Here is a 72,089-nt window from a genome sequence, read left to right as displayed (position 1 = left end):
AGAAAAATAAATAACACGAAATAAGTAAACAGAAACTCAAAAATATTCTATAAACTTTAAACTGAAGTTAAATAAAATAGGGAACGAAAAATCTAAACGAAAATGTCCTTTCACGATTCAATTGAAATTCGAAACGAAAAGGAACAATTTCTTATGTATAAAAACTCTAGAACAATTCCTTTTATTGTATGAAACAAAATAGTAATGAAACAAACTAGAAATGAAACAAACTAGAAATGAAACAAACTAGAAATGAAACAAACTAGAAATGAAACAAACTAGAAATGAAACAAATTAGAAATGAAACAAACTAGAAATGAAACAAACTAGTAACTTAATGGAAATTAAGGTATTACACTCAATGAAATACAATTCTAGAACAAATATTAATGCACTAAAAAAAATGATAAAACAACAAAGCTTTGAAACTTAAAAGGAGAAACAAAATTTCTTAAAACAAAAAGGAGCTAATTCTTTCAAGTAAATAGCAGAAAATTATGTGTTGACAAGTGTTTTTCTAAGATTGAGTTGTCCTCAATTGTACTCAATTGTACTCTCCAATGTTCTCCTTTAAAGTTTCGGTGTGCACCTCCTTTTATAGCCAAAAATCTTGGCTACTCTTGCCTAAGTCTTGCCAAAGTCTTGCCAAAGTCTTGCCAAACTCTTGCCAAACTCTTGCCAAACTCTTGCCTAACTCTTGCCAAAGTCTTGCCAAACTCTTGCCAAAGTCTTGCCAAACTCTTGCCAAAGTCTTGCCTAACTCTTGCCAAACTCTTGCCTAACTCCTTGTTCGGTTTCTTCATTTTGCTTCTTCAATTTGTTTCTTCAATTTAAGCACATGTTCCTTCATTCACCTACTGCTTTGACCGGTCCAAATTCCCTCACAATTCATTTCAGCACATGTCTCCATTCCATCCATCAATATATATATGTCAAGTAGGCGCCAAACTCCATTTGATTGCAAACTCAAGCACGGTTTCTTCAAGAGTCAAGCATGGCTTATTCCAATCAATTTCAGCCGAAATTTATCACATGTTCTTCACCCTTTTTCTCAATTAATTCCAGCACAACACTCTTCAATCTAGAAGTGGTCATCAATTCAATATGTCTTTCCATGCCATGTGTATAGGACCTACAAGCCAAAATTCATTGTTTTGAGTCATGCATGCATTAATGACTTTCAATCTATTAAAAAAAAATTAACATATGGATCACACACAAAATTTATCTCATACTAAGCTTTCTAAATAAAATATGCATATGAATAAACATTATCCAATTATATCTCAAGTTATAAAATTAAGCAGAAACTCATGCTATTAATCAATTTAAATCATAACTTGCATTTATTCTTATTAACCATTTTTCCATTTAAAACCAATAATAATGTCATGATGAATTTAAAATACATTGGTTTTAAATAACTAAAATATGCAATATTCCAGCTCAATCAAGACACCCTGCTGGGGCTACTCCAGATGAGGTACGAGCTATATTGGCGGACCACCGCGACATTTTATTGAGGGACTTCATTCAGCCTATGATGGAGAAGCTTAAGGACCTAGAAGGACGTTTGCAAACTTTACAGGAGGATTTTGATTTATATAATAAATAAATATTGTTAGTAATTTTTTTACTTTTTTATGTTGTATAGAACGTCTAACTCATTTTGGAATGTAATTAATGCAGTATAGTTTTTATTTTTAGTGTTTGCTAGCCTCTTTATTGTTAATTATATTTTCTTCTCATTATACTTAGTGTTCACGATAATTGAAAAAATGACACTATCTTTAAATTAATATTTAGTTAACTAAAATATTTTTAAATTAATTACATAAAATTAATTATTTATGAATTTGTAAATATTTTAATTCATTGTAAATCATAATATATAATATATAGAACTTTTTATTTACTTTGGAAATGATAAAAAATTAATAGAAAAAATATGTATTCTTACAATTTTAACAATATATCTTTTCAATTAAATAATACCGTTCGAACACGTTAATACTAATTCGAACAAATAATATTGCATTCGAATTAATTAATTTTCTGTTCGAATTAAATTTAATTAGTTCGAACGGTATAGATTTTTGGAGACGACCTAATTCGTCTCAGAATCTCAAGTTCGAACTAATTTGTTTTAATTCGAACGGATTTATAAGGTTTTCCATGTTTTGAGACGTCTCAGAAAAGTACTTAATTTGGTCCCTAAGAAATTTCGTCCCTAAAAATTAAATTTCTTGTAGTGTCATTATTCTTTGTAAACAGTTGTTGGGGAATTAAACCATCTTTATTAATACATTCTCTCGTATCGGGATCCGAAATTCTCTCCACCTCCTGCATTTGTTAAAAAGAATGCTATCAAAATCAATTCCATAACTGTGGGTACGTAATATTAGAAAGACCAAAAGCATAACCTTAAACAAAATAATATATATATATATATATATGAAAAGTCATTATTTTGTAGTTTACGAGTACGAACATATAATATTTTCATCCTATTGCAGAATGCCAGATTATTAAAATTTAGTAATTATATATGTAAGTGATGATGTCAATGATGTAATATTTTATGATAGGATTGAAATACCACATTATTCCTGCTTTAGGAATACTTGATAACTTTCAAATACTAAGTCAACTAGTCGTAAACTTGGACAATACACAATAATTACTAAAGCTTCCTAAATAAAAAACACTCAACTAGATAACCCTTTAAAAGATTTCCAACATCTTTTGTTTTTTTTTTTTTTTTTTTTTTGAAATTATTTCCAACATCTTGATTAATTTACAGAATCTTGGTTAAGCAACTTAATTTTCAAACCTTGCAAACTTTGCTCAAGTGTAAAGGGCGATAAAATAAAATAAAAAAATTATATAATGTGCCCAAGAAAAATAGAAAAAAAAAAAACGTTTTAGGAAAATTAAAAGACTTAAAATAAAGTAGAAACATAGCCAAATATATATACCATTTTGATATAAAAAAACTTACATACCGAAAGAGAAGGAAAATAAAACATGCCCGAGAGAGAGAGAGGACCGGCCTTAAACCATTGTAACTCTCATTGTAACTCTCTTTGCATCTATAAAGCTGCACCAAAACTTCGATAAGACCAGTTTGCCGGCCACATTGTATAAGAAGGCTAAACATTTGAGAGTGACGATACAAAACCGCAGCAAGCATAAATATGCTCATCAAATCTTTTTCTGTAATATTCTCCAAAACACTCATATCCATTTTCGAAAATGTCGTTAAAACAAACTTGAAAATTCCATTCTTGACAGCACGATTGATTGCATCATAAACCACACCACTTCTAAGACGTCGTTGAGTTTGGGAGATTTTTTATATATATATCGCCTTACATATGCGGTCGAGAAGTTCTTGGGATTGGATATGGATCTTCTTCATTTCATATAATTGATCGATTCCTTTGACAATATTTATTGAAACAATGCAAATTCAACTAGATTAAACCATAACAAACAAACAAACAAAAAAAAAAAGAAAAAAAAAAGAAAAAGAAAAAGAGAGTACAAAAATTTCAAACAACAATTATCAAGATATGGTTTTGATGACCGAGTGGAGACGGTATAGTACCCAACAAGTTGTGGACAAATGGTTTCGCTGGCACTGCAGAGTGAACAAAATCTTTTCAGTACTTATCGATATCGTAAAAGCTGTACCAAAACAAAGCTAGTATAATATTTCTTGTTCAAATTAATTAATTTTTTGGCTAAACTCTTATCTAATAAGTACTTATATGGAGATTTTCTTTGTATTAATCTTTTTTTAAAAAAATTAAAAATAAATCCTATAAAAGTGGTTTTTCACATCAGCCAGTTTTCTTCTAATTGAATTTTTTAGTTAACTTTTTGTTGAGCAAAATTAACATAGTCATTATGAGTCAAGTACTTGCGGACAGTTGTTACAAAAATTTCAAACAAAAATGATCAAGATATAATTTTGATGGAGTGGATACGGTATTATACCCAACAAGTACTTGCAGACAGTTATATATATTAAAACTAGATGGCGCAACAGTATTCCTCCAGGCACTGCAAAATGAACAAAATCTTTTTAGTAGTACTTTTTTTTTTTTTTTTTGAAAGGAACACTTGTATTCAATAATACCCGATTACAAAAGAGAAGCAATGCATAAAGGAACATCCTCAATGTCAATAAGGACATCGTTGATGTGAAAAGCATCTCTAGCTAAGCAATGAGCCAAGCCATTACAGTTTCTAGGAACATAATCAACTGTAAACGAGTCAAAACTCAGTAGCAGCTGTTTGATATCAGTAATAATCAAACCAGAATGTTGCCAGCTGTCTTTGTTGCCTTTGATGTCATTCACTACATTCATAGCATCCCCTTCAAGATTGATCTGTTTAAGTCCAATGTCTAGTGCCAGTTTGACAGAATGTAGAGCTCCAATAGCCTCAGCCAAGTAGGGGTCAGGAAATAAAGATATGCACATTCTCATACAAGCAATCACCCTTCCTTCCCAATCCCGAATCAAAGTCCCAACACCCACTTTGCAATTCAGTTTATCCACTGCAGAATCCCAGTTGATCTTGTACACATCAAGAGGTGGAGCAGTCCATTGGATCGTCTGAGGTATGATTGGAGGATTAGTTGTCTGTTGAGAGAGAAGAGCATTGAGATCATCAATTTTCTGATAAGCCTGTCTTACAATCAGTTGAGGGGAGGAAAAAGTTTGGTTAAAAACCAAATCATTCCTTCTTCTCCAAATTTTCCATGCCATAACAGCAACTTCCATTAAGACTTCATCTTCAAGATTCTGCAACATATGCATCAGCAAGCTCCTGAAAGAAAACTGATTCAAACATTGTTTCTGCAGTTTTAATGAGCAAAGGCACCACACATCCCTAGCTGCCTCACACTCCCATAAGACATGTTCCACAGATTCTTCATGTTGATTGCAAATAGGACACCAAGGTTCATTTACAACATTTCTCTTAAAAAGGTTTAGTTTTGTAGGAAGACTATTATGGCATGCTTTCCACAAAAATAACTTCTCTGCATTTGGAACTTTAATTCTCCAAAACTTGTTCCAATTTTCACTACCAATAGGAGTTTGAGAATGCTGGCCTTTTGCTCTCTGATGAAGCTCAAGTTGAAGATGATATGCACTTCTAACAGAGAAAATTCCATTAGAAGTACATCTCCATATAACTTTATCAGGACTGTTACATAAACTTATAGGAATCTGTCTAATTATTTCAACTTCACTCTGTAGAAAAATTTGATCAATTAAGTCAGACTTCCAGGTTTTGGCTTCATGGTCAATAAGTGCAGAGATAGATTCCTCAGGATCAAGACAAGAAATAGGACTTTGGACTTTAAAAGAAGTTGGAATAGGCAGCCATTTATGGTGCCATATCTTAGTACCTGCTCCATTACCAATACGCCAAAATAAACCTTCTTCCAACAATGGTTTAGCAGCCATAAGACTCCTCCATACAAGGGATGAATTCCTTGGGATTGTAGCATCTAGGAACTGGCCATCAGGATAATTTAGATGAGAGAACTTTTGCTGCAAGAGAGTGAGGGAAATGAATTAATCTCCATCCTTGTTTAGCCAAAATTGCATGATTAAAATGTTCAAGATCTCTGAAGCCTAAACCCTCCACTGCTTTGGCCTTAATCATCTTATCCCAGTGACACCAATGCATCTTCCTCTCCTCAGCTTTCTGACCCCACCAAAACTGTTGAGTCAATCTACCAATTTCTAGTAGAAGAGACTTAGGAATCTTAAATACACACATGCAATAAGTAGGGATAGCTTGGATAATAGACTTGATAAGGGTCTCTTTGCCAGCCTGAGATAAAAACTTCAATTTCCAGTTACTAATCCTCCCTCTAACTTTGTCAATAATACTTCTAAATGCCTTGGTTTTTGATCTTCCAATTTCCACAGGAAGGCCTAAGTATTTGTCATAAGGTAGAGAGGATTGAATACCTGCCACTTGAATGATTAGGTCTCGAACTTCATCTTTAGTATTTCTGCTAAACAGAATTGATGTTTTTTCCTTATTAAGTCTTTGACCACTTGCCAGCTCATAGGTGTCAAGAAGATGAGATAACCTGGACCATTCCAATGGGTTTGCTTTACAGAAAAGAAGACAGTCATCTGCAAAGAACAGATGGCTTATTCTCACTTGATTTCTTCCCAATGGAATACCTGTAATAGCACCAATCCCTTCAGCATGTTGGATCATTCTACTTAGAGATTCAGCACAAATAATAAAAAGATAAGGAGACAAAGGGTCTCCTTGCCTTATTCCCCGAGAAGGAGTAAAGGAGCTTTGAGGAATTCCATTTAAAAGAACAAAATAAGACACGGTAGATACACATTTTAGAATAACATCAACCCATTTAGAGTCAAATCCCATCCTTAACATGACAGCTTGAAGAAATGACCATTCAATCCTATCATATGCTTTGCTCATATCCAACTTTAATGCCATGAACCCTTCTTTTCCTCTGATCTGAGTTTGCATAGAGTGCATAGCTTCAAAAGCCACCACCACATTATCAGTTATCAACCTGTTGGGAACAAAGGCACTTTGAGTGTTAGAGATCAACTGAGGTAAGAATAGTTTAAGCCTGTTGGCCAGAACCTTAGCCAAGATCTTGTATATGACATTACATAGGCTTATAGGCCTAAACTCAGTTACCCTTGAAGGATTTTTAACTTTGGGGATGAGAGCAATATAAGTTGCATTGAAGTCCATCGGCCATTCAGCAGCTAGAAAGGCATTCTTGACAGTTGAACATATATCTGGACCAATCACACCCCAATGATTTTGATAAAAAATGGCAGGAAAACCATCTGGTCCTGAAGAACCAAGACCATTCATATTAAATACAGCCCTTTCAATTTCTTCAGTAGAGATTCCTTTTGTAAGAATTGCATTCATTTCTTGAGTAACCATAGGTTGTATATTCTGAAGGCATTCTTCAAAGTTGGCAGGCACTGTGGAAGTAAATAGATGACTGAAAAAAGAATGAAATAGAGAGCCCAATTCCTCTGGATTTTCAATTATACGCCCCTCATCATCTGTTATTCTTTTGATAGGTATATCATAAAATAAGACGCTATAAAATAACTGTAAAAAAAATGATAGGTATATCATAAATTACCCAATTAAAATTATTTTTAATGATGGTAGAAGGCTGTCAAATGATGGAAAGGCCGGAGACCTTGCGTATTTTGAACTTTTTTTTTTATTTTTGGGGGTAAGATAAAGACATTAATCAAAATCATATGGCAGTTTGCAAGGGAAACATAATTTTCCAAAATAAATTACATTTCTCAAATATTACAAGCCAAGAATTAGGGAAAGTAATAAGGTAAGGAAGAAAGATACCTGATTGCATGCATTGTAACTAAATGGTGTTCGTTGTTAATGTCCAAACGAGTTTCATGGTTCAAACGAGTCGATTGATCAATGCTTATACCTTTCAGAAAACAGGTCAACAAATCTTAAGTAAAAGACAAATGCAGGAAATATTGAAACCTTCGATTAAACGAACTAACCATATATAGCATTAATTCTTGATTCATTGGTAAATGTGTTTTGATTCTCTATCAAGCCACAATTTGCAACTATTAACATAGTTGAAAGTAGCACTGTCAAACTCTAGTAATGAGAGAGAGAGAGAGAGAGAGAGTAGTACTAACAATGATCGTAGATAAATTGTTTCCAAAAACCGAAACGGGTTCCACTCGAAAATATGTGCGGCATAGAAGCCAATGCTAAGAATGGGGACACGCCGTAGTCATCACGAACATATGTCCAACATGGTTTAGTCCAGATTAAATGCAAAGAAAGATCGGTTGACAATTGTGTTGTGTGAGGCGTACAAGAAAAGAATCATGATTATCAAAAGAAAATTAAATTATAATGCCAAGATTTGAAATGATCGTAAATAACGGACAATAATATTGTGTAGTAAAACAAAGAGTTCATGTTACCCAAATTTTTTGAATATATTGCACGGTTAAGAAGCATAGCTCCTTTTTTCTGCTTTTAAAAGTACCGCCTGGCACAAATTATTATACTCCAGCGGAGTGCGAGTATACAAGTAGTGCGCCAGTTAGGATCTTCCGTACTCAGAGCCTTCATTAGTGCTGTGCAACCATCACCATCTTCAATTCCCAAGTCTTCTTTTGTCATTCGAGCTCTGTAACCGTCAGCATCTTGATCCACCAACTCCTTGACTATATGGGCATGTCCAGCAATAACAGCAATGTGAAGAGTCGTTTCGCCTTTATCTGTGATTGCCTTTCTTACTGCCTCGGGTTCAGAATCAAGAAACTATTTGCAGCGGTCAAATTACCACGAAGCACAGCCTTGTACAACTCCGCATACTGAAGATAGCTATCAACATTTTCCATCTTTCTTTTTCTCCCGGGATGGTATTGTTCCGTATCTTGAATTAATTGTGGTCTTTTTCAGTTTTTCCGATTGCCATTTACAAACGGTTGGATTAATCTCAAAAGCATCTGGCCACTATGAAATAGGACGGAGCCCACCAGAAAATACTCCAATTTGAATCTACCATATTCGGAAACCATATCGTATTAGTAAAGTTGGCTCCGCGGGAGGTGGTGGCATTTTTTCTCAGAGGGAGTATGTGGGTAGTTGGGGACTGTACCCCCGAGACGGTATAGAGCATTAGCCTTTTAAAAGTCTTAAAACAACCGAGTTTTTTTTTTTCAGCTTTTCAATTTTATTTTATTTTTAATTTTTTAAACGAACATATATCTTAAGACTACTTTTAGAAACACAATTATTCTAAAATATTCTGAAATTATTTCATTGTTATTCACTATTATTTACAAAATTTTTCCGATACCATTTACAAATATTTTAAAAAATATTTTTAATATCTAAACAGACTTAATTTACATGGGATGCTTGGGATAATTAACCACCGCAGTTTCATGCCTATTGAATTGAATTTTGTTTAGGATAGAGTTACCATTGTTTGGAGTTACGTTGAAAAATATGCTTTATAACTTAGGACTTATAACTTGAAACTTAAATAATAAATTTTATTATTAAAATGTTATTTATTTTGTAATTATATATTTAAAATATTTTTAAACTCGTTAAATGATTTGTTTGAAAATAAATTAAAAACTACTTTCTGAAACAAAAATGATAATTATTTGTATTTTTAAAGATGATTGATCAAATTGAAGGATAAAGAGATCATGAAGTAATTACTTGCGAGGCAGCTACCTGCTGCAAGACGACGCGGGGGGGGGGGGGGGGGGGGGGGGGGGGGGTTTTGGGTGGGGAAGGAATTTTCCAAAGAAAAAATTTACACCACCTCCCAACACTCTAACATCCCACTCTTTTTCAATTTTTTAATATTTTTTTTTGAATTTATTCTTTTTAAATTAATTTAATTATTTTATTCATTATTTATATATTAAATAGTTAATAAAAAATAAAATAATAAAAATTAAAAAAAAGATAGGGTGTTGAGATATTGAGAGGTTGTGTAGCAAAACCCATTAATCCCAAACCATTATCGTTAGCCATTTGATTGTATTGTTGCGTTCGAGCCCTGCCAGAACATCACATCAACGGTAATGGTAGAAATCGAAATAAAATAGAAAATGAGAAAGAGAGAAGGGGAGAGAATAAAATTTGAGGTTTACATTTTTATTATGATTATTCACATTAACTTATTTTAATATTTAAATATATTTAAACTCATCTTAAATAAATATTATAAAATTTATGAATAATATTATATATAATCATTTTTTATGTATTCTCTATATATTTTATTAATATGATTGGTTACATCAATTTTTTTGGTACATAACCAACCACATCAATAGAAGATAATATAAAAGAATACACAAAAATAACTATAAATAAAATTTTTAAAAACTTATTCTACCATCTCAATTCATTACTATTTATAAAAAAAATCTAACTTATTTCAACTCAAAAACAGAATCTATTATTAAAAAAATAATTTTTTTTACGTAACTTCTAAATTCATTATTTTTTTAAAAAAATATTGTGAAAAACTTAGACATCCTAGCCACTTTTACCCTTTTATAAGTTAATTATATATAAAATAGTTTTGTATGATATGATAAATTATTAATTAATATAATATTAAATTTAAAATCTTATATCATTTTGTTAATTGTATTAATAGTTATAACAATATTATATAATATATATTAATAGTTATTCTAATACTATATTATTACATATTATAATATGCTATATTATAATATTATAACTATATTATAGACTATATCATTATAGTCTATAATATAGTTATAATATATTACAATATATTATCACTATAATATTATATAATATAATATATTATATAATATAATATTTTTATTGGGGATGGGATACCTGATCCACTCTAAAACTTTGTTCAGAGGTTTGTAATTAATTACTAAACGAGGAGTCCCTTTCTGTATTTCTGCATTTTTCTAGACATAGAAAGCAGCACAAGACCAAAGAAACTTACTAGGTCTAATAATATTTTTAGCAAGCAAATCTTTGATTTCTTGTTTACAGAATTCTAAAGTTTCACTATTCATTTGAATATGGCAAGCTTTAGTGGGAATATTTTTCTAAGAGAAATCCTTAACATAAGGAAGGGAAATAACATGTTTTTTCCTATGCCAAAAAGCATTGGGAAGATATATAATATATTAAAACAGAAAAATCGGATCGAATCGGACCAAAAATTCATAAAATTAGAATATCAATTTATAATGATAATCAATGCGTAATCAATTTTGAAAAATATAAAATCAGTACATACCAATTCAGTTTTAAATTTTGTTCAATACCGAACTGGATCACACCTATTACACTCCTAGTATTATCACACACGGCATTACAAATTTAAAATAGGACCGCAGTGACTACTCTGTCACTTGACTAGCAGCACCGTTCAAAGTGACCTATATTTACATTTTTTTTAATATTTTGTAATAAATTTAAATATTGTAAAAAAATAAAAAATATATTAATATATTAAAAATCACTTATTTAATTATTAAATTGATAAAAAAAATTTTGACCAACCTTCACTTTAAACATTCAAGGGCAGCATTCAAGATTTATTGAAAAAGAATAAAAGCAAGATAAAGCCAAGGCATGGTAGTAGATTGGTAGCAGAGAAAGAGTACGGTTATCATTTTCTCCTTTAGAAAAATGCTACTTTTCCATGTGTTTCTCCTCTAGTTGACCGCTTGTCAAAAATTATTTTTATTTAATGATTATAGAAGTAATTTTCGCCAGAGTAGTATGCTCTTTTCTTTATCCCACACGGCATTATAAATTTATAATGGAGCGATACTATATCCACCGATATAATCCGAATTTTCACTTAATATAACTTTTTTTAAATTTTTTATTATTTTTTCATTTATTTTTTTATATTTTTAAATATAATTTTTAAAAACAAAAATTCACAATATCATGCAAAAAATTTTTACTCAATCTGTAAATTAAAAAAAAAAAAAAAAAATGAAAAGAAAAAACTATTCGGTAATAACTTTGGGTCCCAAATTTCTCTTTACGACGGGAACCAAAAGCATTTCTCGCGGTAATGATTTTGTACGAATTACCCACTACTTTTTCGAAGTTACAACTTTTGCGGAAACACTAGATTCACAGATGATTTCTACCGAAATTTTTTTTTATTTGTTTTTAATTTTTTATTTTTACTTAGTGATTAAGTAAATATTTTTAAATGAATATATAATTTTTTTTATTTTTAAAAAATATCTAAATAATTTTAAAAATAGTTAAAGAAAAAAAAAACTAAAAAAAAAAAGGGTTTTGAAGTGATCGGTAAACATTTTCTGTAAAAATTTTCCGTGACGTAGCTACAACTTTTGCAACTCACGGCGGAATGATGATTTGAATACTTTCCAAAGCTACAGTAAAGTAATGATGATTCGGTGGCTTTTCTAATACTTATAGAGAAATGATAGCCGCACTAAGAATATGCATATTTTAATATTACATATTTTTTTTACTTATTTTTTATTATTATTTATTTCTTTCAGTAACACCATAACATTATCTTAATATAAATACATCAAAATTTCAAAAACTATGTCAGAAGTTTGCACGGAAATAAAGGGAAAAAAAAGCATAAATATTAATGAGAAAAAATAAAAAGCAAGAGGATGACTGGATTGCTTTTAGGCTAATAGGCTTTTAGCTTTTTGGTGGGTCTTTTTGAGAGATCTTGCATGATAATCATGTAATGGGATGGATGGATTATAAAAATATTAATTTGCCACAATTATTGAATTGATTTATACAAAAATCATTGATTTAATCTTTTTTATCAATTTCGAACCGAAATCTTCAATACTAAAATTCGGTTGGAATAGATTGAAACGGGTAAGAATGGCTAAAATTTGATCCGATACAAAATAATAACTTATTCCATACTGATCACTGTTTCAGTATCAAAAATTCCAATCATTTCAACCGAAACGAACTGAATTTTAAAACTTTGCCAGATATGTCTCAAAATTTCTTCTTATTATTATCAGAACATTCTCAATGGTTTAGCCAAGGTTAAATCCATCCCACATTTAGCTATTAAACCTCAAAATATCATCTCAATGAATTAGTCAAAGTCTAAATATTTAGACTTTAGTTACAGTAAATATCAAAAGCATTTCTAAATTTGTTTGCTATTGTAGTTATACCATATGTTTATTTTATTAAGTATTTTTCACTTCATTATTCTCTTCATCATTCCACTCAATTCTAACTACTATTTTTATGGAAAATCCGCCTAATGTAACTCAAATAAAATAAATTATAAAATGATAAAAATGATAAAACATAATAAATATTTTTTAATTATTTATTATTTTATTATGATATAATGAATAAATAGATAATTTAATATAAAAATTTAATGTAAATAATTAAAATAAAATTTATCTTATATTATTTTATTATTATATAATAAAAAAGTAATTATTCTAATGTATGAACTTACGGATAGCTAAATAATAAAATTGAACTCACATTTATTAAAAATATTTTTAACTTTGACTAATGATTGGATGCTCCCACAGGAAAGGATCATGAGCCAAACGTACAAATGAATTACTACCTGTTGGGGACTAATCATTTCTCTTTCTTTCTGATTAAAGCAGATGTCAAGAGATTCCAAAATGTATTTTGGAAGTAGCCTGCTTGCAGTTCCATAAAAGGATTATCTATTGTGCTCCTGCTACTTATTTATTATTTTTATTATATTTAGTTTTTTATTTTATTTAATATTTAAAAATTTATTATTAATAAAATTATAGAATTTTTTAATTTTTTTAATAATTATGACTATTAAAATATATTTAAAAATAATAATAATAAATAAATTACTTTAAATATACGGTAAGTAATAAATGATTAATAAAAAATAATAACCCTATCACTTCGTTACAGAAAAAGCCACCGAATCATCATTACTTTACTGTAGCTTTGTAAAGTATTCAAATCATCATTCCCCCGTGAGTTGCAAAAGTTGTAGCTACGTCCACGGAAAATTTTTACAGAAAATTTTTACCGATTACTTCAAAACCCTTTTTTTTTAGTTTTTTTTTTCTTTAACTATTTTTAAAATTATTTAGATATTTTTTAAAAATAAAAAAAAATTATATATTCATTTAAAAATGTTTACTTAATCACTAAGTAAAAATAAAAAATTAAAAACAAATAAAAACAAAATTTCGGTAGGAATCATCTGTGATTCTAGTGTTTCCGCAAAAGTTGTAACTTTGAAAAAGTAGTGGGTAATTCGTACAAAATCATTACCGCGAGAAATGCTTTTGGTTCCCGTAGAAATTTGGGACCCAAAGTTATTACCGAATGGTTTTTTTTTTTTTCTTTTTTCTTTTTTAATTTACAGATTGAGTAAAAATTTTTTGCATGATATTGTGAATTTTTATTTTTAAAAATTATATTTAAAAATATAAAAAAATAAATGAAAAAATAATAATAAAATTTAAAAAAAGTTATATTAAGTGAAAATTCGGATTATATCGGTGGATATAGTATCGCTCCATTATAAATTTATAATGCCGTGTGGGATAAAGAAAAGAGCATACTACTCTGGCGAAAATTACTTCTATAATCATTAAATAAAAATAATTTTTGACAAGCGGTCAAGGAGAAACACATGGGAAAAGTAGCATTTTTCTAAAGGAGAAAATGATAACCGTACTCTTTCTCTGCTACCAATCTACTACCATGCCTTGGCTTTATCTTGCTTTTATTCTTTTTCAATAAATCTTGAATGCTGCCCTTGAATGTTTAAAGTGAAGGTTGGTCAAATTTTTTTTTATCAATTTAATAATTAAATAAGTGATTTTTATTATATTAATATATTTTTTATTTTTTTACAATATTTAAATTTATTACAAAATATTAAAAAAAAATGTAAATATAGGTCACTTTGAACGGTGCTGCTAGTCAAGTGACAGAGTAGTCGCTGCGGTCCTATTTTAAATTTGTAATGCAGTGTGTGATAATATTAGAGGTGTACTCGGTGTGATCCAGTCCGGTATTGAATAAAATTTAAAACTCAATCGGTATGTATTGATTTTATATTTTTTAAAATCGATTATACATTGATTATCATTATAAATTGGTATTTTAATTTTATGGATTTTTTGTCCGATTTGATCTGATTTTTCGGTTTTAATATATAATATAATATTATAGTGATAATATATTATAACTATATTATAGACTATAATGATATATTATATTATATTATAATATGTAATAATATAGTATTAGAATAACTATTAATATGTATTATATAATATTGTTATAACTATTAATACAATAAACGAATATAAGATTTTAAATTTAATATTATATTAATTAATAATTTATCTTATCATACAAGATTATTTTATATATAATTAACTTATAAAAGGGTAAAAGTGGCTAGGATGTCTAAGTTTTTCACAATATTTTTTTAAAAAAAATAATGAATTTAGAAGTTACGTAAATTTTTTTTTTTTTAATAATAAATCCTGTTTGTGAGTTGAAATGAGTTGGATTTTTTATAAATAGTAATGAATTGAGATGGTAAAATAAATTTTTAAAAATTTACAATTATTTTTGTGTACTCTTTTATATTCTCTTCTATTGATGTGATTGGTTATGTATTAAAAAATTAATGTAACCAATCACATTAATAAAATATATAAAGAATACACAAAAAATAATTATATATAATATTATTTATAAATTTTATAATATTTATTTTCGATAAGTTTAGATATATTTAAATATTAAAATAAGTTAACGTGAATCATAATAAAGATGTAAACCTCAAATTTTATTCTCTCCCCTTCTCTCTTTCTCATTTTCTATTTTATTTCGATTTCTACCATTACCGCTGATGTGATCTTCTGGCAGGGCTCGAACGCAACAATACAATCAAATGGCTAACGATAATGGTTTGGGATTGATACGGTACTTAAATGCATCTGTAAAGCAAATAACAAATAAGGCATAAAAAGTGTTAATAAAAAGATTTGCATTGAAATGATGGTTGCACAGCCAACCAGTGGTCATCGTAACATGATCCAATCGTTAGCCAACTAAAATATATGTGTTAGATAGGAGTAACGTATTAAGTATATTTATCTAGATGAGTGAGATAATGTTTTTAATAAAAATTATAATTTTTTTATAAAAAAATTAATTAATGTATAATTTAATACATAAAAAAGTAAATTTTAAAAACTATTTTTAAATAATGATAAATTAGTGAAGTATAATATCTTTCAATAGGTATATTTTGACCGAATGCGACAATGGTTAATTTACCTTATAGTTAAATTATATTTTAGTTTGAGATCAAATATATAACATTATATATATACCTCCAGGTATTATATATACGCAAAATTTTTTTCCTTTCGTCTTTTTAAATCAAATTATTTTTGTCCTCTCAGATTATTTAAATTTAAATCAAATTTTATGATATGTATGGTATAAAGTGTAAAAATTTTTAAATGGAATTATTCTATCATTATTATTATTATTATTATTATTATTAAATCACATACATAATCCAGCAAGCTCAATTTTTTTTTTACCTTTTGTATATAATCTAACACGAAAAAACTAAACAAAGAAAAGAACATTGAATCGCGTACCAATAAAAACTGTCAGTGACTACATAATCCAGCCAAGCTCAATTTTTTTAATACCTTTTACTCACCACTGAATTGCATCGGAGTGAATATATATAGAAGTTTTCAGTGAGAGTCCAGCCAAGCTCAATACATAGAAATATTGTAATTCCCAATATGAAGCTCCAAATGCACGGACGCGAGGATAGAGTGAAAGTAAAGTATCGCACGCTACATCGACCCCAACAAATTTACAAGAGAAATGGCGTTAAGTAAAACAATAGAATAGTCGGAAAACAACAATTTTAGATAGAAAAACAACAATTTCTGTTAGTAACTGTTAAATAGCCACTTTATATATATAAAGATATAATATAAAATCTGGATATTTTTATAAAATGACGTTAATTTTATATGATATTTTATAATAATATTTTTTATTTTAAAACATAATTATGAAATATATTATGAATAATATTGTATGTTGATTTATTATTTATCTGTAAGGGTTGTCAGGGGTTCTCATCTCCTATACTTAAACCAGTTGCAGACCTTAGGAAAGAAATAACTTTTTTTCATTAGAGGACAGCATATTATAAGTGGAAATGGCTTTGGTTAGAGAACTTATAAATTGCACGTAATTCGATATCTGAAAATCCGAAGACAAATGCCATCGGAAAGAGGGAAAGGAGAGGCACTGGAGTCGTGACTAATGATGACTGCAGACAGAAAATGACAACTGACATGAGGGGGGTCTTTCTGACTACATACCTCTAACATTTGATTTTCGGATAACATTGAAACGTACAATCTCTGCAGATAAAGAAGGAGAGGCACTGGAGTCGTGACTAATGATGACTGCAGACAGAGAATGACAACTGAAATGAGGGGGGTGTTTCTGACTACATACCTTGCACATTGGATTTTCAGATAACATTGAAACGTCCAATCTCATTAGATAAAGAAAAAAAAAATATAAGATAATCATTTCAATCGTAAAATATGTGTTGTATAATTATTTTAAAAAAATTAAATTTATTATTTAAAAATTAAATTTTTATATAAATTTCGTATTAATTTATTTTTTTTTTTAAATTTACGCGACGCTTACATAATTATAATTATAAATATTATTAAAAAAAAAAAAAAAAAAAAAGAGAAAGGACTCAAAGCGAAGAACAGAAAAACCTATCTGCCATGGTCCCCACTGTTAGCACCACGGGACTCTCGGGCGGTGTTACACTCAACGGTATACTCCCTAACTATCATAACTAGGCAGCATGCCGAACGGTATACTCCATAACTATCATAACTATCAACGGTATACTATCATAACTAGACAGTATGCCGAACGGTATATTCCACACGACATGATAGCAGCACCTTTTTTTATTCGTTTCGTTTCTTGAGTATCGGTTTGATTTTTCTCTAGTACAATACAAACAGCTTTAAAAATTAACAGAAAAACTAGAAAAATAAGAAAATTAAATAAAAAATATAAACTTTTATTAAATAATCACTCATTATAATCAAAATATATATATAAATAATAGAGAGAGATATATATCTTATATATTAAAATTAGCAACTACCTGAAATCAACGTGAATGAATAATAAATTTTATTTTATACCTTTTTTATCATTATGTCTTGTTGAGTCTTATTACGATTTTATCCTTGGCTCGCTTTACTTTCTGCATGTGCACTTTTGTGCGCTACTTTTATTACGTTTTTGCATCTAGTTCATGTGTTATTTATTTTTTGTTCAATTAATACCCCTACTTGACTGAGTATTACATTTTTGTTAAGGGTGTCAAATTATGTTAACGGATCATATCTGTATCGTGTCGAAACATGTGTATTACAGCTAATGGGTCAACCTGAACACAACCCGTTAAGGGTTTCATGTCAAAATTCTAAATCCTAACACGACTTATTAAGATAACGAGTTGACACGTTATGACCCGTTAATGAATTTTAAGAGAAGGTTAACATGACACGACACGACACAACCCGTTATGACCCGTCAATGAATTCTAAGAAAAAGTTAACACGACACGACCCGTTTAATCCGTATATATTACTAGACACGAATACGACCCATTAAACCGTTTAACCTGATTAATTTTATATAAATATTAAAATCACAATGTCTCTAAAAAAAATATAAAACTAACTCCAACTACAAGTTACAATCCAAATAATAAATATATCAAAATTAAAATTCCAACAATACTATATATGATAAACAAAATAACAAACTCACAACATAATGCATAGTGCTGCAGTGCATAATTAGAACACCTACCCAAGTCTAACTATTCTTGTTATATTACATCCCAGGGTACCAAATATGATAAACATATATTGTAAATATTAATGTTACAATTCCAAATACGATGATATACACACCAATCTAAATAAATTATGAACCCACAGAAGGGACTGAAGGAAGTGTGGCGTCCTCATTGGTCTTTTTGGTCTCCAACTCCATTGTATTTTCAGTTAACTCGTTCATTTTTTGTGCTCCTAAGAAAAAAATGACATTAGTAAAAGAATTAAGATAGAATTTAATAAAAAATAATAATAATGTTACCCTCGACTTCGGCTTCCTCGCCATATAACCAATCTCTTGTGTAGACTAATGCTTCAACAATATCTGGTTCAATGCACTTCTAAACTGATCAATGATACGCCCATCAACACCAAAAGTAGATTCAGATGCAACTGTGGAAACTGGAACACTCAAAATGTCACGAGCCATATAAGCAAGATCAGGATAACGAAATTCAATGCCTTTCCAAAAGGAAAAAATATCAATCTTCGCATTTCTATCTGCCCTAGTTTCATCCAAGTACAGCTCCAATTGACTTTTTTGCATATGGGCAGCGAGATCATTACTTCCAAATGAATCAAATTCCTATACAAAAAAAAAAAAAACATTCTATTGAGAATATGTTATATAAAATAATAAAACAATATAATATAAATCATTAAACAAAAAATATTATTTGAATTTACCTGAAATACTTGTTTATTGACTCTATTTCATCTACCAGAAGAAGATTCATTTTCCGTTCTACTAGCACTTCTTTCAAAAGTCGTGGTAGAATTTGTGGCAGCACTAGAAGAACTATATTCCGTCAAAATAGATGTTATTTTGGTACGAACATTTAAAAACTTCAGGGAACCATTTCCATAAAGCTTCGTATAAGAAAAATCAACAAAATGAAGATTGTATCGAGGATCCAATATAACTATTATCGCCAATAGCACATTGAACTCAGATCAATATTTCTCAAACTTCGCAAGCATTTGACAAGACATATTCTTCATGTAGTCATCTTCACTTCCAGAGTGTTGTTTTAATGTCAAATAAATCATAAACAATGCTGGAAAGTACAAATTGGCTGTAGGGTATTTGGTTCCAAAAAATTCACAAGTGACATCATAAAAAGCTCCCAAGAAAGTGTTAATCTTCTCCACTTTTTCCCACTCAGATGTTGATAGACAGTGTTTAAAATTGGAATCAGTCAATTCCAAATGGCAAAAGGCACGACGATAGAAAAGAGCACTCTCAAGCATAAGAAAAGTTGAATTCCATCTGGTGGGGATCGGACATCCTGCCTTAACCCCTTCTTACCATCCAAAGACATTTGTTTTATTGAATCTAAAAATTTTTGTTTCCTTGATTGTGATCCTTTGACATACTTGATACTGTCACAAACTTTTTGGATAATACAATCAATTGCTTTCAACCTATATTGTACAACCAAATTGAGAATATGACAATAACAACAAAAATGAAAAAACTCACCATCACAAACAAGGGCTCTGTTAATATTCAACTGAGTTCTTAACAACTCTACCGACACATCATTAGAAGAAGTATTGTCTAAAGTTAATGCAAAAATCTTGTTTTGAATTCCCCACTCACATAGCGAATTATAATTTTTCTCAGACAAAGATATGCCATTATGTGGTGGTGGCATAAAAAAAAAATTTAAAACCATTTTCTTTAAAACCCATTTATTATCCAGAAAATGTGCTGTAATGCACATATAACCATAAGTGCTCATAGAAGTCCACAAGTCAAATGTCAGACAAATTCTACCAGGAGCATCACTTAACATGTATTTAATCATTTTTTTTCCCGATAATATATCTTAACCAAATCAGCCTTAGCAGTATTTCTAGAAATAATTAGAATATCTGGACACACATATTGCATAAAAGTTATCACCCCCAAATATTCAACAAATCGGAAAGGCAAATCATGCTTCACAATAGCTTCTACCAAAAGTTGTCTATATTGTTCAGGATCAAATTTAAAAGTGCTTACTGTTAGGAGGTTGTGGTACGGGGCATACAATTACAACTGAAATAGAAATGAGAAAGAATAAGGAACTCCAATTGTAGAAGAATTTCACTTATAGCAAAATGATTACAAGAATTTCTCTCTTGAATAAGGAGAGCACAATTGACAATACCCTCTCTTATAAAAGGAGAAAACTCACTCTTTCTTATAAAAGGAGAGACAATATATAGGAGAAACCTCACTATTTTTCTCTCTAAAACTCTCTCTCTTTTTCTAAATTTTTCTTTCAAAATGGGATAGGTTTCTTAAAGCAAAAACATGTATTTATAGGAGTTAAAGGAGGTGGAAGATGGCGGAAGCAAATGTGAATGCAAGCTTGATGTAGGTTGTCAACTAGCCACCATTTTTGACCCATAAAGGTGGCGGTGGAAGATAGCGGAAGCAAGTGGAAGATGGCGGAAGCAACTGGAAGATGGCAGAAGCAAATGTGAATGCAAGCTCAACTAGCCACCATTTTTGACCCATAAAAGTCCATAAAAGTGGCTTTACCGCTACATATCTCCCACTTAAAGTCACTTTTGTAATCCTTCTATCTTTTCTACACTTTCCATCTCCATGCCGCTTACATATCTGCTAGGCCTAAGGAGGATCGACACCAGATAAACTTGTCATTATTAATTGGCTTTGTTAATATATCTGCTAGGTTGTCTTTTGTATGGATTTTTTGTATATCCACACTTCCTTCTTCCACCTTCTCACGAACGAAGTGATACTGAACTCGTATGTGCTTTGTCCTTGAATGAAATGCTGGATTCTTTGCCAAATGCAAAGCGCTCTGACTATCACAAAATAAATCAACCTTCTCTTGTACGTGTCCGAGCTCTTCCAGTAGCATTTGCAACCATATTGCCTCTTTGCTAGCTTGTGTAGCTGCGACATATTCTGCCTCCGTTATAGAAGTAGCCACGATAGACTGCAATTTTGAAACCCAGCTTACAGCTCCTCCAGCAAGAGTAAACACATAACCTGAGGTGGACTTGCTCTTGTCAAGATCACCTGCATAATCTGAATCAACATAGCCTCTGACAGTAAAGTCTGATCCTTCATAACATAATGCGACATTTGAGGTACCCTTGACATATCTCAGGATCCTCTTTACAGCACTCCAATGCTCTTTACCAGGATTCGCCATGTATCGACTAACCACTCCCACTGATTGTGCAATGTCTGGTCTTGTACAAACCATAGCGAACATTAAGCTACCCACTGCTGATGCATACGGTACTCGAGACATTTCCATCCTCTCTGCTTCATTGCTAGGACTCATACTTGAGGATAACTTGAAATTAATAGGAAGAGGGGTAGAAATTGGCTTACAATCTTGCATGTTGAAGCGTCGCAAGATTTTCTTCAAATAATTTTTTTGAGAAAGCCATATCTTCCTATTATTTCTGTCTCGATAAATTTGCATCCCTAGAATCTTGTTTGCTGGTCCCAAGTCCTTCATTTCAAACTCCCTAGCCAACTGTGCCTTTTAAGTCTGTAATACGATCTTTGTTGGGGCCTGCTACCAACATGTCGTCAACATACAACAACAGAATAATGAAATTACCATCACCAAATCTCTTGTAGTAAACACAAGGATCTGAACTATGTCTGTTGTATCCAAGGCTCATGATAAAGGAATCAAATCTCTTATACCAACATCTCGGCGCCTGTTTGAGACCGTATAGAGATTTGTTCAACCTGCAAACCAAGTTCTCTTTTTCTTTTTCTTCAAAACCTTCTGGTTGGAGCATGTAAATTTCTTCTTCAATTTCTCCATGAAGAAATGCAGTTTTCACGTCCAGTTGTTCTAAGTACAAGTCAAATGTAGCACACATCGCAAGGACTGCTCGAACCGTTGAGAGTCGAACAACAGGAGAGAATATTTCGTTGAAGTCTATGCCTTCTTTCTGAGCGAATCCTTTCACCACTAATCTAGCACGATACCGCTCCACTTGATCATTGCCATTTCGTTTGATCTTGTAAACCCATTTGTTTCCGATGGCCTTCCTTCCTTGTGGTAGTGGTACAAGATCCCATGTTTTGTTTTTATGGAGAGCTTCAATTTCTTCTTGCATTGCAACCATCCACAGAGAAGCTTCTTGACTATTTGTAGCCTCATGGAAAGTTGACGGTTCTCCATCTTCTGTTAGTAGACAGTATGCGACATTTCCCTCCATGATGTACTCTGAGTGCCAAGCTGGTTCTCTTCTCTCCCGAGTTGACCGTCGAACTTGTGGAATTGCACACTCAGCTTGTTCTTGTACTTCGTGCTCTGATATTGCTTCAGAAGAATCTGGAACTTCTAATTCTTGTCTTTCTTCAACTTGAACTGTAGTAGTCTCTGGTTTCTCTTTTGAAGCGCTATCATTTTCTTTTTCTTGTACCTTATCTTCTACAAATACAACATCCCTGCTGATTAGCACCTTGCGGGCAGTGGGATCCCACAGGCGATACCCCTTGACTCCATCAGCATACCCTAAGAAAATATATTTTCTAGATTTTGGATCTAGCTTTGATGTTTCTTGGGCGTTGTATATAACATAAACAGGACTTCCAAATGTATGTAAGTGAGAATAATCAGCTGGCTTATCAGTCCACATCTCCATCGGCGTTTTCAGATCAATTGCGGTTGATGGTGACCGATTGATCACATAACAGGCAGTCTTGACTGCTTCTGCCCAAAATGACTTGGCCATTCCCGCAGTTCTCAACATCGCTCTTGTTCGTTCTAACAAGGTTCTGTTCATCCGCTCTGCTACTCCATTTTGTTGTGGAGTGTATGCCACCGTGAGCTGCCTTTTGATACCTTCTTGTTGACAGAAGCTATCAAATTCAATGCCAGTATATTCTCCTCCATTGTCTGTCCTTAAACACTTGATCTTCTTTTCAAATTCAAGCTCAACCCGCGCTTTGAATATTTTGAAAACTGGAAATACATCTGCTTTATTTTTTATTGGATACACCCAACATCTCCTGGAGTAATCGTCAATAAATGACACAAAGTATTTTGCTCCTCCTAGGGACAAAACTGGTGCTTGCCAAACATCAGAATGGATTAGTTCTAAGATAGCTTTACTTCTAGCAGAGGAACTACTGAATTTCAATCTGTGCTGCTTACTAGTAACACAATGCTCACAAAAAGGTAATGAAACCTTTTTGAGCCCTGGAAGAAGCTTTTGTTCAGCAAGAATCTTCAAACCTCGTTCCGACATGTGGCCAAGCTTACGGTGCCACATCATTGTTAATTCTTCTGCCGAACTTGCCAACGTAGTGGATGCTTCTCCTTCTTGTTGTGTTTCTCCTTTAAGCATGTACAAATTTGCAGCTATCTTTTCCGCTTTCATCATTACAAGCGCGCCTTTAACTATTTTCATGATCCCATCTTGAATATGGGTTTTACACCCACTATTATCTAATTGTCCTAAAGACAATAGATTTTTCTTCAGGCCTTTCACATGTCGTACCTCCTGAATGGTGCGAACTGTACCGTCACACATCTTCAATTTGATGGTACCAATACCAACAATTTCCAACGCATGATCGTCTCCCATGAACACAGATCCTCCTGAGATAGGTTCATATTGATGGAACCATTCTCTCCGGGGAGTCATATGCCATGTTGCTCCTAAGTCAATAAGCCAGACATCAGCGAATCTTCTTCTACCTTCAGTAACTGTTGTTGCCTCACTGTATAAAATTTCACCATCATCTGAGGTGCTTGCTACACAACCCTGAGCTTTTGACAACTCAGGGCCTTTTCCTTTGACTTCTTCATTCTTCTTGAGATGCCAACACTCCATTTTGTAGTGCCCTTTCTTGCCACAGTGATGACACTTGACATTCTTCTTACTTCTGGATTTTGATCTACTCTGATTTTGACTCCCACTGGGGCCACGTTCCGTTGATCTCCCTCTTGTCATTACCAAAGTTTCGGCTTGTTGTGAACCTCCTGGTCTATTTTCTTTGCTTTTGCGCCGACTTTCTTCTTCAAGAACCGCAGCTGCAATATCATCGAAGACTAGAACTTCAATGTTGTTGGTTAAGTTGATGATGAGTTGATCATACGAATCAGGTAGACTTTGAAGTAGAATTTCAGCACGTTCACCCGTCTCTATGTTATGCCCCATTGCTGTGAGCTGTGAAAATAAAGTGTTAAGGGTATTGATGTGGTCTGTCACCATAGTTGACTCCATCATCCGAAAGGTGTAGAGTTTTCTTCTCAATAAAATTTTGTTGTGTAGTGATTTGGCCTCGTACAATTTTGTCAGAGTATCCCATATCTCTTTTGCTGTCTTTTTCTCCGCCACACTTGACAATACTCCATCAGCTAGTGCTAGGTGCAGATTAGCAATAGCATTGCCATCCATCTCGTTCCACTTGCCGTCGTCAGTGATCTCATCGGGCCTATCTCCAATTGCCGTCAAGCAATTATCTTTCCTCAAAATTGCTTTTATTCTCATTTTCCACAATGAGAAATTACTCCCATTGAACTTCTCTATTTCGTACTTCGTCGCCATTATTGAAGATGCCTCCTTTCCAATAACTGGATCTAACTGTAGCACGAAAACCGGCTATAAACCTGATACTCTGATACCACTGTTAGGAGGTTGTGGTACGGGGCATACAATTACAACTGAAGTAGAAATGAGAAAGTAGAAATGAGAAAGAATAAGGAACTCCAATTGTAGAAGAATTTCACTTATAGCAAAAGGATTACAAGAATTTCTCTCTTGAATAAGGAGAGCACAATTGACAATACCCTCTCTTATAAAAGGAGAAAACTCACTCTTTCTTATAAAAGGAGAGACAATATATAGGAGAAATCTCACTATTTTTCTCTCTAAAACTCTCTCTCTTTCTCTAAATTTTTCTTTCAAAATGGGATAGGTTTCTTAAAGCAAAAACATGTATTTATAGGAGTTAAAGGAGGTGGAAGATGGAGGAAGCAACTGGAAGATGGCGGAAGCAAATGTGAACGCAAGCTTGATGTAGGTTGTCAACTAGCCACCATTTTTGACCCATAAAGGTGGCGGTGGAAGATAGCGGAAGCAAGTGGAAGATGGCGGAAGCAACTGGAAGATGGCGGAAGCAAATGTGAATGCAAGCTCAACTAGCCACCATTTTTGACCCATAAAAGTCCATAAAAGTGGCTTTACCGCTACACTTACCGAAATAGATCCACTATTTTGCCCAACATCAATTGACTAATATCTCGTGTATTTCTTCTAGGGCAAGTATCAATGTGACGCTTCAAATTTCCAGTTCCATATTTGCTCGTTGCTAAGTAAGTAGCTCCACATATTTTGCACTTGGCTCGTGCCTTACAATCACCAACTTTATCAGAATCAGGAACCATCTCAAAGAAACTCCACACATTTGACCTTTTCTTTCGTTTCGTTTTAGCGTTTTCATTTGCGAAACTTTTCGAGTCCAGCCCTTCCAAGTCAATCAAATCTTCATTTCCCCCTACTGCCTCACTCATCTGATATTTTAAAAAAATCAGACATGAAAATCAACAATCAAAGAAACTAAACAGAAGAGCAACAATCGAAGAGACTAAACAATCAAATCTGGCTAATTGGTCAATTATTGACAAAAGGTATATAGGTGTGGACATCAAATATATTTTCTTCTTCTGTTATTTTTTAATAGAAAAAAAAATGAAAGAATAATTTTTTAATTCATACAAAAAAAAAAAAATAGAGCAACTGTTGAATGTAATGGGGACCCATATCAATATAATCTTTGATGATTTTGAAAAAGGGTGAAACGGCAAAAGCAGAAAAAGGGTGGATTCCAATTTCCAAAAAGTGTATTATGACTGCCAAATAATAAATCAAATGGTCAAATGGTCATAAAGTGTTTTCCTACTTAAATCAAATGGTCAAATAAATCTCCTACTGCAAGTATTACGATTGCCAAAAATATTGTGGCAAAGAAAAATCTGTCCCCTAGAGACAGAGTGTAGCACGATCCATGTGGTCCATGTCCCCTGCCATATGCTTTTCAACCCAGACAATGACCCGATGATCAAGCCTCAAGGTGCTGGAATCATCAAGTGGGTGACTCAAAGCAGAAGCCATCTCAATTCTCCAACCAAACAGGATTAGGTAATTTGAGAAAAAATAGAAAAGATCAAAGGACTTCACTTCTGAGTGTTAACTTGACATGTATAAGTTGTATAACATAGAAATGGATATTTTTCTTTCAAACTTATTCAACACCAATATCTTCTATATAGTATATATCATGTCTGTTTGAGCATTCACGCACAAGGTTAGGTTGAAAACATACACACGAAAGATAAATCATGTTTGGTTCATATAGACTAAACAGATTTTATAAACTAATTTTAATTTTTGTGATTTTTTTCTTTATTTGTAAATGGGACACTTTCTGAGACAAAAGTAAAGGTGGTGAAATCAAGTCTTATCTTTTTTTTCCCCTCTCCTACGGCTACACTCACCTTTTTTCATTCACAGATTGAACAATAATTCCTCACAATAACTCACAAATTTCACTCACAGATCTAACAACTATCATTCACAAATTTCACACAATAATTCCAGAAGCTATTAGAGATTTAGAGTCAAACACTAAGAGATAAACAAACAAATTTAACAACTTAGTGACTTACGGCTAAAATAAACTTGCAGATTTCACATATAGAAAACTAGAACCAAGATTACCTTGTTCCGTTCAGCAACCCGCAGAAGAGATCTTCAGGAATTTCAACACTAATTCCACCAGAAAATAGAGAACCCGAAGATCCTCGATAGCTCGATGAGAAAGAGAGTTTGAGAGAGAAACCAAAAATAATTAGACTGAGAATAGGGGTTGAATCGGCCGATCTGATTCCGTGATTCACAATCACTACTTCGGCTGAAATTAATAAAATTAAATAGAAGTGCAGGTCTGGTGAGTGGTGACGCAGACGTTGGTCCGTGTGTGAACTATGAAGTTGTGAACTGGGAAAATGAGAAGCCGAAAATAACAAAAATGGGGGAATAGGGAACAAGGGAAGAGCTGATTCGCCAAAGAGGGAAAAGCAAAACTCATTACCGACGTATTGTATACCGTGCAAAACGCCGAAACTTTCTATGTGAGCCACTGAGGCCGTGAGCCGTGAGTTGAGCAGTGAGCACTGAGGCTGTGAATGATGAATCTGTGAGTCTGGAGTCTGCGGCACAGGAGTTATTGTGATTCAGATTTAGGATTTTTTTTTTTTAATGTTTTTAGATAGAACTGGAACTTGAAGAAGGGACTGAATGTCTAAAGGCTAAATTAGTAAATTTAATTGATATCCTTTAAAAATTTTAAAATCCCGCCAATCCCCCTAATTTCATTTCGTGTGAAATTGAATTTCAATTTAAGCTTGAAAATGAAAAAAAAAAAAAAAAAAAAGAATTTCAATTTAAGCTTAAAGGGTCAAAACCCGTTAGTGACCCGTTAAGCAATCGTGTCTTAACGGGTCAATCCGTTTGGACCCGATCTCGATAAGACTAAACTCAAACGTGTCGTGTTCGTAATGGGTTAATGGGTCGTGTCACAAATTACCACCCCTAATTTTTTTCCCTTGCATGGTGTGTAATGTTGATTGACCTCTCCCATCTGTTACGTTTATGTCCCCGGTTCTGTTAATTTCTTGTTCGCAAAATGCAGACCGAATATTAATCTATATTTTTGATATCCCTAGTTCGTTTCTATGATTTATTTTGCTCTTTCAGTAACAATTTTGGTTCTTGTTCATTGGATGTCGCGCATCCGATTGGTCCAATTTTTCTCATGGGTAAAGCCTGGGATGATCCTCTTATCCCCATACATTTAACTTTCTAACTTTTACATTTGCTCACCATATTTTATATGTTCTATATTAATATATTAATATGCTCCTAAATTTTTGATAACCATCAATAGCAATAGAACTTAGCTTGACTGGCTCGAATGATGGCAACGAGATCAATAGGGTGTTTGTTCCATCAAGTCAAAGGACTGGAGTAGCATTGTGGCAGCTTGCTAAAGCTCATGTTGCAACTAACGACTCTGTCTATCATCACCTAATCAGCCATTGCTGAGTTGAGCAATTCTGTGCACCCAAGTTTAACTGTTCCTACATATATGCTTGTCTACCTAATAATGGGCAGAGGTATTCTTAGCTAATAGTTGTACATACTTGTGACAATATATCTTGGAATGGTCAGGACTTTGTTCCGGACACCAGGTTCCCATAAAATATATATATATATTATATGAAAATATACATTGTTTTTTTAGGCTGCAAACCCATGTAGTAGTCGAACCATTCATCATTGCCACTAGAAGGCAGTTGAGTGAGATGCATCTGATCCATCATTTACTGAATCCTCATTTCAAAGACACCATGCACATAAATGCATTGGCTCGGAGAATCCGCATCAACTCAGGAGGAATCCTTGAGAAAATATTGTTTTCTGGTGAAGTCTCCATGGAGTTGTCTTCTAAGCTTTGAAAGGGGTGGAGATTTGATGAGCAGGGCCTTCCTGCTGATCTAGTTAAAAGGTACTCCACAAAATTATCATTGATTTTCGATGCGAGTAAGGTAAATTGGCTAGATAATCTAGAACAAGTGGAAATCACATTCTTTTTTGCCAGTACCTTGTTCTTTTGCCATTAAAATTCCCAATTTCCTCTCCTAGTAATCTATGAGATCTTCTAGCTGGATCTATGGATATGAGATCAGTGTGGAAATTTTCTCATGTCACAGCTACCACAGATGCAACCTAGGTAATGCCTTTTTTTTTACAGGATTTAGAGAGCATCTATACCTCCATATTCTGATAATTAGATCTTCATGGAAAAATTCCTCCAGAGGTATGGCCCTGGAAGATGAAGATCCAAACAATCCCACTGGAGTTCAGCTACTCTTTGAGGACTATCCCTATGGAGCAGATGGACTTGAGATATGGACTGCCATCAGACATGGGTCACAGAGTTTTTCTCAATCTTCTACGAAAACGATAATTCTGTCGAGACTGATTCAGAACTCCAAGCATGGTGGTGGGAAATACAATATGTAGGTCATGGAGATAAGTGCCAGAAGGAATGGTGGTATCAAATGACAACATGCTCAACCCTAATAGAGACTTTAACAATTCTCATATGGATAGCATCTGCAATCCATGCTTCGGTGAACTTTGGGCAATACACATATGCCGGTTACCCTCCCAATCGTCCCACACTACGTCAAAAGTTCATTCCAAAGGAAGGAACATTTGAATATGCTGAATTCCTCAAGGATCCAGACAAATACTATCTTAAGATGTTGCCTGACCCATTTGAAATGTCCATTGGTGTAGCATTAGTGGAGGTCCTCTCATGGCACACATCAGACGAAGTGTACTTGGGCCAAAGGCCATCTGAGTGGACAGATGATGAAGAGGTTCGACATAAATTTGAGAAGTTTAATGGCACACTTAAAGAGACAGAGGGAAAAATCATGAGCCGGAATGGAGATCCCAAGCTCAAGAACAGATGGGGTCCTGCAAAAGTACCATTCAATGGTTTATACCCAGATACATCCAATATTGCTTCGAAAGTTAGCATCACGGGACAGCATATCTGTAACAGCCCGCTAGAAATTCAATTGTGGAATTTTTATTGACTTTAGGAACCTCGTGAAGACTCTATAAGCTTTCACGAATCCATTAATCATATAGATTTTAATCTAACTACATAGTTAGTGTTTATGGTATCCTGCTTGGCGCTGATGTTTGATCTCGCAAATTTCAAAGACGAAATTTGTTTTAAGGGGGGAGGATGTGATGACCCGTTTTTACGTGTATTTTCACTGAAAGAGTGTTTTTAATTTAATTAATATATTGGTTTATTTATTTTAAATTAATGTATTTTAATTGGTTTTTAATTTATTTGAGGTGGTGTTTAATTTATTTTAGTCGTTTTACGGTTTTTAATATCGTTTTCGGCGGATCTGTTTTTGGTTTCCGGAGTGAGGATTGGACCTCATTTCTTTTCTTTTCTCTTTTTTTCTTTTTCCCTTTTCCTTTTTCTTTTTCTTCTTTTCTTCTTTTCTTCCTTTTTCTTCCTCTTTTCCTTCCCGGTTTCTCTCTCCCCGCGCAGCACTTCTCTCTTTTCTCCTTCCTGTTGCCGCCCCTTTGACCGCCCATTTCTCTGCCGTCCGGCCACCGTTTAGTGCACCGCCACCACCATTCTCTTCCCCTTCCACCAGAGATCATCCCCACCAATTTTCAGAGCCATCGGACCAGCCGTTAGCTTTCGAGAGCTGCCGGAAGTTGCTGCACCTGCTCTATTTTTGCCCCTGTCGCCGGTTGCTTTCGCAGCCCAGAACCGCCGCTCGCCGGCGGCGTGGCCTACACCACCCACCCAGTTTTCTTCCCCTCCCTCCGGTGAACCACCCCACAAAATTCCACCACCATCGGAGCCGCCGTTTAGCCGGAAATCCACCTTCAAGCCGAGTGGTTTTTGCCCCGATCTGCCGCCGTCGCTCCACCTCCGGCCACCACCTCTTCACCACTTCATCACCGAATCCTTACCGTCCTAACCCACCCATTTTCGGCCTCTAATAGTCACCGGAACAGTCCCCGCGAGCTAGCTTTCCGATTTGGGTATTTTGGCCTTCAACCGCCGTTTTCGCCGCCACTCACGGCCAACCACCACTTCCACTAGCTTCATAAACATCCTTAGACCATTCCCTATCAATCCCGAGCTTTGGTTTGTCCCCGTTCAAAAGTGAGTATTTTACAACCCACGGCCACAGTGAAATTTCACTGTTACGTTGCTTTCCTTCCGCCGTTTGCAACGCCGCGAGCTTTCGAAAAATACCATATAGCGCTGTAAGTATTTTCCAAATTCTACTTTTAGATTTAAATATATTTTGCTCTTACAATAATTATTATCTGGCTGGTTGGTTGATTCCGGACTGAGTCCGAGGAGTTCGGGGGTCGGATGGATTTAGGACGGAGTTGTTTGGTTGATGTTGATATTTGTTTGAGATATTTGTACCTTAATGTTTGCATTGTATATTGCACGCATGCTCATGTTTAAAAAGGGAAAATCGGGTTTTCGTGTAGTTGCATGCATGTACATGTGTTTGTAAAATGGAAACTGGGCTTGTAAGCGAGAAATGATTTATGGTATTTGTGAACGATTGGATATCTTATTTTTACCATTTGAAGATCATTTGGTCAGTCAAATATTGTGTAAACTATAGAAAGGTCATTCTGGGAGATAAACTGGAAAATATGTTATAGTTTGGAGTTTTGACCAAGTTAATAGATAGATATTGGTCCGAAATTTTTATGGAGTATTGTTAACATGTATATATGACTATTGGTTGAGGATTTTTGCATGATTAAAGGTTTTGATGAAAGATTTTCTTAGATTTAGAAACTTAGAAACTGGAAGAGGAAAAACAGTTTCTGTTTTGAGAAAGTTTAACTCTTTGATGGTCTAAACCTATTCCAATGACTTTGATAATTTTATTGGAGGATCCTAAGAATCTTATATACATGTTATATTATTATTTTGAAGATATTTGATGTTAGTTTCAAAGATATGAAATTTTATGCAAAGAGATATTCAGATAAGCCAAAGTGTGGATGTTCTTGGCTAAATTTATGTTTTGATTAAATTTTTAACCATGTGATCTTGAATTAGAAGCTTATATATGTTTTAGGACATCTTTTTAAACCATGTGATGGTTTGGTTTGAAGATCACATATTTATAAGTCATAGATCAAAAGGTTGATCAAAACAAGTTGGAAACAAAAATCAATGGAAATAACATATGAGAATTTCGGCCCTATGGAGTTTTAATAGTTGTGATTAGTTTTAAATTTTTCTAAATTGATATTTGAATTGAGGATAAAATTTACATGAGGCATGTAAATTTTGGTGACTTTTGGAGTTAGTATGCAAAATCCTTAAGTTATGGGTAAAACGGTCATTTTCCTACATGCAGAGAGTAAAATAGAAATTTTACTCTTTAAGTTAGTATTTTCCATATTTCAATTTATTAGTGATTTAGTGCTAACTTTTAGAATCACTAATTTCAGTTCCTCGTGATCGCGTTTGAAGTTTTATAAGAAACGCGGAGATCGAGGTAAGTTAGCTTTTAACTTACTAGCAGTCTACTGTGTATGTGTGCTAAGTAAAAGAACTACAGTGTATGTATGTATGTTATCATATATGTCATGCCATGCCAAGTTCTCATGTAATTGTCTATTATACAGAATTTATTCTGTCATCAATTTTTATCTGTTACATAATATATTCTGTCATGTATTACTATACATTACAAATATGTCATGTTAAATATGTTGTATGTTATATGTTATGCCATGTTACGAAATGTTACTATCTCAAGTTGGTTATGTATTTCAAATTATGTTCAAGTCACGTTATGTTACGTCAGGGCTTCAGTCCTTTCATATTCCAGTCACGTTTCATCATGAGTATATTCAGTTTATGTAGAATACATGGGGCCACAACAACTGTGGAGTATGTATTTAACTGCATAATGATGTGTAGAATATATGGGGCCACAACAACTGTGGAGTATGTATTTGCACATAGAATACATGGGGCCACATCAACTGTGGAGTATGTATTTTTCATGTTAAGTCAAGTTTATGTAGAATACATGGGGCCACAACAACTGTGGAGTATGTATTTAACTGCATAATGATGTGTAGAATACATGGGGCCACAACAACTGTGGAGTATGTATTTACACATAGAATACATGGGGCCATAACAACTGTGGAGTATGTATTTTTCATGTTAAGTCAAGTTTATGTAGAATACATGGGGCCACAACAACTGTGGAGTATGTATTTAACTGCATTGTGATGTGTAGAATGCATGGGGCCACAACAACTGTGGAGTATGTATTTACACATAGAATACATGGGGCCACAACAACTGTGGAGTATGTATTTACACATAGAATACATGGGGCCACAACAACTGTGGAGTATGTATTTACACATAGAATACATGGGGCCACAACAACTGTGGAGTATGTATTTTTAATGTTAAGTCAAGTTTGTGTAGAATAAATAGGGCCACAACAACTGTGGAGTATGTATTTACACGTAGAATACATGGGGCCACAACAACTGTGGAGTATGTATTTTTCATGTTAATTCAAGTTTCAGAGCAAGTTCATGCTAAGTCAAGTTTCAGATCAAGTTCATGTCAAGTCAAGTTCAGTTCATGATTCAATTTAAGATATGTCAATTATGCTATGTTGTACGCTAAGTTATGCTTTAATTACTTATGAATTTGATTATGCATTTATGCTTTTACTGTCATCCATGCATCATTAGTCTGTGTGGAAGTTTTTTGTTAACTTGCTGAGATTTGTAATCAAATCTCACTGTGGTAGTCCCAACTACCATTCCTCCCGAATGGTAGATCTTGTTACAGGACCTGAAGGAGGATCAGGAGCTGACCAACTAGACACAGTCGACTGAACGACGGTGCGTCGTTAATGTTAATATAGTAGTTAAATTACTACTTGTACGATGGAGTTGCATCTCCAGTACTTTTGGATCATAACTATTTTGGAATAGTGCTGTGATCTTAGTTATTCAATATATCTTTGTGTATGAAGTATGTTTTAAGTATTTGGAATATTTTCAGTTTTTTTTTTTTTTTTTTTTTTTTTTTTTTTTTTTAAAGAGCCAGTAGCCACCCACATAGCAGACCTGTCCCAAGTTTATTAATAAACCCTCACTTGTGGCGGAGGAATACCATGGTAACAAAAACAACACTTGAGGGCATACAATAAACCTCTAAAAAAAACAAGCCCAAACCAAGTGCTAAAAAGACCTAACCAAAAAAAAAAAAACAACTAACAAGAAAAAACCAACACAAAAACAACGAAACCAACCTGCAAAACAAAAAAAACAGACCACCAAAAAAACCAAACCTATAATCGAATAGCCTGGAGACCAATTTTATCCACTTTCAAAATACCTTTAAGCAAATGGGGCACGTCATTGTATGAACTCCATGTACCATTCTTCTGATCAGACGCCAAGCGAGCCAAGAAATCTGCTCCTACATTGCCTTCTCTGTATATGTGTTGGATCTTGACCTCCAAGGTTGCGACCATAACTTGTATCTTTTCCCAATAATCTTCAAGATACCATATACCACAACGCCCTTTTTGCAACCAGTGAACCACCAACAGCGAGTCTAATTCAATCTCCACTCTTCCAATATGTAAGACCTGACAATATTGAAGACCATAATAAAGCGCCATGAGCTCAGCCTCATTATTAGAGCCATATCCCAATTCCTTCGCAAAAGCCCAAATAAGGTGCCCCTTCTCATCTCTAATAATGCCCCCGGCACCCATACGACCTGGATTTCCCAAAGAACTGCCATCCACATTTAATTTAAACCACCCCGGACTTGGTTTCATCCATTTCACCAACCTAAAGTTATGCCTCTTCTCATGTTTAACTGGAATAGAAAAAAAATTGAACACTTTTTCATCTCCATCAGTTATCTTTTTACTAGCACGTAGCCTGACACCCACCCATGCAATGGCTGCCTTTATAGAACCCCAGAGAGAACTCACAGCAACGTGTTTCCCTTCCATACGTGCCTTACACCTCCACACCCAAAGGGACCAAGTCACAATAATAGGAACAAGAGCAAGCAAAGTACCTTTTTGAGTCGAATGAGTAGCACGCCTAAACCACAACTCCATAGTTGCTCTCCAAGATCTCTGCGGATCATAAGGCATCCCTAACTATGTAGATACCCACCTCCAAGTGTCAGCAGCAATCCTCCCATAAACCAGAACATGCTCTTGATCTTCCACACACCCCTGCATACAACATTCACATCTTGAGGCTAAAGGAATACCCAAAGAGCTAATACGACTATCAACAGTAAGACTATAATGCATAGCCTTCCAGATGGTAATCGAATATTTTTTTGGAAGAGCTGAATGCCAAATCCAGGTAGCCCATTCAGATTTTGGTGCACGAACACGAACACACTCCCAGGCCGATTTTGAGGAAAAAACCCCATTCAGATTTGGCTTCCAAATCAATAAATCTCCACCCTCTTTTTGTGCACCGAGACAATTAAGAATTTCTTCCATTTTAGTGTCCCCCACCAAACTATGTAACAAATCCATATCCCAACCATTATGAAGCCTACATTCCCGGACTTTCAAAAAAGGATAATTAGATATATCACAAGAGTTGACAAGAGCTCCCGACTTAAGCCAAGGATCTCTCCAAAAAGACACATTACCATCCCGCACCCTCCACCAAGAATTGCCTAAAACCTTTGGAAACATACCCACAATATGCTTCCAAAAAACTGTTCCTTTCCGTTGATCTACCAAAGTCACATGCTGATTTTTCACATACTTTTGCTTGAAAAAATTTGCCCACAAAGAATCACCTGTCAATAAATTCCAAGCCAGCTTCATAAATAAAGATTCTTGGACCTCTTCTAATTTTCGAAGACCCAAACCTCCTTCTCGAATAGGAGAACATATATTATTCCAACTTACCCAATGACGCTTCTGCTTACCATTCCAGGAACCCCAAAAAAAATTACTCATAAGTCGCTTTAAGGTTGCCATGACAGCCTTAGGAGCATGCAAAACAGAGAGCAAATGAATAGGGATACTGGCCAGGACATGTCTCAATAAGAGAAGACGGGTACCAGAAGATAGAAGCCTATTCTGCCAACCTTCCAGTTTCCGTCGAATGCAACATAATAAATCATCAAAATATGATATTTTCAGACGACCTACCATGAGCGGGACTCCCAAATACTTGGCCGGGAAAAAACCTTCTGAGAACGATGTCAAAAGTAAAGATCTCCGTTTCCAAGCATTAGAAGCATGCTTAGAAAAAAAGATTGAGGACTTCTCTCTACTCACCACTTGTCCAGACCAGGCTTCATATAAATCGAAAGTATCTCTAACTTCTTTCAAAGAAGATCTTCCACCATTAACAAACAACATAACATTATCAGCATATAATAAATGAGAAACAAGAGGCGTACCTCGGGGATGAGAGAACGGAACAATATGACCGCTCAAAAACTTATGCTTCAAAAGCCTGGAGAGCACCTCCTCCACGATAATGAACAAATATGGTGAAAGTGGGTCACCTTGGCGCAAACCTCGCCCACTGGAGAAAAAACCTTTAGACGACCCATTCATAACCACCGAGAACCAAGGAGTTGAAATACAATTTCTGATCAAATTGCAAAACCTCCCAGAGAAACCAAATGAAGCCATAACATGGACTAAAAAATCCCAATCGATGCTATCATAGGCCTTAGCCATATCCACTTTAATAACAATATTACCACCCCTAACCTTTTTATTAATCATGTGTATCATTTCTTGTGCCAAAGAAATATTCTCAAATATGCTTCGCCCAGGAAGAAAAGCACCTTGTTCTGAAGAGATGATTCTGTTAAGAATAGGAGATAATCTTCTAACCAAGATCTTGGAAAAGGCTTTATACACAACGGAGCATAAGCTGATAGGGCGGAACTTATCAAAACCAGTAGGCCGCTGCATTTTTGGAATGAGAACAATGTAGGATGCAGAGTAAAACCTCGGCATTGGAGTGCCAAGGAACAATTCCCGAACCGCTGCCACCACGTCAGCTTCAACAATATCCCAACATGCCCTATAGAAACCTGATCCAAACCCATCTGGACCCGGACTACTATCCACAGGAATAGAAAACATAGCCTCTTTAACCTCTTGGATTGAAGGGAGCTGGAGGAGATTAGTATTTTCCTCCTCAAAAATAGAATTTTGCACCAAGTGTGACAAGTCAGGCAAAACTCGCGAAGCACGTGCCTGAAGAAAAGAACTGAAATAATCCACAGCACCTGAATGAATCTCTTCCGGGGAATTTAAACATGTTCCATCTGAACACCTCATATCCTGCACAAAAGGCTTATTAAGAGAAACAAAAGTTTTAAAAAACTGAGCCGAGGCCTCACCTTTCTCCATCCACCTAAGCTTCGCCTGCTGTGAAAGCCTTGTTTCTTCTCTTCTCATCCAAACTGCAAGATCTTCCTTGGCCTCCAATAAACATTGCTCTGTGTCTTCTGAAAAACCCTCCTGTAGTTGGCTTTCTAACTGCTCAATTTTACTCTCCAATTCTTGGATCTTTGTCTCCGTATGACCAAAAACACGACGATTCCAGTCCTTTAAAACTATTTTCACTCTCTTTAACTTGGTAGCAAGGCCACGAAGACCCATAGTCTCAATCGAATGACTCCAAGTATCATTAACCACCTCCCAAAAGTTACTATGAGAAACCCACATTTGCTGAAATTTAAAGGAGGAAGGACCATAGCGATGCCCCAAATTCTTAAACACAAAGGACAACGGGGCATGATCAGAAGTAGTCCGTGCCATATACTTACATAAAGCGTCCGGAAAAGCACCTGCAGCCACAACATTCATTAAACATCTATCTATTTTTGACCAACTCCGAGCTAGTCCCCTCTGACCATTACACCATGAGAATTTACTCCCCACAGCTTTCATATCAACGAGACCACAGTTATTAATGAAATCATTAAATTCATCAATGGCAACTCGCAATCTCGGTCTACCACCACGATGCTCCTCCTCTCCACGAATAATATTAAAATCCTGATGGAACATACTCCCCATGTAAATTTTTCAACCATTAGGGAATTTAATATAGAAAATAAAATTACAGAATCTCAAAATTTTGAAATTCTCTCTCTTTCAAAAGTCTTCATTTCTTTAAAATTTGTCATTAGGATCTATTCATTTTGCAGATAACAGATTTCTAATATCTTGGTTGAATAGTAAAATCTGAGAGTATTTATGGTCTAATTTCATGTGTGTATAACACAGTTAAATAAAAAGACTTGTTCTGAATTTCATTGTATCTTGAAGATAAATTCGCTTATAACCTGTATGTATATTATAATTGGTGGGGGCAAATATTGTCTTAAGAAAAACGATATTTGTAACACGTCTTGAAACAAACTTTCTATCACTATTTTTTGGTTTTACATCCCCTTGTTGTTCCAACAGTTAAGCCAAAGAACCACCAGACTCCTCTGATGGTTCTTAGTAAAATAGATGCTTATCATGACTGGTTGATAGTCACATACCTTAAAATACCCATATAAAAAAAAAAAAAAAAAAAACAACAACAACAAGAAGAACCGCCAAAGTATCAAAAGCTTTACTAAAAAGAGATTATTTCATACTACATAGAATTCAAATAATATGGGTAAAAAGAAAGTAGTCTGAGAAGAGTTAAAGGAACAAAATTTTTACCAATGTAAAAAGGGTAAGCTAGAATGCATTGTATATACATAGAAGGATTTAAAATATTTGACATAGAAATACATTTTAACACAAATAAATATAGCCAAATAAATTTATAAAATGATTTAATTTAATGTGGTAAGTTGATTGTAAAATTATTTTTATTATAAATTAGATCTAACGTATTATATAAAGATAAATTTTATTTACGTCATGAGTGAGGCACTGCTTATGCCATTGATAGATGAGGATAAAAGGAAAACAATCATTTTAAAAAAGATATTATTATAATTTTAATTTTTTTAAATATAATTGGATGGACTTGTAGGAGCAGTCTCCAAATTGAGACTGTATGTAGAATAATAATTTAGGGGTGGGTAGCGGGGGCGGCTACCCCGCCCCCGTCCGCACATGCCAGGGCCGGGGACCCCGCCCCGCATGAAAAACACTAAGCGGGGGCGGGGGGCGAGCAGGGCTCAACCCCGCCCCGCTTTTCCCCCGCCCCGCATTTTATATTTATATTTATAAATATATATTTTATATTTATAAATATATATTTTTATTTTACAAATTGTATATATATAATATATTACAATTTGTTAAACTTGTTCACAAGAATCACAAGAGAGTGAGACTTGTTCATCACAAGCTTGCATATGCCATGGGCACCCTAGGCCTCATTTATATAGAACTCTAAGGCCATACAAGAGTCTTACTTGAGCAATGTGGGACTTAACAGTAAGTCCCACATTGCTCAAGTAAGACTCTTGTATGGCCTTAGAGTTCTATATAAATGAGGCCTAGGGTGCCCATGGCATATGCAAGCTTGTGATGAACAAGTCTCACTCTCTTGTGATTCTTGTGAACAAGTTTAACAAATTTAAAAATTAGTAACATAATTTTTATGTTATTAGTTTTTAAATTATTATTATATATATAAATTTTAATTTAAGATTTAATTATATAATAATTTGAGTCTAAAAATAATATTTTTAGACACAAAAATTTTTTTTAAGCCCATTGAAATATGGGATTCTTGAAGTGGACGGGGGGCGGGGCGGATGGGGTGTTCGCCCCGCCCCCCCGGCACCGGAGCGGGGGGCCCCGCCCCCGCCTCACGGGGGCGGGGGGCGGATGAAAAATTGATCCCCCGCATCATGCGGGGGCGGGGTGCGGGGAAGGGGTGCACCCGCCCCGCATGATGCGGGTAGCACCCCTAGAATAATTGTTATGCAAAATCATGTAAGTCTATAAATTTAATTTTCTCATTATATTTTGTAGTATTTCTAGTTAATGATTCGAATAGAAGAAAATGTATATGCATTATTGGCAGAGAAATGAAGGGAGGAAGAGCCATAACAGCATTACCAAGTATTTGCATAGATTCATTGTTCTTCCCAGTTTCAATGGGTCTATCGAAGGCATCTTGAATAGAGTTTTGCTAGTTACAAGTAGATTTTATATACTAATTCGTGCACCGATTATTTTTTTTATATAAAAAAATTATAAAAAAGTTTTTAAGGAAAGAGGAAAATTTTCTATTTTATGAAAATTATTTCTACTTTTAATTCATATTATTTTGTTAAATATATACCTTATAAATTAATATTGATGTGTGAATTGATGCGTAAAGTATACTTACAAGATGACTTTTCCTCTATTTCAAAAAAAAAAAAAAAAAAAGATGACTTTTCCTCTTGAATAATTTGCTGCGGTGTCTGTACAGTAGGATATGACTAATTATCCAGTGACAAGCGGGATAATATCATTTTAGTTTTTTTTTATGTGAGTTTTATATTAATTTAAATTTTTTTAAAGCGATTGCACGTTATTTACACAATCACGATTACAAATATCCTTTTTTTTAATTTATCCAGTGACAAGCGGGGATGCAAGAGGGGAACAGCGTCGAGAGCTTTCACTCTTTTGCCACCCGTCATATTCTTGTTGATCAGTGAAGTACTCTGAAAGCTTGAACCGCGGTAACAGCTCTAGTGGGACTACCACCGACTCAAGTCTGACATGGACGTGAAGATAAGGTCGGACAAGTACTACGTGACCTTCAGATATGCAATCGTACAAGTGTTAAGGACCCCAAGAGGTTTCCAGGTGATAATGTTGACTTCTTGTTTATTTTTTGAATCATGCAACAACTAATTTCTTGATGATAGATAGATGTTATGGATGAACAGATCAAAGAAAGAAAGAAACCTATTTTCTTTTTCTTTTTTAACCAAATTCATGATTTGGAGGCTGGAAGGTGCCTTAATTGAAGTCCAATCCATTTACAGAGGCATGTAGGTTTGGATTCAGCATTCTATTATTGGTTCGTTAAATAGAGTAGAAAATTAAGCTAAAAAATGCAACATCATTCCATCATTATAACGAAAGATAACTGATTTTATTTCATTAATAAGCCTTCACTGGTAACGAAAGAATATCAAGATGAACAAGAGTTACAGAGCAAAATCTAAAAAACAAGCTCTTAAAATTTAATAAACGTACCTAATCCATACTAGGAAGATAATTAACATATTTCAACAAATCTGACCCATATAACGGGGGATTAGAACAGTGAAAAATCCATATCCCTCCATTCCAACATACTTAGCTGTGGAGGGCCTTTAACTCTTCAATTAAAGCATTCAAATGGGAATAAGATGATCCACCTTCTTCAATGGCTCTCCTTGCCATCTCCCCAAGTTCTTTGGCTCTGCTTCTCATTTCCTTTGTTTCTTCACCTTCCATGATGTGCCTCACTGCCATCTCTATTGCTTCCTTCTTTATAGGATTATCATTCCCACAAAGTTCAACACATTGCTGAGCACCAACAGGAAACCCAATCTTCAATACCTCAGTCACTAACTTCTCGTTGAAAAATTGCTCAGCAAACAATGGCCATGTCACCATAGGCAGCCCAGCAGTCACTCCTTCTAATGTCGAGTTCCACCCACAATGTGTCACAAATCCTCCCACTGCTTCATGATCCAAAATCAAAACTTGGGGTGCCCAACCTCTTATAATCAGTCCCTTACCTTTCACTCTCTTCTCAAATTCCTTGGGTAACCAATCTTCATCTTCTTTTTCGTTTTTGTCTTTCCTCACAACCCAGATAAATTGCTGCTCAGAAGCCTCAAGACCCATTGCAATCTCCATTAGCTGAGGATCACTGAAGTTAGACAAGCTTCCGAAACATATATAAACAACTGAATTGATATGCTTTGTGTTAAGCCACTTCATGCATTCATGTTTATCAATGGAGGATTCTTTTCCACTCTAACCTTTGTCTTCAGCATCCTTGTTGCAGAGTGAAACCGGGCCTATATACCATGCCTTTCTTCCGCAAACCTTTGTGTAATGATTTGCATAAGCTGGCTCGAGCTCGTAGAAGCTGTTCAAAATAACCCCATAGCTCCTCACCTCGGATTCTCCAACTTCTTTCGCGAAGTCGGAAAAGAATGCTTTAACATATTTGTTATCAGTGAAGGTTGGCAGTTTCATCCTTGTCAACTTTATCTCTCCAGGAAAGTTAGGGATGACGAATGGTTCAGAATCAGATGAAACTTCCATTTGAGGCTTGTACTGTCGCATGCTCACCCCTGCGGACGTAGAAAAAATACTGGTCGAATTAAAAACAAGCACTGGGATACCAAATTTAGCGGCAGCATCAATTGCCCATGGAAAGGCCATGTCAGCAATAATGCAATGAGGATGATGATGATTTTGCAGTAGCTGCTCGAGTGGTTGCCGGAGCATCTTAAAGGAACTGATGAAAGTGCTCATCTTTTCATGGGTAGTCCTGGAGTCAGTAGCCTCGCACCCTTCTGGGCGGCCGGCCTCTACTGCCGGGAACTCGATGGTTTGGATATCAATCTTGACGACGCCATTGCCACGAGTTTTGGTTCTTTCAATCGCTTTCGCAACTATAGGGACATTGAGCGAGGTGGTGGTTATGGTTGCTTTGACACCTCGGGTTGTGAATAGCTTGGCCATGTCTAACATTGGTATCATATGGCCAGGGGCCATAAAGGGAAAGAAGAATACATGGAGCTGGCGGCTTGTGCTACCGATAACAGATTTTGACTCAGTTTCAGAACAAGAACGAGTGGTGACGATGATGAAGAAGGCAACAAGGAGTTGGAAATGGAGAGAGTTTGCTAGGTAGGTTGTGTTGCAACGTGCACTATGTTTGGTTCGTGTCCAATAATATATAATATAAATATTTAAGTTTATTATTTTTTTATAATTAAAATTTTTAGAATAATATGTAAAATATGCATATATTATATTATAATAATTATATTTGAAGATCTTTACACCAAAGACCTGCATGCACATAACATAATTTGATTTATAAGAGAAATTTTAAAATCTCAATCTTACAAATTAAATTATATTGTGTAGATGGTACATTGTACGTTGTATTATATAATTAGTTAAATTATATATATTATATAATTAAATTTATAAATAATATATATTAATAAGATTTCATAAAAAGAAATTTATAAATTAACATAATTTTATGTATTATATTAATTTAATTTACAATTTAACTTATTATATATGTTAAGTTATACTAGTACGTAAGTTTAGTTATATAAAACGATATATCCATGATCCCTTTGTGCTTTTGATGATAGAATTGAAAATATTGAGAAGTTTTATTTAGAAGTCAGCATGAAGAACAACCTTCTATACTAACACGTTAAATTAAAAAAAATTTAAACTTAATTTCTAAGTCACTTATGCCATATTAATGGTATGTGGAGTTTTTCAACACCAACTTAAAACTTGAATATATAATTCAAAAATTATAGATCAATTTAATACATATTTTGACGCGTAACATAAATATTTTCTTCTATGTTTCATTAATCTCATTAATGTTGTTTGTCCTTTTGATTTAGAAGTATGTTTTTATCCATTATCATAATCAACTTATGTTCTGACCCTCTTAAGTTTAAGGTTCAAGTCTTTCTTGGATACAAATAATCTCTAAGAACTTTCAAATCAGGAAGTTATTTCCTTGAATTTTAGAGGTACACTTGTGAGAAAGTCTTTATTAAGGATTTGTGCACTATCGGGATTATTCGAGACACTACTCCGGACACTTGGTGTCAAAAAAAAAAAAGTTCTACTATTTTATTCCCATGTAATAATATGGGTCATGTTATTAGAAATTTAAAATAAGATGAGATATTTTGAATAGTAATAAAATTTTTGAGTTAAGATGAGATAAAATAGTTTGAAAAAAAATATGTGTTTAGATAGTAAGATGAGATAAAATATTTTTAATTTTTAAGATTTAAAAAAATTATGAGTCTTACTATTTAATAAGAATAGTCGAATTTTTTACTATTTATACACTGTTTATATATTTTTTATATCCGATTATATTATTTATGTACCGTTTATATGCTGTTTATGTCATATTTTTATTATTTATTACTGTTTAATATACGGTACATATTAATATTGTGTCAGATTTGTGTTGACCATCCAAACCGGCGTTAGAACCGAGGGTATGACTAGGGATAAAGCTACGCCCACCACTGCTCCATCCCGCTTGACCATCCCGCTTGACGTGGTAGGTCCATGTGGCATGTTTTATAGACCCTGTTCTGCTTGGTCACTGAAAATTTTTAGATGAGAATTTTAAGTTTTGGGATTTGAAAAAGTTAAGAAAAAATTAAATTGTTTATTATATTTTATATGAAAATTTGAAAAAATTGTAATGATGAGATGAAAATTTTATGTTTGAGATGAAAATTTCTTGTAGCCAAGCAGAACCGCACTCCCAAGCTTCGTCAATATTCAAACCCATTCCCCCAAAACTGAGCTTGGTCCCTCCGTGTCTTGCGTCTTCCTCAACCTAAAAACCCATTCCCATTCCCGAGCTTGGTCAAGGACCTCCGTGTCCTCAACCTTCAAACCCATTCCCATAAACTTGGATCTCTGTCGTGTTCAACTTAAAGCTAGAAAAATTTCAAGCTCGTAAGCTTGGATCTCCGTCGCCTCAAACTACAAGCCAGAAAAATTTAATCCCGTGAAGTTTGGTCCCTCCGTCGCCTCAACCTTCAAACCTATTCCCGGTAAAGCTTCATCCCTCCGTCGCTATAGAACTACCTTGAAGCCATAAAAATTTCATCCCCTGAAGCTTGGTCCATTCCCGTGAAAGCTTCTTCCAATCTACCTAATTTTTTAAATTTCATCTTCTTCAAGGGCGAGAAACCCATTCTGTCATTTCCATCCAGACCAAACCCTAATACCACTGAAAAAAAAAATTCGTCTTCATCAATCGCGAGAAACCCTCAGTTGTAGCCACTCGCCATTCCCCGTCGCCACTCACCGTTGTTACGCCAACAAAGGAAAGGACATTCTATGATTCTGACTTCCCTGAAAAAGGCTGCCGGCTGAAAAATTCTTTTGATTGCGTTGGTAGGATCCTTTGAATTCTGTTCATTATGATTCTTATGATTGTTTTCAACATTTCTATGTTCGGTGCACGATTATCTTCTTTTCGCTTATCTTAATGATGCCATATAATGGGGAACCTTGTGCCCTGTGTTAGAATAAGAAAAAGGTAGAGCTTGACAAAAAGGGAATTCTGGTATCTTGTATTTTAATCGTAATGGTAAAGTTTACAGACTGCTATCTATATATAGCAAAAACTACTGCCAGCTGACAGACTGGAGAATAAAGGAATATTTGTACAATTTACTAACTCTGAAAATACAAAATAGTACATGACACTTCATCTATTTGAGGGACTTTCTAGTAATTTATTCACAATGGAATCTTTGTTGATAAGTGCTGAATGTGGAGGCAGCAGCTGCAAGTCTGGTACAATGTTGTTGCCACGGCTGATATGATCATCATGATCCTGCTGCTCTAAGGTGATGGCATTTTGTGGTGTATGTTGCTCCAATACCCCCCCGCAAGATGGAGAATAGATATTTGCTATTCCCATCTTGGAGAGGTGTGAATAAAGAAGATGAGATGGCAAAGACTTGGTGAATATATCAGCTAATTGTGAGAGAGTTGGAACATGAGCAGTTTTTATACTGCCTTCAAGAATTTTGTCTCGGATCAAATGACAGTCAACTTCAATATGTTTGGTTCTTTCATGAAAAATGGGGTTAGCGGCTATGTGAATTGCAGCTTGATTATCACAATATAAATCAGTAGCTTGTGGATGAGCAATGGACATATCAGATAGGAGCTGCTTGAGCCAAGTGAATTCTGATGTAATGGAGGCCATGACTCGATATTCTGCCTTAGCAGAGGATCGAGATACAACCGTTTGTTTCTTTGATTTATATGAAATGAGAGAGTGGCCCAAGAAAATACAATAACCAGTGACAGATTTTCTTGTGTCTGGACATGATGCCCAGTCAGAATCGCAATAGCCTTTGAGCTGAATTGAAGATGTGGAGGATAGAAGGATACCTTGACCAGGGGCATTTTTAATGTATCTGAGAATTTTGTGGGCAGCAGCAAGGTGACTGGAAGTGGGATGGTCTAAAAACTGACTAAGAACATGAGTAGGGTAACTAATGTCTGGTCTGGTTATAGTGAGGTATAACAATCTGCCTATGAGGCGCCTATAAACTGTAGGATTAGTTAAGGGGGAACCAGAAGATCTACTAAGTTTATGATTTTGGTCCATTGGAATTTTTAATGGTTTGGAAGTAAGAAGTCCAGAGTCTGTAAGAATGTCTAAATTGTATTTTCTTTGACAAAGATGAATGCCAGCAGGTGATCTAGCAACTTCAATGCCTAGAAAATACCTTAAAGAACCAAGGTCTTTGATCTTAAAATGGTGATTGAGAAAAACTTTGAGAACAGAAATAGAATGAATGGAATTGCTAGCCACTACCATGTCATCCACATAGACTAGAAGGGCTGTGAAGGTGTCACCATTTGTGCAAGTAAAGAGGCTATAATCAGCCTTTGATTGAGTAAAGCCAAAATGAATGAGGGATTGAGAAAATTTTTCATACCATTGGCGTGAGGCCTGTTTAAGGCCATAGAGACTTTTGAGCAATTTGCAAACTTGAGTGGGAGAACCTTTGCTATATCCAGGAGGTTTCTTCATGTAAATTTCTTCATGGAGATCACCATGGAGGAATGCATTATTGACATCAAACTGTTGAAGATGCCATCCATGAACAACTGCTAAGGCAAGAAGGGTTCTCACAGTGACCATTTTTACAACTGGTGAAAAAGTCTCGTGGTAGTCAATACCCTCTTTTTGAGTGAAACCTCTAGCAACCAACCTAGCCTTTTTTCTCTCAACAGTACCATTGGAGTGGTATTTTGTTTTGTAAACATATTTACAATCAATGGGAATTTTTCCAGGGGGTAACTCAGTAAGAACCCATGTATTGTTTAATTCTAAAGCTGCAATCTCAGTTTCCATTGCCTTACACCAGTCAACATCTTTTATGGCTTGTTTGTAAGTGGATGGATCATTGTGTGAAGAAATTGTTGCAGAAAAAAAAAGAATAACTAGGTGACAAGTTATTATAAGAAATGGATGAAGATATAGGGAATGGTATACCTGAACATGAAGATGATGAAACCATAGATTGAGTGGGTGAGATAGAAGAAAGGTGCTGGCAATGGAAGTCTTGAAGATATTGTGGTGCTCTTCTTGTTCTTGTTGATCTTCTGAGAACAGGTTGAGGAAAAGGATCTGAAGGTGGTGACAAAATTGGAGGTGAGGTAGGAGGAATGAGTTCAGGAGGTAAAGGTTGTAAGGGAGAGGATGATGAAGAAGATGGCATAGAATTGTTGGTAAGTGGTGTAGAAGTCAGAAGAGAATTAGTGGGCAGAATGTGAGGGGAAGGGGGAGAAAAGTTATTAAAAACTGGGAGAGGTGAAGGAGCAGTGGGTGTAGGAAGGGTTTGAAGATGAAAAGGAAAAATATGCTCATAAAAGGTGACATCTCATGAAATAAAAACTGCATTAGTGTCAAGGTCAAGTAGTTTATATCCTTTGATGCCAAAAGGATACCCAAGAAAAAGGCATTTCCTACCTCGAGGGTCAAACTTTTTTCTGTTATGGGATAATGTTGATGCAAAACATAGATAACCTAAAATTCTCATGTGGGAATAAGTAGGAGGTGTGTTAAACAAGAGCTCGAAAGGAGTTTTGTTTGAGAGTAATGGACTAGGTACTCTGTTGATAATATATGCTGCAGTAAGAATGCAGTCATTCCAGTATTTTTGTGGTAAGTTGGATTGAATTTTAAGGGCTCGAGCAATATTCAAGAGATGATGATGCTTTCTCTCAGGTATACCATTTTGTTGTGGGGTTTCCACACAAGTTTTATGGTGTATGATTCCTTTTTTATTGAAAAAATCTAGCATCTGAAATTCTAGTCCATTGTCACTTCTCAGAATTTGAACTTTAGTATGAAATTGAGTTTCTACTAGACTGCAGAAAGCTTCTATACAAGGTCTAGTATCTGATTTAGACTTGAGCAAATAGAGCCAAGTACTTCTTGAGAAGTCATCCACAATGGTTAAGAAGTACTTGGAACCATCATAAGCTGTAATAGAGTTAGGTCCCCAGATGTCACAATGTATGAGCTCAAAACTTTTCTTGCTTTTATGAGTGCTAGTGGGAAAAGGAAGTCTGTGATGTTTTGCTAGTGGACAGATAAGACACGGCTGATTACTAGAAATTGAAGATAAGTGATTTTTGATAGAAGGATCTTGAATTACATGTAGTTTTGAAATGGGTGTGTGGCCCATTCTACAATGCCAAAGATCAAAAATGGAATCAACAGACTTGAAAGTATTGGAAACAGAGAAACTTTTAGGTAAAGAAACAGAAAGTTGATGAAGAAGAGCTGTTGGTGAAACTGCAGCATTAACCAAGTAGTAAAGTCCATTCTTCATCTCATCGATGCCAATCATCGTCCATGTCAAAAGGTCCTGGATAAAACAAGTTTGTGAAAAGAATATGAAGCAGCAAGAAAGAGAATTAGTTAGTTGTTTTGCTGAAATTAAATTGAAATGAAAAGATGGAACACAGAGCACATTGTGTAGAACTAAAGTGTTGGTGATTTTAACAGTGCCTATATGAGAAACATCTGCAGTGCTGCCATTGGGAAGTCTGACCACAAAAGAAACATGTGAAGTAATGGTTGAAAAAAAAGAGGTGCTACAGACCATATTGTCAGTAATCCAACATGTTGCTTGTGATTTTTTGTGTGCTTGGGTAGATGAAGTAAGACAAAAATGTATACCATTCATGTGGGAAGATGAAGTACAATCAGTATGAACATTGTTAACCGAGTGATTGGCAATGGAAACTTCCTTTGGCTGCAATAGAGACAATAATTACTGATATTGGTCCTTGTGAATGTCAATTTTTCATCTATAGAAGCTACTGGCTCAACTGAGGTGAGATTGGCAGATGAGAAACCAAGAAAATTATGCTTAACATGTAGTTTGTGTCCAGGTGGGTAGCCATGTAATTTATAGCATTTTTCTGCCAAATGGCCTGTCAAATGACAATGGGTGCAAAGAGGGGGTTGTGCATTGCCTGCTTTGAAGCAGTTTTCAAGAGTATGGCCTTGGATTTTGCAATGTGTGCAAAATGGTCTATCACGTTTTTGTTGATTGGGTGGTCTGTATGATTGTTTAGATAGGCGGGATGATTGTCTAACAGCAAGGGCCATAGAATCAGGGGAAGGTAAGCTTGAAATCATGAGGTTCTGCATTTCTTGTTGTTGAATCATTGAAAAGATTTTGTTGAGAGGAGGCAATGGGTCTAATAACATGATTTGGTCTCGGGTGACATGGTAAGAGTCATTGAGACCCATGAGAAACTGAATAACACAGTCTCTTTGATATCTATCAAAAAGAACAGTGAGCTTACCACAGGTACAATCAGGTAAAGGATCATAAATGGTGAGTTCATCCCACAGAGTCTTTACTTTGCCAAAATATAGACTCATAGAATCATGATCCTGTTGTAATGCTGTCAAGGCCTTCTTTAATTGAAAAATACGATGGCCATTCTGTTGAGTAAATCTGTCTTTGAGTTCAGTCCAAAGTTGTCTAGCATCATCAACAAGTGCAATGCTAGACTTCAGAGTTGGACTAATTGAGTTTTGAATCCATGATACAACCAGATCATTGCATCGATCCCATGCATCGGATAGAAGGTCAGTGGGAGTTTGTGGTTTTAACAAAGTGCCATTGATAAAACCAAGTTTATTTTTGGCTCTAAGAGCTCTGCACATAGCTCTTGACCAGGTTGTGTAATTGTCTGTGGTAAGAGGGTCAGGAACCAAAGGAAGGGAAGGATTGTCCCCATGGTCAAGTCGATAGGGGTTGAGAATGTTTGTAAAATCTGTAAATAAAGTACTGGTGGGTTTTATTGGAGGAGTGGATGGTGTGGTTCGAGGAGTGGATGGAGGAGATTCAGTAGTCATGGAAGAAAATTTGCAATGTAAAATTTGGAGTTTTCAGGCTCGTGATACCATGTTAGAATAAGAAAAAGGTAGAGCTTGACAAAAAGGGAATTCTGGTATCTTGTATTTTAATTGTAATGGTAAAGTTTACAGACTGCTATCTATATATAGCAAAAACTACTGCCAGCTGACAGACTGGAGAATAAAGGAATATTTGTACAATTTACTAACTAACTCTGAAAATACAAAATAGTACATGACACTTCATCCATTTGAGGGACTTTCTAGTAATTTATTCACAATGGAATCTTTGTTGATAAGTGCTGAATGTGGAGGCAGCAGCTGCAAGTCTGGTACAATGTTGTTGCCACGGCTGATATGATCATCATGATCCTGCTGCTCTAAGGTGATGGCATTTTGTGGTGTATGTTGCTCCAATACCCTGCATTGAAGAAGTTTTGTGGTTGGTGGCCATTGTTCGGGGCACTCCTTAGCTGTATCAAAGAGAACCCGAACTATCTTTTTCTTTCTCTCTTATTTAATTTCTGTAGCTTCGGCACTGTAGAATTCGGAACTGATAGAGCATCTACTGGTTGGTGGACATTTATCATTTTTATTTTTTATGAAATTTAATAAAAACTTACACAATAGTTTGCCCTTTCTGTTTTGTAAATTGATGCATTGGATTTCCTTTTATTTAAAAGTACACAGCAAAACAGAGTGACCATAAAAACATTACCCTAATTTTGGCATATACACTTACATGCAACTGTCCACACCACATTGCCTTGTAGAGTAAATAAATTGATGAACGAAAGAACAAGTTTAAGTATATCTGTGTGTATATACATAATGTTGTTATATCCATGTGATTTGCTGGTAAGTCACTTTGCTTATTAGTCAATGTGGCATGATTAAATTTATATCTTGTAGCATAGTGATTCTTGTGTTTGTATCCCTAAAAAATGATTACTTAATTATGAATAATTCATATGTTAGAGATGAAGTTCTGTTGAGAATCAAGGGGAAAATTATCTTCCTTATGGCAAAAGCTGTAGTCTTTACTTCTCTCCTAAGTTTAGGTACTGTAGAACAATAAATAAAGATAGAGAAAAGCTACGGGCCGGCCGTCTACAAAACTCATTTTTACAGCAGACCAATAATCATGTGCCACGTAGGCACTTCATGAAAATCACTTATACACCTGCATACACCCAATAGGCACATCACTTCACGTAGACACACTTCCCCCCACCCACCCCATTCACTTCACGTACTCCCCACCCCCCCCCCCCCCCCAATCTCCTCTGCTATTGAGACGAAGTACATCCCCTTTCTCTCCCAATAGGCACTTCACGTAGGCACCTTTCCCCCCTATCTCCTCTGTTATTGAGACTGAAGTACTCCACTTTCTCTCCCAATACAGTTCCTCCTCCCACGACGACAGCATTCATAAGTATTTCTTTTGTATTTTATTCTCTAGATTTAAGATTTTATTCTCTCATATTTTCTGGTTTTCTTCTTCTCTAGATTTTATTCTCTAGGTTTATATGAAATAATCTGTTTTTCACGTAATCGGCGTACGTAAATGTTTCCTTATGGGGGGGTTGGTTGTTTTGTGCATGTTGTGAGATTACAAAAATTTCCAGAACTGTCCATATTCTTGGTTTGGGTTCGTCTTAGTATAATTTTTGATTGGTTACTAAGAGGATATGTTTTTGTTTTTTAAAATTTTTTCCCCTTTTTAGAAGCAATTTTCGATTGTTTGCATAGAGGAAATGTTTTTCCTATTTTTTATTCCCAGTTGAATAAAGGCCCCTGTTTGCCGAAGAACTCATGAATTTCCCATATATTTGCTGAAAATATATGTGCTCCTCCATTGTCCAAGAAATTTGTTAGCTTGAAAGATATGTTGGCCCCAAATATTAGTTCATCAGTTCTATAGAACAAGGCATAGACCAAACCTTTTTTTTTAATTGGTAAACAAGAATTTTATTGATGAGAAAGATAGGTCTGGAAGAGGACGTTTTTATTCTATTCAAGAAACATCTCTGCATTACAGAATCTTGCCTTAAGCAGTATTTTGAATTTTGGAATGATATTTTGAGCCTTACTCTATTCAAGAAACATCTTTGCATCATATAATATATGGTCATATATATTACACTGGGTATAGCAATATATATTACTTGATGAAAAAAAGAAATAATTATGTCGTATGTAAACAAGAAGGGCATGTTAGAACGAAATGTCCAACACAGAGGTACTTGCAATGATTTCATTATATTTATAATTATGTCGTATGTTCCTTGTGTGAAGCTTTTAACTTGATGAACTATTTTTATTTATTTATAGTGGTATGGGCGAACCAAGTTCCTTGTGTGAAGCTTTTAACTTGATGAACTATTTTTTTTTTTTATTTATAGTGGTATGGGCGAACCAAGTTCAACTACATTACCTCTACACCCGGCCACTATTTCAACAACATTTGATATGTATGAATACTAATCTTATCTTATTTATGTTATATTTAAATGTTTGATTTGGTCACCTATGCTCATCCTTTTCTAAAATTTTTTATTGGTTTCTAGGAACATGCAATTCCCAACAATGTCACAAGATGAAGAGTATGGAGCATCGTGGAATTTTCATTTTTCAGAAGATATATAATTAATTATTGGGCAGTCGATGGAGTGAAATTTAATAGGAGTTTGTTGTTTCCTAATAGGATGACTTTTTGTAGCCATATTATTTTGTGCACACTTAAAAAGTGGCTTGATAAGAATTTCTCCTATAGCAGCTAGTTGTCATTAGTTTTTATTTATTGATGACATATGATAGAAGGAGCCACGCTATTTATACTGGTGTTGAATTTGCAAACACCATGGAAGATCAATTAATCACTGCTTTTTGCATTGTCTTCATGCGTTCGGAACCTTGGCACCTTGTATATTATTATTTCAGGTGTCTGGGTTATTTCCATTTTGGTCTTTGAATTGCTTCAAGGTTGGTTTGCATGGTTTGGGTAGCTTCTCCTCTACAAGTACTTTGGTTTATATGAAGTTAAAATAATGGGTTGACCCATCTTTAATACAAATGCTAAATGGATTTAAAAATAACCTATTTGACAGTTCTTGAAGTAACCTATTTCAGAGTCTCAGACCTGAATGTGAAGATTGAAGCCTGGTACAACATGCATTTAGATTAACTTAGTTTCAATCACTCCCAAATGAAAAGAAATCCGGCTATAGCCCTTTCAAAAGCTGTGTTTCAAACCCAACAAAGAGAACCTGATTTAAATAGCCTACATGCTTCTAGAATACACATACACTTTGCCATTACATGACATCAACGATATGGTTTAGAAGTGCAACCACATTTAATTATACAATATTTTTGCATCCTTACAAAAATCAGCTTTCTTACAAAATCAGCCCTATAACTGTTACAAAAACCAAGTCAGCTTATTTAATGCTAATAGTTCAAACTGCCTTCTTACATTCAAAATGCCATCTAACATTCAGCCCTATAACTATTGATCTTGTGATATATGAAAGCTCCATGGAGCACCGAAGTCTTCATTCTTGGTCTTGCATATTCCTATAGAAAAAAGACTCCACAACCTGATGGTATGCCATAAATGCAATATACAATTGGAAGGAAATAACAGATCAGTACAGGGGCCTATCCAACATATTTGCAAGTTATTCTAAAATGAAATCGGCAACCTAAAATGAAAAGTTATTGATGCTTTTACCTGTAACATATTCATAGAACTCAAATCAATTCATCAAGGTGTCATTGCAATTTCTTTATCCACATATTCATAGAACTAATATTTGGGGCCAATATATCTTTCAAGCTAACAAATTTCTTGGACAATGGAGGAGCACATATATTTTCAACAAATATATGGGAAATTCATGAGTTCTTGGGCAAACAGTGGCCTTTATTTCAACTGGGAATAAAAAACAAGAAAAACCTATCCTCTAAGCAACCAATCGGAAATTGCTTCTAAGAAGGAAAAAAAAAAAACCCTAAACCTAGAGAATAAAATCTAGAGAAGAAGAAAACCAGAAAATATGAGAGAATAAAATCTTAAATCTATAGAATGAAGTGCAGAAGAAATACCTATGAATGCCGTCGTCGCCATTGTGGTGGGAGGAGGAGCTGTATTGGGAGAGAAAGGAGGTCTCAATAGCAGAGGAGATGGGGGGGGGGGGGGGGGAGTGTGTCTACGTGAAGTGAATGGGGTGGGAGGGGAAGTGTGTCTACGTGAAGTGAAGTGCCTATTGGGTGTATGCAGGTGTACAAGTGATTTTCATGAAGTGCCTATGTGTCACTTGATTATTGGTCTGCTGTAAAAATGAGTTTTGTAGACGACCGGCCAGTAGCTTTTCTCATAAAGATAATTTGGTTTGAGCTCCAATGCCTCTTGCAGTTTTTATTTTTTTTTTAAATTCCATGGCATATTTGGTATTTTTACCTCCATTATTTTTGTATAATCTCTTTATGTATGTAGTAGGTTTCTTTCTCCAATAGGAATTATGAGTTTGGTACAGTTTCAATATAATACCTGTTTCTCCATTGGATAGGCATTATCAATAGAAATCTTGAGGTTTCATATTTTCTTGGTCAATGACAATTAAAGATATGCCTCTCTGTTTCATTCCATTCTTCAAAAGGACATGCTGGACTGCATATAAATAACTTGCATCACTTCCTCCAAAATGACATGTACTAACCAAAACAGAAGGCTGTCTTCCTCATCCTCAATGAAGCAAGTCTCTAGCAAAACCACATCTACTTGGTAGACCTGTAGTGTGGGAATTGAAAGAGTTAAGTTGATTTGGCTATTATCTCTTGCTATAGAGTAATTTTAGCTTTCGCTCCTTATATTTTCCACTTTGTACTCGGTTATATCATCTTATCACCTGCCTAATTCCTTCCTCATATTGCGGTTGGTTGATTTTGCAGGTTGAGCATTCTTGCGGGTTTCTTGTTGGTATGACACAGAAATACCATATGGTGAGAAGAGAATCAACCATTTAAAAACCGAATTCAAAAGATACAATTAGCAATAGATATTTAGTAATTTCAATGTGGTGGGTACTTCGTTTAGGCTTGCTTGTTGGGGAAAAGAAGATGTAATATATTTTAGTTTAATTTTGCATTTTAGCTTAATTTTGAAGAACTGTGTTTTTGGATATATTGTATTCAACTTGTATTTTATCATGAACAAGAAGTTCAAATTGGGCATTTGTAATCAAATCGTATGAGTTATAATGAACCAGAATGATTTGGTCTAACTAGGCATTTGAAGTCCTTTAATTTTGTTTGGTCAAGATCTGTGAAGAGTATTGATATTGGTATTCATTGATGAATATTTACATTAGTAGGTGAGAAGAGCTCTTATAATTTTGCACCAAAGAGATGAAGTTGAATATAAGCGAGAAAGGCGTGTATTTATATTAGCACTGATTAAGAGAACTGATGTAAGGTGGTGTATTTTTATCTGCGGTAAAATTGGTTTCAGTTGCCGAGTTCCATAAGCATCCTAGAAATAACCAATTGTTGTAGTCCGTTCGTTCAAAGTTTGCTGCCTTAATACTGAAGTGGATAGCAACGAGTAAGCTGCAAGTTCTAACGTAGACTACCTTAGCAAAACCACATCTACTTGTATACTATACTCATACCAACAGTATTTGCTTCCATCAAGATATAAGCATCAACTCAGGAAAATAAAGATACATGTACAGAAATTAACTTCCATTATGTGTCTCTAATCCTCATCTCATTGTCAAAAATAATTGAGAGCAACCAAATACAATAATCAACCCTAGGGATGGCTACCATGAAAAACTACAATGATTAGCATTATCCTTTTAAAGATCTTACACACTAATATAAATATAGTAAAATTGCAATGTGCTTTGATCCTTCTTAGGACTGTTCATGCGGGCCGGATTTGGCCCGGCCCGGCCCGGAAACCGAAATTCCGGTTATGGGTTTCAAATCCGGGCCGAAATTCGCATTAGACAAACCGGATTTATCCGGTCCGGATCCGGGTAAGAAACCCGGGTTCCGTATTAGTAACCCGGTGTAACCAGGTTTGTATAAAAGGAAAAAAAAATTTACTTTCCCCTCCCCGGGCCCCGATCCTTCCCCCCCCCCTCTCTCACGCGAAACCTAGCTGCTGCTTCGTCTCAGGGTTCACTCACGCGAAACCTAGCCGCCGCTTCGTCTCAGGGTTAGTTGATGGAGAGAGAGCAGATATGGGAAGAAGATGGAAGTGCTTCGCTCGAAGGTCTTCGTCCCTAACTGACCTCTCTCTCTCTCTCTCTCTCTCTGTTTTGAGCCCCGAAACCCTAGGGTTTTTTTCCTTTTATTTCTTTGTTGATTTGGGTCTGTTTTGATGAGAATGTTTGAATGTATTTTAGGGTTTTGTTGTTTGAATGTTTGAATGTTTTGATGAGAATGTAATTTGCGTTAGAGACGCCCAACGCTGGGCGGCACAGTAGTAAAAGCAAAAGGATTTTGGTAGAAGCCTCGAAACTTTGAGGAGATCCAACCCAGTCGACGTCTGGAAACTAAACTCCAGATTACCTGTGAAGATCTTTGTGGATGTATTTTCCCTTACGTTTGGTTCAGGATTTTATTTTTGTTTTCCTTTCACAGATCAATGTCACAAACAGCATTTATCCCTCAATATTTATTCCTTTATTCATGTCGATGTTCTATTAGGCAATATAGGTTCTAAAGAAAACCTTCAAGAAGTTGGACCATGATGTAAATATAGAGAATTTTATGTGTTCAAGGTACTATTGTATTGATCAATCTGTAAATTTTATGGTAATCTTATTCCTGCAAGTTTTCATTTTAACTGAAATATCTGAAAATTTTGATGTTGTAGAAAGAAGTTTCAGATGTGGCGATGGAAGAAGTTTAGGGTGATGGTTAAAAAAAAAAAAAACACGGGTATAATCCAGAACCCGGAATCCGGGTTTTGAAAAATCCGGATTCATCCGGGTTCCGGCCCGTTTATGATCCGGATTAACCCGGTCCGGGTTTCGGCCCTGATTTGAAATCCGGGTTTCGGTTTGGGTCTACCCGGATTCCCGGGTCGAAACCCAGATGAACAGGCCTAATCCTTCTCTGCCACTTTGATCCTTCTCCGGATCTTCCACACATAAGATAAAAAAACATTTGCTAATAAGCTTTGCAACACCTGCGGTAAAACAATTAAGCCTCTCAAATAGAACAATGACAGAATCATAAACATGCTGATGTTGATCCTTTAGCAAAAGCACAAACACGTGGAAGTGGAAAGCTAACCAGAAACAGAGCTTATGAATCAACCGAACCAGAAACAGATCTTTCATGTACTTTTCTTGCACTGCAGCAACTGTGAACTTCTTTGTCAAGCAAAACTCATGGTATTCCATTCCAAAGAAATAAAGATCATGGACATTCCATAATGTAATTTGAATTACCTGTGAGGGAGGAGCAGTCCGTCCAATGCCAAAATAATCTGCATAAATATAACTCTCATTCAAGCAAGCAGATGTATAGAAAATGCAACCGCAAAAAGAATGACTAAGAAATAGGAACAGAATATTCAAGCTAAACAAACAAACATCACAGAAAAATTTACCACAAAACAAAAAAAGTGGATTATAGAGTTGATATATTGGCCACAGCCACTAGGGATGTTGTTGCTCTGGTAATTAATAACCATCCCTCTTATAGAAAACATTAATATTTCATTTTTATTCAAGATTCAAAGAAGTCAGGGGTTCCCCTTTTGAACTCTCCTCTCTTCTATACAGCTCCATTCCTTCATAGTCCTTCATAGTTGGACTTAAAAATCTGGTCTATCAAAACATACAAAAACAAAAAAGCAAACTTTAACTAAATGCGCTCTAAAAAAATATGGAATAATTGAAGTTATAATGGTATGGCCGTATGGGGATTCGCTTCTGTTTTACAAGATTTTCCAAAGTCAGCAACCACTTGCATGAGTCTGAACCAACTCTTGTGTCCTGGAAAACACTGACATTAGAAAATTATTTACTTTTTCAAGTCTTTACAGTTGCCAAACATATTCAATCTTACTACCTAAAGAAATGAATTACTGTAGGAGCATCTGAAACGCTATGAAGTTAAATAAGACTAGGGAAATGATTCGACCAACTGAAAAGCTAGTTGCTTTTCTTGAAACAGAAAAAACCATATTTTTTTAACAATATTATTTATATTTACACACATTTGCCGCTCCTGAGTGGCGATATAGCTTTCTCTCGATTTTGCTTTATTTTTTCCATAATCTCAGAAGCGCTGCACATTCGTTGAGGTCAAGGAATGCCGCGTACAAAAAAAAAAAAAACAAACAAACAAAGGACAATATCAAAACTAAAAAGATGTTTCAAAACCACCGATTTCATCATAATTATACATCAAAACTTGAGGATAAAAATGAGAAATGTACCTCTCGGATTAGAGGTAGGACAAATGAGAGCTGGAATTTGGCGCCGGAAATGGATCTCTTGCCGCGTGGACTGGATGCCGGTTATCGGGGAGCTGGAGGAAATGAAGGTAGGCTTATATCGTGGGTTTGGAGATTTTTTACTTCTAAGAATCTGAAGAGATAATAACCGGGGGATGTTGGGCGGGAGATTCTTAAAAAAATAAAAAAATAAAAAGTTAAAAATGCACGTGGCATGACACGTGGTATGCCTCCTTAAGTGGTAAGAGAAAGCGGGAAACTACAGCGATAACTGTAGCTTTACCCTATAACTAGCATCCCTCTCAGTCCCCACAAGGTCCCGTCAAAGCAAAAACCTCCCCCCCCCCCTCCCCAATTTCCTAGCACCGTCCCTCTCAGTCCTCTACCACACAAACACTTTAGAAGACTCCATCTTCTTATATGTTATGCATGACGTTTGAACTGTATGTACATTCTAAATCCACTGCTTCTCTCACTCATAGATAAAGTTGGAAGGGTATCATCAGGATGAGTTGGCATGTGGCATGTCCGTACTAGGTTTCTTCTATTTGTTGGAAGGGTATCATCAAGATGAGTTGGCATGTACGTACTAGGTTTCTTCTGTATTATTATTATTATTTTTTTTCAAGGCAGATTTCTTCTTAATTATGATCGGAGAAATGAAATGATTTTGAAGCTATAATTTGTACCTAATTATTTATTTATTTATTTAATAGTTAAGTTACGGTAAATTCAATAATGGTAATAATACAAATTGTTGAGGGAAAAATGAGCGTATTGGCATATTCTTGTGAAAACCTGTGTAAAATAGTGTTGTAACAAGTGTTGTTGCGGAAAGGCTTAAAGCGTGCTTGAAGTGTGCCCGTTATTGGTCAGAACACGTGACTTCGCTCGACCCTCGCTTAACAGGGCGCTCGAGCGAACTTGGACAGATTGCACCGCTCGACCCTCGCTCGACATGCAGCTCGAGCGAACTTAGGCAGATTCAACCGCTCGACACTGAGCTCGAGCAAACTCAGGCAGAGTCAACCGCTCGACCCTCGGTTGACACTGAGATCGAGCGAACCCAGGCAGAGTGTGTCGCTCGACACTGAGCTCGAGTGAACCCAGGCAGAGTGTGTCGCTCGACACTCGCTCGACTCTGAGGTCGAACGAACTCAGGCAGATTGTGGCGCTCGACCTTCGCTCAAGCCAATGTTCCAGATCTCTTACAATGTAGGGTTTTGAAGCGCCTCATTTGATGGGAACTATAAATAGAACAGCTTAACTTCTGTTCTAAGTGTGGAGAATCAGAGCAAAAACCCTAAGGGCCTCCAAGAACTTCTTAGAGCAACCTCTTCCCCATTTGGTTGATTCTCTCTTGGACAAACACTTCTCCACCACAACACACTCAAAATCAACTCTTACTTGAGTCCATTGAAGTGGACATTTTTGTTGGCCGGAAGAGTCCGGAGCTGCTGTTGATGCAGAAATCGAGAGGTTCTCGTAGGAAGCTATAGGAAGGTCGAAGTTCCGACACTACATGCGTGTAGAGATCGAGTGGGTAACTCGTGGTGTTCTAAGCCAAGTTTAGCTACTACAAAGGTTTTGTGAGTGTCTCTAAATTGGTTGTAACAAACTAAAATTTCTATAGTGGATTTGAGGTGGTGTCTTACACTCGGAGTGGTTTTAGATTTTGAAGATGTTCTTCAAATGAGTTTCCACTCCGTGATCAAAATCATGTGTTGATTATTTGTGTTATTTGATTCATTTATTAACTAATTGTTTGACTAATTTTCAAAAGGCCATAAAAATTAGATTACACCTATTCACCCCCCTCTAGGTGTAGTGTTGTGTAGAACCACTGCTTTTTCAATTGGTATCAGAGCGGGTTCACTCCGCTAGGATTTAGTTCCTGAGTGTGATCCTACTGTAGTGGTTTAAATGGATAGGTCTCAATCACTCACATCTTCACCATACTTTGATGGAAACAACTATGCTTATTGGAAAGTGAGAATGAGAGCATTCTTAAAATCTGTGGATGAACGAGTGTGGGTTTCCATAACAAATGGTTGGACAGAACCAGAGGTTCTTGTTGATGGAGTTCGAACTCCCAAAAGTGTGAAAAATTACTCTAGGGATGAAATAAGTGAGTGCGGTTGGAATAGCAAAGGGCTAAATGCGATCTTTATGGCTGTATCCCAGGAAGAATTCAAACGGATATCAATGTGTCAAAATTGCAAGGAAGCTTGGGATATTTTTGAGATTACCCATGAAGGTATCAAGGCTGTAAAGAATTCTAAGCTTCAAATGTTGACTACTAGTTTTGAGGAGTTGAGAATGAAGGATGATGAAACATTTGATGCTTTTTATGCCAAACTAAATGATATCGTCAACTCTCGCTTTAATCTAGGGGACAGAATTCCTGAGAATAGAGTTGTGAGAAAAGTTCTCAGATCTCTTCCTGAAAGATTTCGTCCTAAGGTTACGGCTATTCAGGAAAGCAAAGATGTGGATGCTATGAGAATTGAAGAATTGGTGGGCTCCCTCCAAACATATGAACATACTCTTCCAATGGAAAAGAAGCACAAGTCCATAGCCCTCAATACTGTTAGAGAGGAGTCAGATGAGTCATCCAATGATTTGGCTATGAGTGACAAAGAAATAACATTCTATGCTAAGAAATTCAGGAAAATGTTTGTGGCTAGAAATAAAAAGAATCAGAGCTTGGAGAAGAAAAAGTTTGAAAGATACAACAGAGGCTCAAGTTCAGGGAACAAGGATAGAAACTCTGAGAAGCACACTAGAACAAATCGAGACAAGGGTCAATCCAGTGTGCAGTGTCATGAATGCCATGGTTTTGGACACATTCGCCTGGAATGTGCAAACTACAAAAAGGCAAAAGAAAGAGCAAAAATTGCATCCCTAAGTGAGAGTGAATCGGAGTCAAGTGATTCATCAGGGAACTCTTCCCCAAAAAGAAATTTGAATTACATGGCATTCACTGTCTCAGTAGATAGCAAGAGTCAACACAGTGAAAATGTGTTGGATGATGAGAGCAAGTTTGAAAATGAATCTGAATATGAAGATGAGCTGCAATAAGTTTATGAGAAGTTATACAAGGAATGTGTTAAATTGAGGAAACTCAACAAAGTGCACATTGAAGAGATAGACTTCATTAAAAGAGAAATGAAGAGCTTCAAGGCAAATTAACTGAGGCCATTGTTCTAGCTGATCAGTTTAAAATGAAGAAGGTGTTTTTGGAAGATGAGTTAAAAACTCATGAAAGTGAGATAACCTTGCTGAAGGAAAAGCTGAAATCCTTCTCCAGCAGGAAACAAAAGTTTGATGAAATCATAAGTTTTGGAAAGCCCCCTAGTGACAAGAGTGGACTAGGATATGATGCAGTAAAATCTGAGACTGCAACCACCTCAAAGGTCTCCCACAAAAATGAGAAGAAGACTGTGTTTATTTGTGAATCAGCTGTCAATGGAAAGACTAACCCATCTGACAAGGGCAAGAAATCATCTCATGTCCAAATGGGTGTTCTGTCTCATGTGAAACCAAGAACTAGAAATGCAAGACCTATTTGTCACCACTGTGGTAAAACAGGTCATGTTGTAACGGAGTGTTTTAAGCTGAAAAGATACATCACGTATGAACATACACCTTCTCAAAGCAAAAGTATGCACCCTCCAAACATGGGTAAACGTCTCATAACTGCTCCTAAGCATACCTCTTCATTCAGGAGACAAAGAGATAGCAAAGAAAATTATGTGTGTCATAATTGTGGTAGGGCTGGCCACATCCGACCAAATTGCTATGAGCTTAGGAAGAATCACATGAAAAATAGAGATAGACAACCAAGAAGAGGGCATCTGAATCTTTGGAGTCAAGTCATGGCCTTAACTAGGCAGAATGAGATGCTGAATGTCAAGTTAGACCAACTGTCGACTACCAAAAAGGGTGGTTCTCCAAAAGTTAGAAAGATGTGGGTCAGAACTGGAGAAAGAAACACATGTCATGTGGCACACATTGCTTTAAAGACTAGAGACACCTATGTGTGGTACCTTGATAGCGGATGCTCATGTCACATGTCAGGTGATAGAAGTTTGTTTAAAACTGTTGAGAAATACAAGTGTGGAACAGTAACTTTTGGAGATGGTGGAAAAGCTGATATAATTGGAAGAGATGAAATTGATATACCTGGACTACCCGTCTTGAGGGAAGTACTGTTTGTTGATGGATTAAAAGCAAATCTCCTCAGTATAAGTCAAATGTGTGACAATGGTACTGAGGTTCGCTTCTCAAAAGAAAAATGCATTGTTTCAGATAATGATGGAAATTGCATGATGCAGGGAACGAGGACATCTGACAATTGTTATGGCATCACTCCTAGTTTTCAATATAGTTGCAACAGTGCTAAGAGTGAGGCTACAGACCTGTGGCACCAAAGACTTGGACATGTGAATCATAAAAATCTGTCCAAGATTGCCAAGAAAGAGATGGTGATAGGGTTGCCTGAGTTGGGTAAAGTGGAGACTCCTGTGTGTGGGTCATGTCAATTGGGAAAACAAGTCAGAACATCTCACAAGAAAACTATGGCTATCCTAACCGAACAACCTTTGGAGTTATTGCACATTGATCTTATGGGACCCTCTAGAACTGAAAGCGTGGGGGGAAAGAGATACATACTGGTAATGGTGGATGACTTCACCAGATATTCATGGGTTGAATTTCTAAGAGAGAAAGCTGAAGCTCCTAATGTGATTAAAATCTTGTGCAAGAAGCTTCAAAATGAGCAAGGAAAGGTAATAGTCAGAATTATGAGTGATCATGGAAGAGAATTTGACAATTCAAATCTTGAGAGTTTCTGTGATGAAGAGGGCATCAGTCAAGAATTTTCTACGCCTATCACTCCACAGCAAAATGGAGTGGTCGAAAGAAAGAACAGGGTAATTCAAGAAATGGCTCGAGTCATGATACACAGTAAGAATGTTCCTACCCATTTCTAGGGAGAAGCTGTGAACATAGCATGTCATATTGTGAATATAGTCTATCCGAGACCAAACACTTCCAAAACACCATATGAACTGTGGAAAGGAAAGAAACCAAATGTGAAGTACTTCAAGGTGTTTGGAAGCCAATGCTACATTTTGAGAGACAGGGAAAACTTAGCTAAGTTTGACCCCAAAAGTGATGAAGGGATTTTTCTTGGATATTCTAGAAACAGCCGTGCTTATAGATGCTACAATATGCACACCAGAACTGTGATAGAGTCCATAAATGTGGTAGTGAATGATGCCCCTGAAGAGAAATTGAACAAAGATGAGCCATCTCACTTACCAAGTCGAACTGAAAGAGAAGATGGTGATGCAATAAGGGAAAATTTGGAGTCCTCATCAAATGAAAAGATAAGAAGCCAAAAGGAGCCTTCTTCAAGAGTAAAGTTGAATCATCCCCAAGAAAATATTATAGGAAACATAGATGAAGGGATGAGACTAAGGAGGAAAGTGGTAAATCAATTAGCTCACTCAAGTTACATCTCACAAATTGAACCAAAAAGGGTAGAAGAAGCTTCAAGTGACGAGAATTGGTTAAATGCGATGCATGACGAAATAAATCAATTCGTGAGGAACAATGTGTGGTACTTGGTGCCAAGACCAGAAAGTCACAATGTGGTAGGCACAAAATGGATTTTCAAGAATAAATCTGATGAGAATGGAACCATCATGCTAAATAAAGCAAGACTGGTTGCTCAAGGGTATGCCCAGATGGAGGGTATAGACTTCGATGAGACTTTCGCTCCGGTTGCAAGACTTGAGTCAATCCGAATATTCTTGAGCATTGCTTGTCACATGTGCTTCAAGCTCTATCAAATGGATGTCAAGAGTGCTTTTTTGAATGGAGTTCTCCAAGAAGAAGTTTACGTTGAACAACCAAAGGGTTTCAAGGATCTAAAATATCCTAGTCATGTATACAGGCTGAAGAAAGCTCTTTATGGCCTGAAACAAGTTCCCAGAGCTTGGTATGAAAGACTAACTTCCTATTTGGAAAACCACAAGTTTTTGAGAGGAAGTGTTGATAGGACATTATTCATCAGAAAAGCAAGAGAAGACATAACAATTGCTCAAATCTATGTGGATGACATTGTTTTTGGATCTTCCATTGACACTCTGGCTCTTGAGTTTGCTGATGAAATGAAGAATGAATTTGAGATGAGCATGGTAGGTGAACTAACCTTTTTCTTGGGACTCCAAGTAAAACAGTTGAATGATGGGTTGTTCATATCTCAATCCAAATATGCAAAAGATCTTATCACAAAATTTGGATTAGATGGCAAGAGTCATGCTAGAACTCCCATGAGCACTAGTGTTAAGCTAAGCGCCGATCTGTCAGGCAAGGATGTTGAGCAATCCTTGTATAGGAGTATGATTGGGAGTTGCTGTATCTCACTGCAAGTAGACCAGACATTGCCTTTAGTGTTGGAGTTTGTGCTAGATTTCAAGCCAATCCAAAAGAATCACATTTGATAGCTGTCAAACGCATACTTCATTATGTGAATGAGACAATTAACTATGGGATTTGGTATTCTAGAGACTCTAACACTGAACTTACAGGTTATTCAGATGTTGATTGGGCAGGTAATGCAGATGATAGGAAAAGCACCTCTGGTGGGTGTTTCTATGTTGGGACGAATTTGGTAGCCTGGATGAGTAAGAAACAAAACTCAATTTCCATGTCCACGGCTGAGGCTGAATACATTGTTGCAGGGAGTTGTTGCATGCAATTGTTGTGGATGAAGCAAATGCTATGTGACTATGGCATTGACCAAGGTGTGATGAGCGGCTATTGTGACAATACTAGTGCTATTAATATTTCAAAAAATCCTGTCCAACACTCTAGGACCAAACACATTGACATTATACATCATCTCATTCGGGAGCTTGTGGAAACAAAGGTTGTGACTCTTGAGTATGTTCCCACCGAACATCAACTAGCCGACCTTTTTACAAAACCCTTGGATAAGCTTCGGTTTGAATTTCTTAGAAAGGCTATTGGGATTTGTGCTTTGACATAAGCCCTAAAACATGCATAACATGCATTACATGCTTTTCATGCACTTTCATTTTATTTTGTTGTTGATGTTTGGTTTGTATTTGTTAGTTGTCTAGTTTCATTGTCATTGATTGCTGCCCTTACATGCACTCCATGATTGCGCTATATAATAGTGGGGTTGTTAATTCTAAAATCTAGGTGCATGTGTCTTTTGAGATTTGTATCATATACCTATGTTTTACAAATGTTTGGAACATGAGTATCTCTTGTAATCTGTGACTGGCATCACACACTTCACTCCAAACTCGGTCAATTGACATTTCACCACTTGTGAGTTTATTGGGGAGGCAATCAAAAGTGGTAGGAAGCTCTACCTTCATACAGAATTGACCACGGGCTAGATGACCTCATCATGGTTTGCTTGTGCAAAAATATGGTATCTCAAAAGGAAAAGAAAAAGTGAAGTTGTTATATATATATATATATATATATATAAAAAGGAGGGTGAAAAACAGAATAAGTTTTCTGTTTTCTTGAACTTACTGAAACAAGTATTTAAACAGAAAGATTCAGGTCCTAGCAGCATTGGGTTTGACATTCTGTGTCTTGAATGAGCTTCCCAAGCACTTATGGTTTCATGTTCAGCCCAACCCTGCTCATACCTTACGGTTGAAATTTCTTGATTGAGCAAGGACCGCTTTAAACACGCACGTCTACATTACTTGTGATACTTTGTTTTTACCTGCGTATTTTATGGGAATATGATGCTCCTCTACATTTGATATGTACTCTTGGTGTGAAAATTGACATTCCCAGTATTTGTCCAAGTCATGTGAGTGTCGTGTGCTTCAAAACTGGGCAAAATATGCTTTTCTGGTGGTCTCGCTCGACCCTCGCTCGACTCCACTCAAGCGAAAACCGCTCGACAGCCGCTCGAGGGTTTTAAGTTCGCTCGAGCGAACGCCTGTTATAAAAACCCAGCGCCGCTCGAGCCGCTCGAGCACAGTGCTCTGTTTTCCAATTTTTCCCTCCCGTGCATTTTTCTTCCTCTTTTCTCGAAATCAATCGATTTAATCTTGTGTTTTCCTTCCAAAATCACTTCCAAATCAAGGTAAAGCCCTTCTCTTGTGTTTTTTCGTGATTTAGTGCTTTTATTTTGGGTGTTTTCCGTGTGTTGTGCATATAGGTTTTGGATTGGGGTTGTTTGAGATGCTTCTTGAATTTTTTCAATTCCTTTGATTTAGTGAAGCTCTTGTGGAGTCATTGTTGTGTATTTGAGTGTATTAAGGAGGTGTTTGAAACTCCCAAGGGTTTATGCCCGAGTTTCTCACTTGGATGCACTCCAAGTGTTTGGTAAAATATCTCAATGAAGTGTGTTTTCTCTTTTTCATCATGCATTGGCATAGCATTGTCCCCATATCTATTTCATGTCTATCCTAGGTTTGGGACATCGTTTAACTAAGATTGCATTGGGTTTGAAGGTGTTTTAATTTAGAAGTGGCATTGGCTTGCAAATGGCTTGGCATTGGCTTACATATGAGTCATGCATATGGGTTGGCATTAGTATGCATGTGGGTCATGCACATAGGTTGGCATTAGCATGCATGTGGGTCATGCACATGAGTTGGTGTTGGCATGCATATGGGACACTTAGGACTAGGCATTTATCATTGATTTGAAAAAAGAAGAGTGACATAGGGCATGCACCGAGTCTTGCATTGTCGGTTGGCATTGTTGTGTCAGCATGATTGGCTTGCATTCATCACGTCTTTACATTGCCTTAGCCTTGTCTAACGTCATTGACTCTGTCTACAGCCAAAACCATATCTCAACGTGTTCGTCCTCGCCAAAACCCCCTGCACCCGCTCAAGCCCACTTCCATAGTGCACGAGCCCAGGAGTTATATTCTCAGAACTTCTCGCATCGTACTCCCATAGTCGAGCGTGAAGTGGCTTTAGGTGAGCTTACCGAGACTATCATTCCCCGCATTTTTGAGTCTCGTCAGTGGCAGGCATTGACCACTGGTCATCCCGCTCCTTCTGTGGAGTTGGTTAGGGAGTTTTACTCCAATATTCATGACGTGTCTGTTGATGACTCGTTTGAGGTCAGTCTCTGGAACATTGTTTTCCGAGTAACTCCGGGCATGATAGCGAATCTGCTAAATGCCCCTCGTGAGTCCTATCCTGTGTTTCCCTATACACGGACATCTCCTCCTAGTCCACAGGTCATTGCTGGTTGTCTTTGTGGTCGACCTACTAGTTGGGAAGGGACGACCCCTATTTCAACTGCTCGTTTTACACCTGATCACCTCATTCTCAGTAGGATTGTTCTTACGAATTTAGATCCTACTGGTCATAATAGTGATGTGGGTCTTGACCGTGCCACTCTGCTGTATGCCTTGATCAATGGTGTCTCCATTGATCTAGGAAGTCTTCTATGTCGGGTTATTCTTGAGGCGTATTGATTGAGCTGAAATATTGCATATTTTAGCTATTTAAAACCAATGTATTTTAAATTCATCATGACATTATTATTGGTTTTAGATGGAAAAATAGTTAATAAGCATAAATACGAGTTATGATTTAAATTGATTAAAAGCATGAGTTTATGCTTAATTTTATAACTATAATTTAATGGGACAATATTTCCTCACATATATAACATATTTGTGATAATCTATTTTTTTTATTTTAATTTATGTTTGAGTGTTATTTTTATTTACTTATTTTCAGCTTGAATAAAATTGGATTTTCAGTCAAAGCATTTCTACGGAATCAAGGTGGCTGTTGAAAAGAATTGTTGAGCTTATGCGGGACCCCATGGAATAAATAAAGACAATGACAAATGCAATCGGCAATACACATGCAGCAGGAACATAACATGCAGAAACTCACTCGGACAACATTCATACAAACACAGTTGCAGAAAAATCACATGTGCAGCAACCATGCAGCTCACACATGCAAAACAGAAAGTAGAAAATTCAACCAAGCAGACCAACTATTTGGACTAACCAAAAACAGATGCACATGAACCGAAACGGAGGGGTGTGTATGAATTTTCAACAAAGTGGAAGAGAAAGGTTATTAAATAAAGAAAAAATGGATGAAGGAATTTGACCGGCTGGTTTACGTGTTGGAGAAGTGTGTGGAGAAGTGTAAATGCTGCCGACAGGATGCTATTGATTACATTGAGCAGCATAATGAGTGTTAGCTGTAATGAGTGAGCTGTGGGGCCAAGTTTCCAGTCAATAGAATAGAAAAAGGAGTGCTATGCTAGTGGAGAGGCAAGTGGGAGAAGCACTATACGGAAAGTGGTAGAGAGGGAGAAATGAGTGAGTGGAGTAAGTGATATGTGCTGATGATTACGGCTCATAATTAAAGAAAATGGATGGTAATCGTAACAGCAGGGGACACGAGCAGCAGCATTTCTTTTCCGTTCAACTCGTGGAAGAAATTAAATTGGAATTTGAGCCGTGTAGCTGGATTTTATTGTGCTTAAAGAGGCAGCTGTACGTGCATATTTATATATATTGCTAGACGAAGGCACCGACTGATTGATTAGAATAGAAAGAAAAAAAAGAATTGAGAGAGTGGGTCGATGAGAGAGTGGGGTCGGTTCGGCTGAATGCATGAATATAGTGAGAGTGGGAGCTTACGGAAGAAAATAAAACAGAAAAGAAAAGAAAAAAAATAGTTCAAAGGTTGGTGGAATGAAGTGGAGACCGAGTGGGGGCTTGCCTTGCTTTCATACGGAGGCACAAATGAGTTGAAGAGCACATGGCAGCAAATCAGATCACTCAACACAGCAATCATCACTCGGCAATTCAAGTCACTCAGCTTTACAACACAGCAGCAATCATCACTCAAGAAACACAAGCACATGCATCACAGCAAACACACTTCATTCACTCAGCAACTTGCACATAAGCATGACTATAAAAGGAGGGCTGGAACCCGGAGGAGGAAGGCTGTAGGGCTTTTGGTTGAATCCTTCGGGATAGCTGTAGGAGTTTAGTAGTAGTTGAATTTGTTGTTTTTTTCATTTTATTCTCATTCGGCTACTAGCTAAGTTTTGTTGTTTTTCAGTTGCTTTGTATTCTTGTTCGGCATAGGAGCAGTAGGAGCTTGAAGTCTTTGTTTTCTTATTTTGTTTTCGTTTAGACCTTGAGTCGGGCAGTTTATTTTCAGTTGTTTTCTTTTTGTTTTCTGTTTTCAAGTGGCAGCAGCAGAATTTTGTTCTTAGCTTTGGTTATGTTTTCTTTTCGTTCTTGTTAGTTTAGAGTTTAAGAGATGGCTGGAATTTATTTTCTGTTACCTTTACCTTTTCGTTTACGTTGCTTATTGTAGTTTTTATACTTGTTCCTTTATCTTTCGTCCGGTTAATATTATTTTTCATCTCATTTGAATACGTTCTCACAGATTTTAATATGGCTTTGTTAAGATTAATTTTTGTTAAAAACATCATGTGTAGCTAAATTCTAAAACTTGGGTTGTGGAATGAGACTTAATTTATTTTAGATCCTAGATCGATGCAATATTTTGTGATTGATTGTTGATTTCACTATATTACTAGCCGGATTTAAATTAAAAATAGATTACGGTTCTCGCTCTTGTTTTGTTGTTGACGTAAGGCACAACAAAAGCTTTAACGGGACGTGATTTGTTTGGATTAAAAAAAAAAAAGGGATTGAAGCTCTTGCTCTTGTTTTGTTGTTGACGTAAGGCACAACAAAAGCTTGAAATTATCAAGGTTTCTCTCGTTTGTTTGTTAACGCGTGTAACGGCTAGTAAAAATAGAAAATCCCTTAGGAAAATATTGCACAACTTGAGCTTAACCGTTTTATCTTCCGTTTATCAATGCCTTGACTGGATTGGTAATCGAGAAAATTTATCTAGAATCCGAAATAAAGAGAATCTCAAACCCAACCCAAGTGTTTGTTAATTTGTTTTTCAGAAACTCCAATTTCAGTTTCGATTGTCTTTTTGCATTTCTTTTTATTTTCACCTCTTATAATCGACACCATGTTACCCAAAAACCAAAAAAATCTCATAAATGCTTTGATAACCCATTGTCCCTGTGGAATACGATCCTGGACTTATCCTTGATACAACTTGACACTTCTGCACTTGGAAGCACATTCTCGAGACGAGTCAAGTTTTTGGCGCCGTTGCCGGGGACAACTGGCGTTTATCAAAGCATTCCTCTACATCTAATCTTTTTCCCTTTTCTCTGTTTATTCTTCATAGTCTTTGATTTTCTGCTCTTGTTTGTATGACTGGTTGGACTAGAGACCACACATCTCGACTGTTTAGGACAGAATCATTGACATCTTTTAGCCCTGCATCATCTTCTGTTGAATCATCATCAGACACTGTTAGCATCATGGCTGAAAATGAGAATCATGATAGGGAAGTGGAGAATCCAAACAGGACACTTAGAGAATATCTTCAGCCTGTTAGAACTAGCGCACCCTCATGCATAATTCAACCCTTGAATGCAAACAATTTTAATTTCAAACCTGGAATGATTCCATTAATTCCACATTTTCATGACATGGAATCTGAGAACCCTTATTTGCATATCAAAGAGTTTGAAGAAGTTTGTTCTACATTCATGGACCGGACTTGCACTGAGGAAGTTATAAGGCTTAAGTTGTTCCCATTTTCTTTAAAAGATAAAGCTAAAACATGGTTGAATTCATTGAGACCTAGAACCATAGGAACATGGCAAGAGATGCAAGCAGGATTTTTGAAAAAATTCTTCCCAATGCATAGGACAAATGCTTTGAAAAGACAGATCGTGAATTTTTCTCAAAAGGATTCTGAAACTTTTTATCAATGTTGGGAAAGGTTCAAAGATCTATTAGATTCATGTCCACACCATGGTTATGAACATTGGCGTGTGATTAGTTTTTTTTATGAAAGTTTGACACCTAAAATGCGCCAATTTGTACAAACCATGTGTAATGGAGAATTTTTTGACAAAGAGCCTGAGGAGGCAATTGAATATTTTGATTATCTAGCTGAAAATGCACAATCATGGGATACATCTGATGCTCATGATAGGTCGGAAAGTTCAAGGACAATTTCAGGGGGTGGGAAATATAATCTGAGAGAAGTAGATGATTTGAATGCTAGGTTGGCTATGATTTCTAAGAAATTAGAAACCATAGAACTGAAGAA

General features: G+C 35.7%; 2 pseudogenes; one reads left to right on the top strand and one right to left on the bottom strand.

Moving 5' to 3' along the window:
• Positions 1–28,120: 28,120 nt before the first annotated feature.
• On the top strand, positions 28,121–30,345 carry LOC122293522 (annotated as a pseudogene).
• Positions 30,346–41,374: 11,029 nt separating this feature from the next.
• LOC122293520 lies at positions 41,375–45,165 on the bottom strand (annotated as a pseudogene).
• Positions 45,166–72,089: the final 26,924 nt, after the last annotated feature.

This window comes from Carya illinoinensis, chromosome 14 (genome assembly GCF_018687715.1).
Source record: "Carya illinoinensis cultivar Pawnee chromosome 14, C.illinoinensisPawnee_v1, whole genome shotgun sequence".
Classification (NCBI taxonomy): Eukaryota; Viridiplantae; Streptophyta; class Magnoliopsida; order Fagales; family Juglandaceae; genus Carya; species Carya illinoinensis.
The sequence above is the reverse complement of the archived record's forward strand: the minus strand, read 5'-3'. Positions and strand labels throughout refer to the sequence as shown.